Raw genomic sequence first — 72,089 nt, 5'->3', positions numbered from 1 at the left:
ACATGCCGCCGGTGGTGTCCACGATGGGTCCCTGGGTGCCCGGGCAGGTGCCGCATGACATGCAGTACTACCCTCAGTCCCAGTTTGTGCCTATGTATCGTCCGAACTCGGCGGGGTCCGCCGGGACTCTGACGAGGTATCATAAGAAGGAGGGCGACGGTGAGGGGAAAGGTAACGTGTGCCAAAGCATAAATCTAGTCAGACAGAAGCAGGTCGGGCAGATTGTGTCCCTGCCGGGACAAGAACTGACGATCTGCAACAACATGAGCGACAGTCCCAGTCCAGCCTCCGTAAGCACAGACAGCGGAGTGTCCCCAGGCAATAGTGTGCCCAGTTCGAAAAACTCCGTATTTAGCACTCCGACCAGCGGAACTGACACCTTTAGCAATGCTCTAGATACAAAAAATAAGAAAAACAAAACGGTACCCTTCAACACTAGATCTTTAAAGAATTCTAAAAGTCTAGATTCTTAGTGAAGTTTGTAATTATGTAGATTTTCTAAATGTATGTAGCGTCTAGACTAGACAGAACTAAAATAGTGAAATTAGATTCCAAAGTGCTTATCTTTGTATTAATGTGATTTCATCGGACGTTTTTTAAGACTCGGTGTAAAGTTCGATGTAGTTAACTATAAATAATAATAAACTTGTCATCATTGGTAAATGTGATCCGATGATGTAATACGTTAATTTATTTTCTATGAACGTGTCATTTACTTTGAGAAACGGGTAATTTAGTTACGTATGAGTATTTTGTAATGTACGTCTAATTTGAAACTTAAATCGATCTAAATGTATGTTTAGATAAAGACGTATTTATATAAATTAAATGGTACCTCTAAGTACTGAAGATGCATTTTAAATTATTCAATAATAATGATTATGAACACAGCATTTGTTTTATTTTTCTGACCTTATTAGTAATTCAAAAAACATTATAGTTTACCTAATCGACAATGCGGTATTTTATTCTGAGTAATAGAACTTTTATAAAAATCTATTGACTACATTACCAAATGGTATATAAATCAATAGTAGAAGTAGTTACTTTACAATTTACACAACTTTTTCCTTTTCAGAAAGGTAATAAAAATAAACCTACTTCAATCAAAATAAACTTTAAAAATTTTAACTCCAGCCATCAAAACTGAAATATTCGAATGAATTCAGGATATGGAAAACTCGAGAACTTTCAGTTAACTATTGATTGGCTGATCGAGAACGCAGCGCGAGGTCGGTGACAAAGTTGGAGTAAATTATTGATTCTGGTTCAAATCATACAACAACTAGAGCAGAAGGCTCGCGTACAGTGGATCATAAAAACAAATGTTCATAACCCAACGGTTAGTTCATAGCGGATACGTAGCATGATCGTTGCCAGCGGTAGCTTCGTAGCGGATAGGTAGCAAATTAATTTGTAACTCAACGCTTAGTTCGTAGCGGACACGTAGCATTATCGTAGCTGATCTGTAAGTTCGTAGCGGACAGGTAGCATATTCGTAGCCCAACGCTTAGTTTGTAACGGACACGTAGCATTCTCGTAGTCGGCCTGTAAGTTCGTAGCGGACACGTAGCATGATCGTAGCCGATCGGTAAATTCATTGCGGACACGTAGCATTCTCGAAGCTGACCTGTAAGTTCGTAGCGGACACGTAGCATGCTCGTAGCCGATCAGTAAGTTCGTAGCGGACAGGTAGCATATTCATAGCCTAACGCTTATTTCGTAGCGGACATAGCCTGTTTAACCGAACATAATAATTTATGTTCGGTTAAACAGGCAATGTCCGCTACGAAATAATAATACGAAATACGGACTTAATAGTCCGTAGCTGATAGGTAGCGTAAGTAGTGGTCCTTCAAGTTCATAGAACAGTAGTATATTGGTAGCCCATTTATTCGCTGGGTGCGAAGTACTAGGTGGGGGGGACATAATCTATCGCAGCGCTCATGGTGGTCAAAAGTAGAAATAATGTTAGCTCTGTCATCAGATGTATCTGTCAATGGCAAAGCGATTCTACATAATACATTTTAATATCATTAATTAATCGCATGAAAAGGGTCCTACTGGGAACTTAAATAAAAGAGTGGACTGTATTTCGATAGGGCTGTTTTAATAGCCGTTTACAATTTGGAAATAACTAAACTATACAACGTGGTAGTACAAAAATGAGTCACAGTAGTTGTTGTGCACAGCATGGACCTATAAAAAAAGGCGGACGGAACTCGCGCTACAACAAAACTGTGACGCAAAATTTTGGCGTTTGTCTATTGTGTGAGTGAATTTAGGGATGCCAAGTTAGCCAAAACATTTTACCCGTTTATTTTAAGAAAAACATAGATCGGCAGATGTTACTTGGAAATGTAGACAGAATTTGAAAAGGATGAAAGGTGAATGCGTTGAGGTAGGCGCGAAATTTTCAATGTTCAAATTTTCTTACATTGTTTGCAAGTCAGTGTCAGGGTATGTACATAATGTTGATCAAAAATGATTCACGCAGTTACAAATTAGGAATCTTGTTGTCATTATAATCATAATCTTATGCAACATCAATATAATTATTATTATCATCTCGGATAGATTTTAACATACAACCTGACACTGACTTGCAATCAATGTAAGAAAATTTGAATTTCGCAGTTCTACATTTTTGGGAAGGATCAAATCTGCCTATGAAACCATTAAATCTCCCATTAAAACACAATTATTATGATAAATTATTTTATTTCTATAGTATGCGTAATAAACAACCAAAAAGTCTTAAAATTATTATTAATTTCCCATATTTCGGGTAATTTTCCCACGGAAATAACTGAGAACACTGGTCTTTGACGTATTATTTTTTCGAGTGAATGACGTTTGATTTCAATTAATTTCAATATTTTAATGTCGGGAAATAAGTGATTGGATTATTATTTTACCTGTGAAATGTGATTCCTTAATTTTTGTTTGTTCGAACAGAACGGTTTTTACACAATTTCATTACACAAGAAATGTCGTATTCGAGTTGTTTTTTCGCCGCCTAAATGTGTCAACTGTGTGAAGTTTGCACTCGAAGTGGTGCGACAGGGTTTGAATGTGTGCGTGCCGGCCTGTACGTACAGGCAAGCTGGTGTATCCTAATGTCACAGTATTTTGTTGATGAGAATCCGTCCGACTTTTTTTATAGGTCCATGCCCTGACACAATCAAAATTAAACACACTTTTTGGACTTACCTCATTTGATTTGAATGACCAAAATGATTTCAAAACCTTTTTTCCACCCAAATCGTGGTATCACAACAATTTATTAGTTGAAAATATTTGTTATTTTTTCATTTCGTTAATTTTTCACAAATATACGACCTAAATGTCAATGTGACAGAGCCCACAAAGTTGTGGACGCTAGTTGGCGCTGTAATCGTGCACGGAGCCAATAGGTACATTTGTACCTGAACAGTATATTCTAGCGGACCCACTGCATTCTTATTGATTAGGTGTTCGTTTCCAGTTATATCCATCCACAATTTTCGTATCAATAATTCAAGCCACTCAGCATGCCAACGCGTGGATTTGTCTTTATTCTAACAGTAACAAAGGTTAATTTCATAGCGATAGTATCAAAGTAAACGCCTACACATTAAATGGTTTTTAATTTTAGACCTATTTCGAATAATTATTGGTACGTACCAGGTATTCATCAACAAACGGTTAAAAATTAAAACATTGAATTTCACCGTAAATAGTATTTTACGTATTTAGCTTAAACACGTATTTGGCTCAGTTATGTAAATCTCTCTTTCATTTAATTTTTGGACACGCAATCCCCATACTAATCCTAGCTGTCTCTATTTATAACAAAAATTAAATACCTAGGTTAATCTAGGCCGCTGGGTAAACGTTGCGGGAGGTGCCTGGACGCGGGCGGCGCAGGACCGGTCTTTGTGGAAAACCTTTGTCCAGCAGTGGACGTCTTTCGGCTGAAACTAGGTAGGTAAGTACATAGGCAATTTCGAATACGTAAGTGCTTTATCCGACAGCAAAAACATAAAATGACGTAGGCATCCGCTAAGAAAGGATTTTACGAAACTCCACCCCAAAGGGGATACGCGTACGTAGTCGCGGGCGGCCGCTAGACTTTTATATTGATTAAGCCTGGTAGGGTCGCGTTGTACTCTTGAAATTAATGGGCCTTAAGGTTCAGTCAAACCAACGCGATCGCACGCGATCAGCCGGCGTGCAGCGATGGCGAACAGACTTAAATGCATTGATCGCCATCGCTGCACGCCGGCTGATCGCGTTTGATCGCGTTGGTTTGACTGAACCTTTACTTATGTACCTGTACTAGATCGCAGCTGACATCTTGTGCTGTCATCATCATCATCAACAGCCCTTTACAGTCCACTGCTGGACTATGAGCCTCCTCCACTATGGTGGAGGGATTTGCCATAATCTCCACGCTTGGCAGGCGGGTTGGAGATCGCAGTTTAAAAGATTGATGTTTTTCAGAGAGCGCTGCTGCCCATTCTCTGTTTGTTGTGTAGTCCCTAAGTCGCCTCTTACGACACCCGCGGGAAGAGTAGGGGTTGGTGTAAAAATGTAAAAACAAAATGATTATCTATGTATTAGCTATCTCTCATTATCAGTTAGGTAGACCTTCTAACTGAATGTAACTTGTGATCTTTTGTGGTGACTATAGCACTAGCTTATCTGTCTTTATCAGAACATCTTTATTTTAGATGTAATAGGAATGGAATAAACTCTAGATTGCAGGTAAATCCTCTGGGTATGTACTTAGTATTTTTTTTTAAGTTGAGATCGTTTTATAAATGTGCTCGTCCTTTATCAATGTTCATTTATAAATTAATTTTTAGTGTAAAAATACACGCATAGCAAAGTAAAAGGACAGTCAACCAATAACCATTGTGTTTATACGAAGGCTCGGAACGTAACAGTCCATCAAAACACAGGACAGATTGGAAAAATGCAACAGAAAATAAAATGCCTACATCACGAATAACTCTATTGTGATACGTTTCAATGTGTCAACACTCACCGTAGAGTTTTTTTTTAAAAAGATCGGTCTACAAACACATAACTCACTTTTTTATTTAGTTTATTAATCGTTATTTTTAGTTTTAAAAGGTTGATGCTGTTCATGTGATCTCATTTAACGTTTTTGGTAATAATAATGCAGTAAATAGTAGATAATATCATCTTAAAAATCTAATGTTACTTCAAAAATATGCTACTTACTTACCCAACCTTACTTACTTAATAAATAATTATATTAATACAATAAAATTAGCAATAATTTATTTCTTACTCAATCGCCATCTTTGTACTCGTATACGTGTTCATCTTCATAGAGTCGAATTACAGATAATATTTCGCATGTTGGTAATTTTCAAAATGAAATAACTAAATTGAAATACGAGTAGTTAACGTTACAGCCTGCAGTAATGAGATCACACGGCAACACTACAAAGCTCGCTCAAACAAAGCTTTTTAAAAGTTCGCAACTCTGTTCGAAAAATACCTCTTCCTGAAAGCCGTCTGTAACGCCACAGATTAATAATGCGCAGACCGTTTCTGCCTATTTTTATGACATGCCTGTTCTGTCCACTTATGCCCAGTTTTTGATTCATAGTTAAAATAACTAATTGGTTTTTGCTACTAATGGTTAAATATTAACAAAATGTTAACTAATTAGTTAAAAAATGTACTAAAAGTAACATTGTTCGAAAAACATTTTTTCTGATATTTTTTAACCACTTGTAATTTTTTTGACATGTGTCAAATTTGACTATTGGTTATTTTATCTACAAAAAAAACTGGGCCTTGCGTAGATTTTATATTGAGTTCATTGGACATTAATAAATGTCACTTAAACGACAATTTCAGTTGGTTTTGTTATAATAAGTAAAATAAATAAAATAACTCTTTACTTTATAAGGCGATGAAAACCTTTGACGTCATTTGTCGCCAATTCGTCACTTAGCTTATTGAACTAAAAGGCTAATTTTGGAACTTAATTGAATCATCATCATCATCATCATTTCAGCCACAGGACGTCCACTGCTGAACATAGGCCTCCCCCAATGCTTTCCATGTTGATCGATTGGTAGCGGCCTGCGTCCAGCGCTTCCCTGCTACCTTTACAATGTCCTCGGTCCACCTTGTAGGTGGACGTCCCACGCTGCGTTTTCCGGTACGCGGCCTCCATTCCAGAACCTTTCTGCCCCATCGGCCGTCAGTTCTGCGTACTATGTGCCCTGCCCATTGCCACTTCAGCTTGCTAATACGTCGGGCTATGTCAGCGACTTTGGTTCGTTTACGGACTTAATTGAATGTATGACGTGAATGGCAAATAGTTCCAAACTGCTGCCCCTTTTCGTTAGCGCAGAAAATTGAAAACACGAAGTTAATTAACTTCTTATTCAAATTAGCAAAGAGTTCAAATTGGCAAAGAGTTGCGTCCTTAAAAGGTCACCCAATTTCATAATTTCATTTCATCTTATTTTCAATTAGAACGTTTTGCGTATTTTTACGAGTAATTACGTGGAGAGAAATTTGTTTTATTCACCTTTGGCATTTCAATTTCATGGCAACCGTACACACCAGTGCAAGGAAATGAGGATTTTTACTGAATAATTAATTAATATCGAAGACAAAAAAATAGAAGTCAAAAACGTTTGCTTTTCCGTTAAAATACTTACTAAAAAAACGCTAACTGGTATCACTGTCCATGAAACATATTTAATCTTAACTTGCTTTAAATGGATTAAGCCTTTATTTAAAGCCAAAACAAATACAATTTTAGTTGTACTATTTTTTTACGCCAGAACAAAACAGTTATTTTTTAAATTCAAATGGGTCAATTTCCCAAACACATTTTTTGAGCGGCGTAGCTGAAAATCATATGTTTTTTATGACATAGAACTTTGATTTTTTTTACACGAAAATATACAGAGGTTCCATTTTGAGGACAACATTATTAATGAGTATTTTTTTTTACAAATTCGACAAAAAATTATTGAACTAAGCGTTTCTAATTTTGGTGCAGTGTCCACATCCTTAATTTCTTACAATATGTATTTTTTTAGCTGAAGATCAAAACAGAACTTAGGGAAAAAGTATATTTTTGGATTATACAATCTATCTATTATCTAAGATTACCAAATTAAGCAAGTTTCCCAAATAACTGTGATTAAGTCACGTCCTTAAGTTTAGTCCGCGAAAAATTTATGATTTTGGTGTCAATAATGAAATAGCTCGTCAGTTTCTTTAAAGATCAAACAGGATTTAAACACTCCCATCATTCGTTAGGTTTAGTACCGCCCCCGCGAGCAGTGACGGCAGACGGGTGCAAGACCTCTGCGTCTTCCCGCCAAAAACGTAAATGTGTTGTTTTTTTTTAAACGGACAACAATTCTGCAATTTTGGTGTCTTTTTGTATAAGATTTCTAAGCTATTCTTTTTAGTTGAATTCCTCGTATAATGTAAAGGAACTGTTTTCATACCATGTGTTAAAATGTTATTGTTATATTTAAAACAGATTTCATATAATTTAGCTTTTTCAACGAGAATCTAATTTTGGTGAGTCAATTTTGGTGTTTTTGGTGGTGCACCAAAGCATTTTTAACCGACTTAACTCCGTCAATTGTGAACCGATTTTCAAAATTCTTTTTTTGTTCTATAGGGTACACTTAGTGGTGGTCCCATTGTCACCAAGTCAGGATCTGATGATGGGATCCTAGGGAAATCGAGAGTAAACCTCAAATTTTCTAGGAATGCAATACGTTTTCTAAAGTTATTCAAGTAGTCATCATCTAATGTTGATGAGGTGATGATGGAAGGTAAAACTCCTTAACGCTTAGGAGTTGGAGGATAATTCTTTAAATATTTTAGGTAGGTATGTACATACAGTTGTATTATTTCAGGTATTTAAGATGAGCTGATGATGAAAGGTCAAACAACATAAGTTAGGAGTTAGATGATACTCAATACTCATTTGTTGATACATACATTGACACATGATACATTGATACTTTTTAGTTGCCGATATTTAAAGTAGGGAGCCTGTATTTTGCTAGGAAGATTATTTACACTTGGATTGTGATTAAGACTATAATTTTCCATTACAAAATGGAAAATTATAGTCTTAATCACATTAAACATAGGTACTGTCCCTCTTCAGTGACAATAACAAGGACTAAACAACTAAAAAGCATGAAAAAAATAATTTTAACAAAAAAATTAAAACCGACGCCAACAATCACTTAAAAGTAGAAAATAAGTAGGTACGTCGTTATTTATTTATTAGGACAATATACCATGATTAATATTTTTGGAGTCGGTGCTGGTAAATTTAAAACCATTTCTTGAGCTTGGCACTAAGAAATGACCGACTGACAGCATATTTTCTAATTTTGGTGCTTTAATATAAATTTTGGTGTTCTCTTAATTTTGGTGTAAGGAAAATCTAAAAAACTACTGGACAAAATTTAATGTCTTAATCATTTTAGAAACAGTATAAGTTTCCAATAAATTTCATCTATAATTAAAGAATAAAAATACACAAATAACAATTTCCACCAAAATTAGGCAAAAATATGCACTTGTTGAAATTCACCCAAATTCGTTATTGCATTTATTTATTTTGCCTGTATAAAGCCAAAGTATGCTTTACTTTATAAAAGTGCAACAACTGTTCAAAATACAAACTGAAAACTACCCGTAATCTTGTCCGCAACTGTACAGGAGGTCGTTGCACTCTCCCCTCTGTAATTCAGTATGTTCCACGGTTTCAATTCAAAGCGGCAGGATCGATTGCCACTGTCCTGCCCTTCGTCATATTGCAGGCTTACGCTCGCGCTCTCAAATTGAATTGAAAATTAAACTGAGGGTTTAGTGTTAGTTTATATCAAACGTCCTCATTAGTGAGCGCGTAAAAAAATTACATTAATAAAATAAAATAAAATAAAAAGTATTTATTTCAGATAACAGCAGGTATCCATAATGTTAGTATAAAACTTAGGCTATGTTAGTATCTTATTTCTAAAACAGACTTCGTCCTGCTGAGCATGTGGCCGATCAGTGGACAATCCCCACTATCGACTATCTCCTTCAGTAGGTACGCTGTGGCAGATGATGGCAGAGAATGATGCGCACTTTTTGCGCATTATAGCTTCAAAGCTATCAACGCCCGCCAACGCAAACATCGCAGACGAACAACAAAACCGCGGCAGCCGCAACAGCGCCCTGAAGGCGTTATTGTATTGGACACGCAGAGCACTGTAGGCATTTTTAAATGTATGACGGATAATACAACGCCCCTAGCGGAAACTTTCAAGAACTAAAATTTTCATATTATACTTTTTTAAAGCTCTCACTACTGAGAACGTTTGATGTTAAACTCACACTCAGCCCTCTGTACGAAGTTACAAACAAAAATAGTAACACTACTTTTTCTATTGGTTCTTTTACTTTACAGTGTTGCAAAAGCTCGATTTGTAAAGTTTGTGCTCGCTTTCTCTTGTTACAACCAAAACTTTTAAAGTTTGTTCTTTCGCATTTTTAAAACTATGTAAGCAAGGATTTAGCGATAGATTTATTTGCAGAATGTTTATTGTTGTTTATTAGTAATCTTAATCTCAAAATTTAAGAAAAATATCCGTACAAATCTATTCACAAAATGAAAGAAAACATAAGTTGACTCGTTATCCACACGAAACAAATAAAATCGAATAAACACAAATCAATGCAAAATAAAACCAGCAATTTAGGCGGACTTATCGTTAGGAAGCGATCTGTTCCAGGCAAGCTAAGAAGATCTAATAGAATAAGCCTAAAGCACGACTTAATAGTACCTACCTAAGTAAATCTTATTAAGACAGTAGAAGAGAATAAGTTCTTAATAATAATTCCCACATTGTGAGAAAGTTATGAAGATTTCCCAAATCTAATACCGCACACGTTCCACTTGTGAGTCAGTAAACGCAGAGTAAATACAAATGAGTAGGTCATCTTCATAGAAACGCCCGAGCGCGGTTTGTATGTGAGCGCGCGCCAATACATATGCGGCGCGCACGCACACACTGACAAAATTCAGCGCACCTCACCGCTAATTAATCCACTCAAAATTTTGTCAGTGTGTGCGCGCCGCATACGTATTGGCGCGCTCACATGTCATACAAACCGCGCTCGGGCGTTTCTATGAAGATGACCTACTCATTTGTATTTACTCTGGTAAACAGCTCACGATTACGTTTATAAAACCTACGCTCCCTCCATGGCCCAAATTCCCAAACCGAGCCTGCCTTCCAGAGTAGCGTGGCCAGGCGTCCGAATATAGGCGGACATAGTTAGGCTTTTTGATTGCGTGTCCAGCGAACATAAACAGTGTCCGAATTGTCCGGTTTTGTACATTTCGCAAACGAGCGAGGATCGAGAAAGATCTATGGTAATAATAAAAAAAACTTGATTTTACATACCTACTACAATTTTTTTGTCATATTTATCAATACAGAGACGCAAAATCCTCAATAATGTAGTAGGATGTCTGGCCTTTTTTAGATGATGAATACTTTGTGGGTGTGCTTTTTGAAAACATTTTTTTTCCTCTGTTTTTTTTTTGTGTGCATGTATAATTTTTTCTCTCTTATTTCTTCTTTTTACCCAAATGTCCCGCCAAACTATCCGGCTTTTAGGGTTGGCGATCTAGCCACCCTACCCGAGCCGTATTAATAACCCGGGCCTGCCTCCCGATGCGTGATATTGCACCCCCCGGAGTTATTGGCTTTGCTTTTGCTTTCGTTGATTTCACAAATTAATAAGCGATTAATTGCTAATTTGGATGTAGGTTTATAGATTTGATTGAGGAACACGTATCACCAAATTATTTTGTCATTGGTCGCATCTGCAAATAATAATTGCCTGGATATTTTTTACATATTAGTGAACCCTAAACGAGTAGTTGTGGAAGTCTATGTAATAAATAGAAGCGCAGTATATAATTATAAGTGTGTACAAGCCCCCATCTGCAAATTACCAATTATTCGAATCCACTATGGAGGAAGTCTTAAAAAAGGTATTTAAATCAAATAAGAAAGTGGTTGTATGTGGAGATTTTAATATAGATTTATTAGATAATACTCAATATAAAATAAGATTCTTAAACCTGTTTAACCCTCGCTGTACGAGGTGGGGTGTGACACACCCCAGTCCTTTAAAAATAGCCACAATTTTAAAAATTTGCAAGTGCTGAATTTGAAATTCTCAGTAGCTGGAATTATGACACTGCTGCTTCGATCAGCGTTGCAAAATCAGTCCAGCGGTGACTACCAACTGAGTTACATGCCTTTAAAGTGCGTGTGGGTGTCACACACCCCACCTGGTACGGGACGTTGTTAAAAAGTTTAAAAAAAATTCTAACAGTTTTGGTGTAATTTATATATTTTTAGCTTTGTCAATTAAATAAAATTCAATACAAATATAATTTTAGTGATTTTCAAGGTATCTGAAATTTTCAAGCATTTTTAGTCAAATGAGATGACTTTTAGTGCGAATCTGGAAGTTTAGTGCTGAGATCCGAAGATGTATGTGGACATACACTTATGGGCTACAATTTATACTTGGTGATACAATTTATGGGCTACTGAAATGGAATAACATATCCCATCAAAAACAATACTTGTCAAAAAAACCAAGTCGAGTAAAATTTTTCAATTTCGGTCCAGTTTTCTAGATACCTAACTGCTTTCTACAAAATACAAAAAGAAATGAGATTTGGGGGCATGGTAGTNGCACCTCTTACCATGGGTGTGCCACAGGGATCGATATTGGGACCTTTGCTATTTCTTATTTATATTAATGACCTTCCCTACTTTGTAAAAGATCTATGTGATATTGTGTTATTTGCTGATGACACATCTCTCATTTTCAAAGTTGATAGAGGTAAAGTAAACCTTGATGATATAAATGACACACTCTCACAGGTTTTGCATTGGTTTACTGTTAACAACTTATTGTTAAATGCAAACAAAACTAAGTGCATTAAATTTACCTTACCTAATGTGAGGCAGGTTCCCACACAATTGATGGTGAAGAATGAACCATTAAATAGCATAAGTTCCACAACATTCTTGGGAATCACTTTAGACTCTAAACTTCAGTGGGGTCCTCATATTGAAACCTTGTCAGCAAGGCTCAGTTCAGCTGCTTTTGCAGTGAGAAAGATAAGGCAATTAACTGACATTGAAACGGCAAGGCTAGTTTATTTTAGCTATTTTCATAGTATAATGTCATACGGCATATTGTTGTGGGGCTCAGCTGCGGACATTGAAACTGTGTTCGTTCTGCAGAAGAGAGCAGTGCGGGCCATTTATAACCTTGGACCCCGATTTTCCTTGAGAGAATTCTTTAAGGAGATTAATATACTGACAGTAGCTTCACAGTTCATTTATGAAAACCTTTTATATGTTCGCAAAAATATAGAGCAATTTACTAGAAAGAGTGATTTACACAAGTTCAATACAAGAAACAAAAATAAACTTGCCGTTCCAAATTTCAGACTGCACAAGATTGGTAATTCATTTATGGGGAAATGTATTAAAGTTTTCAATAAATTACCACAAACTGTTGTAGAATTGCCCATTCATAAATTTAAAGCACATATCAAAAGCACCTTAATGAAAAAGGGCTACTATAAAGTTGATGATTATATAAAGGATAAAAATGTTTGGAATGTTTAACTACCTAGCTCGCATTAATACTTATGACTATAATTTGTATATTTTAAAGACTGTAAAACCTTGAAAAGGAGGCTGACAATAGTGACTGAGTTTCTTGCGCTGCTTCTTCTCAGCACTGGCCCATTTATTGTCCCGAAGCAGTGGTAGGGTTAATATTGGGACGTGTAAAAGCGCTTTTTTAAAGCCTATTTGCAAAAATAAATGAATTTTATGAATTTTTATGAATTTTAAATAAGTATGAACGTTTGTATACCTATTCGCTTACTAAGGCTGGGTTGCACCATCGTTGTACTTTAACTTTGACAAACGTCTGTCAAACTCCATACAATAATCACTGGTTAACGTTATAGTTAGGTGGTGCAAATCAGCCTAAGCTATCAGCAGCATTATCAGACACTGCTTTTTTGTTGAAAATAACATCTAATACAACGGAATAACCTGCCACAGTGTTTAGAAGAAGAACGAAAAGACCGTATAAGCTCTGCTTAGTTTAAAGATTACTCGTTAAATTATTGTGAAAATGAGAAAACTGAGTTTTCCGCATTTATGAACACATATCTTGGAAAACTTGACCTATTAGCCATGACCGCATTAGTACCTACCTACACATGTTTAAAAATATTCAGTTCCATTAAGAAAATTGAAAACCTACAAGCATTGACTTGTATTATTCATTGTTGTAATTGTTATTGATAGTTTAATAATAGTTGAATGTCAAGGTTTAATACTTCCCCATGTTTTGTTAGACTTTTTGTTCCTTGATGTCCGAAACTCTACGAAGTTTCAACTTCTGAAAATTTCTAACTATTCCGAAGAAATTCCACAAACTAGGGCCAAATTCCTATCCTATACAAAGGCTTGTATTTCATAGAGATTGTTAGATTTCCTTATTACTCTAAACTTAGTCGATAGACTCTATTACTTATGCATCATTACATCTTTGCCTAGGTATAGGTAATTTCTTACATCTAAGAAACACTAATAAAAAAAATTATCCTTCTGATATCATATCGAATCTAAGGATCACTATGCACTATAGGTAGAGTCAAATGGCAATGCCAGATTTTGTATGGAAGGTGGCGTCTTTTTTTTTTTCGCTCGGCCATCGACCAAACCTTGTTTTTTGATTACAAAATAGTGTAATAAACCAAACTTACTATGGCATGTATACCTCCAAACTCAGTCTGAACTGAGTTACGAGCATTAGAAGTTTGATGATTTTCATACTAGATTTGCTTTTTGCGCGCAAGTTTTGTAAGAAATTGCAACAAAATATTGCGCTATTTTTTTATTGCGCTGATTCTGCTGCATACTGATGTCTGGAGTCTTTTATGGATGGTATTGTTTGTTCACACATACAATGTCACTATTTTGTTGCAATTTCTTACAAAACTTGCGCGCAAAAAGCAAATCTATAGTATGAAAATCATCAAACTTCTAATGCTCGTAACTCAGTTCAGACTCAGTTTAGAGGCATACATGTCATAGTAAGTTTGGTTTATTACACTATTTTGTAATCAAAAAACAAGGTTTGGTCGATGGCCGCGCGAAAAAAAAAATACGCCAATTTCCGGCATTGTCTTTTCAATGTTTCTTGACAAAATATCTAAGGTTGTCGAAGTTTTTACATATTTATTATATTATTATTTATAAGTTTTATAAGGCATTTTTAAAGCATTGAAAATTATGGATATTTGATAGAAAACAGATTGAAATTTGACAGTTGGAGGATGGATTTGGATTGGGATTGGTATAGGAACCCGGCCTTAGGCTGAGTTTGAGTTGCACCACATAACTTTGACCGTAACTTTAACGGTAACCGGTGTTTTTTGTATGGAGTTTGACAGATTTTTGGCGCGTTTGTCAAAGTTAAAGTAAGATGGTGCTACCCAGCCTTAGTTAGCCTATTTGATCAAGCAGCGATTCCTTTTTTCCACATTTCCATACAAGGTCAGGAGGGCTGGCCGGGAGTCGGTGGGAGGGACGTTTATTGCCTCTGTATTGGAGAAGTTATCGTCGGAATACCAAGCGAATATAGAAAATTATTCTGCAGAAGAATGGCTGGCCTACATCAGTGAGTACCACTTATGTGGGTAGTAGATATTAATGAGTCTTATTATTATATTGGATTGTACGTATTTATTTACTTGATCGGTACCTGTTTAGTGCTAACATCATTTACTAACTGCCCTTTCTTTCTTACTTACTAACGTCGTGTTTTAAAAAAAATTGAGCTATAATTTTTGATTAATGTTAGTTTAGTCGATAGCACAACAGGTTGTACATTTTTTTTTTCAAAATTCACCTATTTTTTAGGTTCTCAGTGTTTGAGTCACCGCTGTAGGGGTCAAGGTGTTTTTTTTTTTTTTTTTTTCAATATAAGCGTGTGGTTAGTCGAATCTGAAAAATGCTGAAAAAACACCCCGTTTGTAGTAATAAAATTAAAAAGATGTGACGCGCCCCGCGACGCATCGACAGCCCTAGCACCCAGCGCGGAGATTTTGACAACCCTACGGCTGCGCGGCCGCACGCCGCACGGACCGAGCTAATATATGAGACGCGGCGGCGACCGCGGGCGCCTAGCATTCGCTCGGGAGCCATTGTAACAGCCAGACGTTCGCGCGCGCGTCTATCATTCCCTCGGCTGCATTGCAAAGAGTCCCTAGCGAATAGCTATCCACATTGTTCCCTAATAACCCTAACTGTTCGACTTTGGCTTGATCCGATACCTCGTCATTAATCCGCGGCTTGCCATAAAGCGTCGTGTCGAGACGTTCTATCGTTGATAGCCAACCGGTTCTCGTCCTTACCGAGTAGTGCATGAGATACTCATCCCGAACCTGCGGTAGCAATCCTGCTGCCACTCTTCCTGAACTTCACACCCCCTCACCTCGTAGGTCCAACGCCTTTCCCTAGTGGTCGTACTCACTATCGAGGCTTCGGTCTCTGGCTTGAGCTAACGAACCACATCCTACCCCCCTAGTTATAAGTATCCAGACTAACACTCGATAAACCTCGCACCGGGCGCCGCCCCTCTCGCGGATACGAAAGCTAGCTAACGAGACGCGAACCGGGCGCGTCGTTATTCCTCTTGTTGTAATTAGTAAATTGTGATATAACTTGTAAAGTACTCGTAAACTTGCTCATTATTAACGATAGCGATTTAGAGTCAGTGAAACTAGAATAAGTGAACTATTGTGGAACCTGAATTATAAGTGCCATTGTGTTATTGATTGTGCGTTTCCTTGGTCGAATATCCCTGTAGGCATCCTGGATAGGTACACATCCCTCATCGCAGAAGGCGAACTGGGACTTAGTTCTAAACAGCGGGGTGTCAGACTGAGCTAGCTTAGACGCCCCGTTGCAAAGAATCTCATTAAATGTTTAGCTTTCTAAAAATTGTTCTTTTCTAGGAATTCGAATTTGATTTAGAGATTAAAAATACACAAGCCATCACGTTAGCCTCACAGAAGTTTTCTGTCGGAAAAGTTCCTGAAAGCGTCCATTAATTTCCTCTAACACTACAGTTTTTGTATCTACCCTATGTAGAATTAACACCCGAACTTGACAAGTCCTAACAAGCCAACATTAATAATCTGTGCCTTGATTAAATCGTCTAACTTCTGGGTCAAGGCTACCCGGATAGGGTTGCCAGGTGTCAGGCTTCAGCCGGACATGTTTGGCCTTTTACGGACTTGTCCGGCCAAAAATTCTCTTGTCCGGCCTGTCCGGATTTAGTTAGGCTTTTTATGTGGCTGCCGCGCCCAGTCAAAAGCATACGTGCGCGCATCAGAATGTCGGGCTACCCATTCGAAGATGATAGTTGATTTGAATTCCCGCCTTAGGCAGGCTTTTTTCAAGTAATTTATTGCATGTCCGGCTTTTAGGGTAAAATGTCCGGCCAAATTAAGCATCGAGTCCGGCTTTTGTGTGTTTGGACCTGGCAACCCTACCCGGACGAGTTTACAGTGTATAGAGATGCTGTAATAAACATAATGTAACAACGACCTAAGTTTGCCCTATTTACACACTTGCCCCAGCGGACCGTAGACAATAGGCCTTTGTCTTTGTTACATGTAGAAAAGTAGAGTAGATTTCGTCTCATATTGACGCTTACAGAAAAACAACTGATTGTTTTAGCCTAGGCGCAGACCACCAACTTTTAGTCGGCCGATAGTTGGGCCCGATTTTAATTTGTATGAAAATCAAATCGGCCTAGGTGATCGCTATAGTAATTAGCCAATACATAGTTATTGGCCAACTTGCCTAAAATTAAAAGAAACAAGCCTAATGGAAGTTATTAAGAGAGGAAAAGAGACAAATATTTTTTCTGAGCAATACGCAGTCCAATGTAGTAAATATTTTTGTCTTTTACTTATTAACAATCCAATATATATGCCAATAACTATGTATAGGCCAATTACTATAGCAATCACCCTACCTAATGTGCACACTTCCATTAATAGGTACATGACCATACTGATTAACTGCCCGACTAAACTATCAGCCAACAAAAAAACGTTGGTCTGCGCCTAGGCTTCCATAAAGAATTCCTACGCTTGAAAATATGTAGTTGGTGATTGTCTTGTACTGACTACAATTTTCTTCAAAATCAATTTGTTTGTAGTCATTTTGTATGTGTAATGATATAGAATAAACATTTTTTTCTTTCTTTCTAGCGTACAAGACTCAATCAGACTACATTTTATAAATCAGTGGTGAAAGATACCTAAGAGCCGAAACCTGAACCTAAAAATGAAGAAAGTCCGAAAATAAGAAAGTCCGTTTCGGAGGAAACGGACAAAATTGGGACAAAGGAATTTTTAGTTAATTAGGTTTACTGGAGCATAACAATATCAAGTACCTACGTTGAAAAGTGCTAATTACTTACTAAATTGGTTTCTTTGTAACAGCGGCCGATGAAAACTTAACATAACTGTTAAGTCTAACGCTGGGTTGCACCATTTTACTTTAACTTTGACAAACGTCAAAAGTCTGTCACACACCATACAAAAAGCACCGGTTAACGTTATATTTACCGTCAAAGTTAGGTGGTGCAACTCAGCCTATAAGTAGTGATGGAGTGTTACCCATTATTCAAGCCTACAAGGTTTTTACTACACTACGCTTATCGCTTATTTAAAGCTCTCTCAGATTAAGAAATAAGTCACACCGAAACATTCGACAGAAAACCAACGTACCTACCTACCTAATGGATATCCAAAAGCGCTAAAAAAGCAGTGGATCGTCTAGCTAGATTACAGATAAAAATATACTAACTGAATAAGATATTTGGTTTTAGACCTCTTTGATTACCTACGCTTGTTACAGTTTCCACCTGAAAAAGTATTACTTGCTAAATTTTTCTTGCACTAGCCAATCGGTGCTGGGAAAACCTTTCAGCAGCTAACAGCATAAGATTCTAAAAGAAAATTAGGAAATCTTCATCTAAATTAGAGCACTTAGTGTGGACATAGCCTTACAACAGCCTGAGTTAGGAATTCCTTATTAGTTTACAATTTGCAGCTTACGACAAAGTTTGGGCCCATTTCGTTTGCAAATTAATTTGCTGGCCGGCTCGAAATATTTATGCTGTTGGCTGTTGCCTTCGAAGTATTTATGAAAATGGGAAATAAGGACGATGGAAGGCTAAGGAAAAACTCGGTGTTTTAAAATTTGGCTTAATTAGTATGGTATGGTATTTATTTAAGTATACTTAGTAAAAAAAGTAGCTGGATGCAGGTCGCTACCAACCGGTCAATATGAAAATCATTGGGGGATGCCTATGTTCAGCAGTAGACGTCCTGTGTGTGACTGAAATGATCTTGAAATAAACATGATATTACCTAAATTTCGATTACAACATTCCCCACTTGTTCTGTAAATAAGTAGTAGTAGTTTTTCTGTAGATTTAGCCGATAGCTGATTTATAGAGTTCCTTTTGTCTTAAAAAAGAATTATGAATTCGTGGTCTCAACACATTGAAAAAGAAAAGCACAACAGCTAAGCCACGTGCAAAAAAAATAATTAAATAACTACTTTTGACAGATTTTTCCAAAAGTACTTAGTCTTGACCAATTATGAGTTTTGACTGTAACACATAGATATCGTTTTATCTATGTTACAGTCAAATAAGGAACAAAATCATAACATTCTATCATCAAAATAGGTACATAAGCAAGATCAAACTTCTTAGCAAAGATAGTCCACTCAGTCTTTCAACAGCCGTCTGTCCATCAGGTCAAGTGGGCAGGAGCCCCAATCCGCCTGAAGCCATTAAAATGGAAATTTGCCAGCCAACGACGCCTGACAAAGGATTATGGCTCTATCTAAGGATTTTCAGCCATCTTGAGCGAAACGAAGACATTTTTTCAATTTTAATTTTAATAGTCATGGTGTAACGTACTAGCGACATATTAATTAACACTAAATTTCTATATAGTTTTACCATTGTAAGATTAGTTTCGAATACGTCCGATTCGGTTTCACAAAAATACCGTCTGTATTAGGTAGACTTAGAACTATCTACTTGAATGGTAGTTGATTAGATCCTATCCATCATCCAATTTCTCTTGTCAATTTTCTAGATGCATAGCATTGATGGTGGCTGACTTAGTAATTCAGAGGACAATGTAGATGTTAAGCTCTTGGTCTGCATCACACCTGATGAAAAGTGATGAAATAACAGAGGTCCCAAAAAGCCTTTTTTTTTTGTCAGGAAATGCATGAAATTGCATACCCACTGGCCCGGGGGAGCCAGTGGGTTATGTGAGGCTCTCCCTGCCAGATGGGCAGGGCCTACTCACTAAAACCTGACGGTGTCCTCCCGAAGTCTTTGGGACGGAGCTGCTAGTTATGTCCGAGCTAGACGGCCTAGACATTCTTTCGCGGCTCCGCCCCAGACTGTGGCTCGCTCTGTTTGAGCGAGCGACGACTGGCTTCAGGGAAGTAGTAGGTACCTCCCCTGGTCTTCGCTAACGGTGCGCGTGAACACATGCGCGCGCCGCCTCCACGGGTCCTCCTTTAGCGGCCACCAAACACCCCCGTGACTAGTGGCCGAGGATGTCCCAAAAAAGCCTAGCGTTAGATGGAAAACATCGTTTAGCACAGTCTCAATCGATATTATCAGATCTTAATAACATTAATTGTCAGGACTCTGCCGGAGCTCCCGACTATCAGAATAATTAAACAATTAATTCCTATCTGACGGTTTATTACACTGATACTTCATTTACGACGGAACATTTATGATCGACTAGCGGCCGCCCGCGACTTCGTACGCATGGATCCCATTTTGCCCCGTTACGCGGTTTAGATTTTTTCACACAAATGTTTTTTCCCGCTCACTCCCGTTCCCGTGGGAATTTTGCAATATCCTGTTGTAACTAAGCTTTAAGTTTACTAAGATACCTGCATGCCAAATTTTAAGCGTCTAACTTAAGCGGTTTAGATTTTTCATACAAAAGTATTTTCCCGCTAATTCCCGTTCCGGTGGGAATTTTGCAATATCCTGTTGTAACTAAGCTTTAAGTTTACTAAGATACCTGCATGCCAAATTTAACCTCCTGGGGCCCGGGAATTATTTTTATCGTGAATTCAAATGAAAACTATCCAAATAGTATTAATAATTGATATAATTATATTAAAAAATAAAATAAAAAAAATTATCTGGAAAACGGCAATTTTCTCAATGTCATATATTTACGACATCGGTTCCCAATGTCAACGACTTTTTTATTTTATGTACAGGATGTCCCGTAATAAATTGCACAAAAGTAATTCCAAGTTAAGTTTCTTGACTATCTACAACGAATTTGAATCGATTTTTGAAATATATTGAGATGCCAAAATTTTTTTTGCTATATTTTTAATTTTTTTTCTGCCTGTACTTACTTTTTTCTATGCAGTGGATGCAAATATTGATATCTTTTAAGTACTTATTCGTTAAAATGTAGCTAGATAGATTCTTTATCAAGTTTTATGTCATTTTTGGCCAATAACATTGCATCTCTATTTTTCTTTAAATTGTATTTCAAAATTTTATTGCATTTCATTTGGATGACTCAAATTAAAAAATCCTCGTGATAAAAAAATGCATCACACCAATGAGTAATTAACATTAAGTGATGTAGATAAGGTCAATAGCAATAAAAAAAATTAAAAAACAGTTTGATTAAGTGCCTAATGAAATTATTTTAATTTCATAAAAAAAATCAAAGTGACTTGAGGTGTTGATAATACTTCTGGGCCGACTTTACCAGTAAAATCGAGTTTTGAGTGTTCTATTATGTTATATTCGCATATATCTACCTAAACAAATAAGAAAATAATATCAGATTGTATGCTATTTAATAGAAAATGTATAATGTCATACAGGTATTACACTGGGCTCTGTCAGTTTACACTAGTAATTGGGACCTCATGTAATACCTGTATGACATACAGATTTGACCATGGTTTTCGTAGTTTTCATACGTATTTCCACAATCAGTGATACTCAGATAATAAAACAGTTCAAATCTCAAAACGAATAATAACAAAGGCTTATAGAAATCGTTCATATTTTAGCAAAAATTTCATTATTACTAACCACTTGTTCCCGGTCGCGGCGCCGTCGCTAGTTCAATTAAAGATAAAAAAATATAAATGTCACTTCACTAGCCAATCACAGCTAAGAATGATGGACAGATGCATCATCTAACTAACTAACGTAAAAGTTATGGTAAATTTCAACAGATAGCGTTGATTTATATTTTTTTGTTTTATGTAATAAATATATGACACCAGGCCCCAGGAGGTTAAAGCGTCTAACTTAAGCGATTTCGATTTTTCATACAAAAAGATTTTCCCGCTAATTCCCGTTCCCGTGGGAATTCCTAAGTATACTATATCCTGACCAGGAGTACAAAGAATAATTGTACCAAGTTTCGTTAAAATCCGTCGAGTAGTTTTTGTTTCTATAAGGAACAGACAGACAGACAGACAAAAATTTTACTGATTGCATTTTTGGCATCAGTATCGATAACTAATCACCCCCTGATAGTTATTTTGAAAATATATTTCATGTACAGAATTGACCTCTCTACAGATTTATTATAAGTATAGAAGATGGTAATTTCATCATTCAGGTTATTGTTTCACCATAAAAAGATAGGCATGGTAGGTATTTTAGCAATACCTAAACTACCGAAAACTAAATATTTACCTACTTACTAGATGAATAAACTGAAAAATGCTCTTTTTTATTCTCTAAATGGCATTGCATTAAATTAGTGAAATCATAGGCCACCTTTTTTTTTTTTTTTTAGTTGGTCAAAATGCTTTGAGTTGCATACCCGCCGCTGTGGTAAGGCGACGGGTTATGTGGGGCTCTCCCCTCCAGAAGGGAGGGGCCTACCCACTAAAAATCCACCAATCTCCGTCTTATTGAGCAGAGGCAGGAGCCGGTGTAGCTGAGCCTTATCCCGACCTATCCAACCAATGCTCATGTAGTCCGCTTAAGTGTGCAGACTCCGTCTTTACCACATCCTTCTTTTAACAGTGGCGGCTTGCTGATCCGCCACCGACCACTCGGAGATAAATTTACACGCTTATGTACATTAACTTACTACTAACCTATCCCATCATCGAAATTCTTTGTTTTAACAGCTCATAGCTAGCAAATCGTAAACTGATTGCTTTTTCACCAGAAAATCGAAATCGATTCTCTATTTAGTCTCGCAACACCTAATACATTTTACACTATCGATATCAACTTAACTGCCAATACTCGATACGATAGCCCATCACTACTGCCGTATTGGTTATTAAACAATTACGCCGCGTGCGCCGCCGGAAGCAATCGTCTTCGTGTGACGTCACCTCCGGTGCCACGTTAACGGCACAATAACCGCCTCGTACGAGCCCATCTGAGGCAATTGACTTAGTTGCAGGTAAGCGGGAGATGCGATTTGTCCTACCTGAGTCAGAATCTCAGGTCTATTACAGAACGAAGCTCAAAACTCGATGCAATCTGAAACATAGAGCTTTTGATTTGTTGAACTTGAATAATTAGACCAATCGCAAGACAGACTATCACCGAAAATCAGGTTTTGAAAACTGTTTTGTAATACGAACCTCAGTTTAACAGCCTAATTGCAAGTTTAACATTTTGGTTGATGTAACATTTGTGAAATAAGTAATGGATTAGATCACAAACAGTGGACAATAACATAATTTCTTGTCAATTTGTCAATTACTACGAAATTTTAATGAAATAAAAATTTAATTTTCTATTAAAGTTTTATTTCTCCTTCTACATAATTTGATTGTATAATTTCAATTGAGTATAACTCTAATGAAGGTTGTTTAAAAAAAATTTAACTCTCTTAATTTGACGAGACATTTTCAATATATTTTATGATTTTATTGTTCTTCGAAAATAATGTACCTAAGTACTACGGTATAAATCTATTTTCCCTTCCAGAAGCACACTTCTAAGGCACGCAATGCTCCCCATATAGTCGATTGTAGACCTCTGCACCCTTTTCTATTAGAGGCTTCAGCTTCTTCTGGCCCGTGATGAGCAGCCGTACCGAGTTGTAGTTCGATGCCTCGCTGGCGTAGTTGTTACTTGCGTAAATCTCCGCCAGCTCACCCACCTTGAAAAATATACATTCAGTAAAATACGCAATAGGTGCAGGCCGCTACCAACCCGCCAATTTGAACATAGGCCATTGGGGGCATTGGCATGCGCGTATTTGGAGCCGGATGGGCCCCCTCCAGAATGGTCTTCGAAGATAACTTTAAGTAACAAGTAACCCTGAGGGACCCCTACCCCATCTCTTCGGTCATGGCTCCCCTTTACCCTAAAAAAGATATACCAATGGGCATTGGGGCAGGCATAGAATAAGAGGTTCAGCAGTGGACATCCTGTGGACCCTGTAGTTGAAATTTAGTGATGATACCTCGACTTTGAAAAAATCTCTGCTTGCTCTCCCACCATAAATCACACCACACAAGACACAAAATTATCTCCTAACTTCTCCTTGAGCCACACACATCGCGATAACATTCAGGTGACAGCGGAGCGAAGTCCTTGCGACTATGCAAAAAAGCACCGTTGTACTCGGCTCGAATGAATCCCGTTACATCGCCATAGCGCGAATCTTCGGGTTATCGCAATGTGTATGGCCTAGACAGTGGGACGTCCACCCACAAGAGGGATCGACGACCTCGTAAACGTAGCAGGATGGCGCTGGATGCAGACCACTACTAACCGGGTAATATGGAAACCATTGGGGGAGGCTATGTTCAGCAGTGGACGTCCTGTGGCTGAAATGATGATGATGTATGGATTAGTGGTAAAGGTAACGTCTATAACGATGTTTTACCAAAACCAGCAGGTCCAGTGAATCTTCCAGGTTGTCCGGGTCATTGTAGGCGTACGCTTGAATCACGCGGTTGCAGCGTTCTGGGTCCTTAATTTTGATGCAGTGCCAATCTACTAGCGTTTGAATCTGGAAATTTATATGTTATTAATTTATAATAATTAGTATCTCTATCTACCATGGTACCTTCATTTTGCAGCTATGGTTACTTACATCGTACAAGGGCTTTTTAAAAGCCTTCTTGCAAATAAATACATGAATTTAATTATTTTTTACCAACCAATAAACAACTGACTAGCCTGTTCTTTAATACCAGGTATTCAATTGAATGCAGCCTATTTAGGTTGATCAAAGGTTGGTTGAACAATCTCTTAGTTAAAGGAGTTTGATTTCTGTCTACTTATCTAATTATTTCTTAAGCTTCCATCGCCTGCGCGAGCGACCCATGACAGTCCGCGCGACCTGTATGATCGCGCCGGCGATGGCGATGGGCACGCATTGGTGTGGTTGAAGCTTAGAAGACAAAAGAAACTCACAACTCTGACGGAGTCTTTGATATCCTGGATGAAGCCGTCCAGCTTCTCCACGGCCGCATGGGGGTCCTGCCACACTATCGGGACCAGGACGTCCACGATTGGGATGAACTCGTGGTCGTAGTCTGGTGGCCTGATGACAGAAGGGGTCATACTCTACATTTTATTATGTTCCCTTTAGTAGGACTGTAGGACTACCAACTGGGCAACATGGATAGCATTGGGGGAGGCCTACGTTCAGCAGTGGACGTCCTATGGCTGAGATGATGATGATGATGATTAGGACTGGTACTCATGCTAAAATGGTAGAATCACTGTATCTTAATCTTAACCAAGTAAAAAGGAACTTGACCTTCAATGGTGGAGTTTTTATTAACAATCAAGCTGTACTTAGATCCTGGCTACACAGGAGTTGCAGCGGTGGAAAGGACGGGTGAGAATAGTAGTCCCGTGACCAAGTACCTACTTAAGTAGGTTCGAGTTAATAAAAAATTTTAAACCTGAAATTACGAAGTCTACCTACTGAAGATTACTGCCTGACTGAGACTTTTTTGGCATAAGGTAAGTAGTTTGTATTTGGTCCATTTGAAATTATTTTATGTGCTAAATAAACAATCTTCTTTTTCTATTCTGCTAAGCGCCCGAATATCTCAGAATAAGCGCTTACGTGCAGTCACTGTTGAGATACTCCACCATGCCTGCCAGCACGCCAGCTATGAGCACGTAATGGCGACGATGGTCGGTAATTGGCAGCTTTTCGCGAGGCCTGCAAATTGAAACAAAATCAACAAAAAGGTGAATAACTTGGTGAAATATTTCAACCTCAGTGTTATCCTCATATCCTCCACTGGATTCAGGGTGGTTTCACAGCTCTCCGGGATATCCTTACAGACCACTCACCTTGCACTAGGACATCGTTTAACTTTCCCCGGGACAAACTTGACCTTCACTGGTTGGGTTTTTATTGGTGGTCAAGCTGTCCACAGGACTTGCAGCGGTGGGAACGAGAGGTGGAAATAGTCCCGTTTAGCACATCGTTTCAGAGCACCGCGCAGGTGCTACCACCCGTAGGTTCGGGTCTCCCGTGCTCAGGTGGTCCGTACGAATCTCCCGGAGAGTGAAACGTAACTTGACACAGAAATTTCAAATCAAATCACCCACCCACGGGTTACCTACGTGAGTGCGACAAACGTTACATCGAATTTTGTTTCTTCGAAAACCTTTCTGCGAAGTTACTATACTGCGACGCCTTGTTATATCGATGCCTTGTTACTGCGATGTAACGTTACATCGAAAAACTTTACTGCGAACGATTTTACTGCGAAATTATGTACATAGTCATTTTTAATGAACGAGTGAGTAGTAAGTATTGTTAAGATTTCAAGTTATTTATTTTTAAATCAATTAGTATTTTAATCGATATTATATTTCACTCGATATTTTATCACAGAAGTATTGTTCAATGCACTAAACTAAAATTATTACTTGTAAATCAACTTAATTATTTGTTTATAATAACTTAATTATTTATTTAAATAATCACGAGATATTCTGTCACTCGATACTTTACGATATGGTAAAAAAGGACGCCATCTTTGATGGCGGCCTTGCAATTCGAACCGAGAACGAGTTGTGATACTTGTGCGTATTTATTCCGAAAAATAAATGGATTCCGAGGGTCCTGCGGCTTACATTGTTATAAAAGTTCAGAAGTGGAAGAATCTAAGCATATTTATGGTTAAATAATAAGTATTACTGTGACTAAAAAGGTAAAACGTGCGGAAACCTGGTAAGTATTTGAACGATTTTTTTTCGATCTGATTTTCATAAACATCTGATACACTTGTGAATACTTGATTAACATGAAAATTACCTGCCTGAGTGGTAGTCAAATATGATGATAAACATAGTACAGTGACAATGGTAAATATTCCATTTTCGTGACATCCAATAATGTTTTGGTTTAATGGTGTGCGGTCCTGGGTTGGCATGTTTGGGACAAGTTGCTTTAAAACACATGTTTAAAACACTGTTTAAAGCATTTTGAAATGGAACAGTGTTTTAGTGCTTAAAGACATAGATTTAAAACTACTTTTCATCACGAATGAATGGAAATAAATAGAGATGAATCAATATTTTATGACTTGTTTAGTTGCTTTGACAAAAAATAATTTGGGTTACACTATTGTTGTGAAAGTGCATGTTTTTTTTTCTGTGTTCTGGAGTTAACATTATAACAGACTTCAAAAAAAAAGGAGGTGGTTCTTAATTCGTATGTGTTATTTTATGAGGTATTATCAGTCATAGAACTAATAATGATATGAAATAGTAAAAAGCAAGACATTCAAATTTATTAACTTCAAAATCCCCTCCGGTAAAGTCAACCCTATCGGGATAGGAAAGAACTTCATTGGCCGTTGAAATAAAGTAGTTTATTAGACTATGGGTATTGCCTTTAGTTTTAAATATTTTTATCTATCTATCGGACCTAAGTAAAAAAAAGAAACATGAAAAACAAAAGGAACACATGTTTGAAGCATTTTAGACGGTTTGTTTTATGGAATTTAAAAGAAATGGTTTCTTTTTCCAACCCTGCGGTACCTACTTTTATGGAAATAATAAAGTATAAAATTCAGTGCAACTAAAACACTAAACAGAACTTGGTATTCAATACATATTATATTATAAAGTAAATTATACTGAATTATGCAATGTAAGTAAGTTCATAAACACAATTCACAACCGTCAATCGCATAAAAATGTTGTCTGAGTATTTTCTCCTTTTTGGTAATTGGATGTACTTATTAATATGATTGGTATTACGTCATTTAATGTACACAAAGGAAAATTAGGAGCTACAAAAATGCACCTCTATATGCATAACATTGATTTTTTTTTATTGCGAAATATTTCTTTCTGCAATATAACACAATTTTTACCGCTATTCCTACTATGGCTATCATTACTAAGAGTGAATGGAATGTTTCATTTGATGTTTTTTGTGTGTATGCTTTTCTCATTTTTGGCTCCCATAATAGATCATATTGAAACAATTGTGAATTTTCAGCTGCCTGTTCACTTTCCTTGAATATTCCTTTTCCTTAAAGTATCTAACATGAATCCTGACACCACCCCAACACATGTTGGAAATTCTCCTAGATCTCAGACGCCCAGGGTATCACCATCACCACTGCTTCCATGCAGGGGTGGTGAACCTTCGCGCATAGGTAAATCGTCCCGGGTACGATTTTCAAGACGCAGATCGCATTCTCGAGAGTCTTCCTTCTCGAGACCTTCGAGAAGTAGATCCCCCAAATCTAAGTTCACTAAACGGCACAGACGTAACAAAAGTCGCAGTCAGTCGCTTTCGCGTCAGCGTAATCAAGACTCTAGCCGACGGCGCTCACATTTAAAGTCAAAACGTAACCGAAACAGTTCGCATTCCAAGGGAAGTAGCAGATCCTCTAGCAGCGATTCTAATAAAACGCTGCGTACGCATACCAAACGTAGGAGAACATATTCTTCATCGCGTCACCGTAGACACTCTTATTCTTCGTCTCCTGAATCACGTCACCGATCGACTCACCGTTCTCACTGCTCTCGTGATTCTGAAACATCCACAGAANTACTCGGTGAGTTTTCATTAACTATTTACCTGGAGTGAGGTCGTAGCACATAATTGTGCAAGCGGCGCCCAGACAGTGAACATAAAATTATCTGGAGTGAGGTCGTAGTACATAGTGTGCAAGCGGCGCCCAGAATATCATCAATTACTTATCTGGAGTGAGGTCGTAGCACATTGTGTGCAAGCGGCGCCCAGAATATCATCATTTACATATCTGGAGTGAGGTCGTAGCACATAGTGTGCAAGCGGCGCCCAGAAGATCATCATTTAGCTATCTGGAGTGAGGTCGTAGCACATTGTATGCAAGCGGCGCCCAGAATATTATCATCAGCTACCAGGAGTGAGGTCGTAGCACACAGTGTGCAAGCGGCGACCAGACGCGTAAGGAATCGATATTTGAAGTCAGACCGTAACACACGACGCGTAAGCGGTGCCCAAATGTGTATCGAAGATGCGAAGCAAATAAACGTCGAGTGATGACCGAAAATTTACATTTCGGATTTTTACTTATTTAGTTTTGTTGTAACGATCTGGGAAAATAATTTATTCGTGTTTGTTTCGAATGAGGACATTCATGACTTAGCAGGATGGCCGAGAGGTTTACTGACCAATCAGTTTTTTTTTAATTAAAAAAAAAAAACTTTTTATGTCATACTGAATCTTCATAATAATATTGTATTTATTGTCCATATAATACTAGATATTGGTTACTGCGATTGCTTAGGCGTATCACAGCGACTCTCAACATTTTTTTTATATATTTAAATATAATATATATTATTTATATATACATATATATATGTTTTTGAAGTTACAGATTCTGAATAATAGGCACTGTAGATGCGCCTAAATAATTGCACAACATAACTATAGTTCTAAGGTCATATAAGTAATCGTGTCCGGGACGGACACCAGCTCAGGATGGCCGACTGTTAAGATTTCAAGTTATTTATTTTTAATCAATTATTATTTTAATCGATAATATATTTCACTCGATATTTTATCACAGAAGTATTGTTCAATGCACTAAACTAAAATTATTACTTGTAAATCAATTTAATTATTTGTTTATAATAACTTAATTATTTATTTAAATAAATCATGAGATATTCTGTCACTCGATATTTACGATATCGTAAAAAAGGACGCCATCTTTGATGGCGGCCTTGCAATTCGAACCGAGAACGAGTTGTGACACTTGTTCGTATTTATTTCGAAAAATAAATGGATTCCGAGGGTCCTGCGGCTTACTTTATGTAAATACAAAGGAACAAATAAAAAACCAGTAAATTTTAACATTTCACATGTGATAGATAGATAGTAGTGCTCTAAATATCGATTTTTGAACGTCAATACCTAAATAACCGTTTGAGGTATATTTATGAAATTTGAAGCTGATGTACATCTTGCAAGTCTCAATAGATGAGCCAAATTTGAAGTGTTAATGCACAGTAGTTTTTGAATGATGAGCAGTCAAAAGTGGCTCTAATTGGTTCGTCTAAATATACGCACGGTGCAGTCCCCTCCATGGAACTAGGCTTAACATGCTCCCGCATGTCTATAGTGTTTGCTCAATGTTGATTTAGTCGATTTTCTCCTGAAAGGAACATGTAAGACAACAATAAAATTTCCAATTTTACAGACCTTCTAGAGCAGATGCCGCAAAAACTATACAAGATATAGAAAAAATTGACGGTCTCACCTGTAGCAAATTGAATAAGCTTTTTTTGGTTCATAGTAGTTATGTCACTAGGACGCATAGTTTCCGAGGATTAAGCGAAAAACCGAAAAGTGGTACCTTTAAACCCCCCTCTTCCCGCCGGCTCAAGGGCTAAGGGCGGGGACTTTTGCTATGTTCACCTCCTAACTAGGCTAAATAAAGTCCCGAGGTCAGAAATTGTGTTCCACGGATTTCTCTCTACACCGTCGTTAAGGCATTCATTGACTGGACTAATAGTGCATGTATGTTTTAAATAAATAAATACATAATGCATTATATTAGGTAGGTATTCTTTTGATGTATGTAATTTAATTTTTTTATCTATCTGTTAAGTCAAATAAAGAAGGCTTCGCAGTAAAATCGTTCGCAGTAAAGTTTTTCGATGTAACGTTACATCGCAGTAACAACAAGGCATCGATATAACAAGGCGTCGCAGTATAGTAACTTCGCAGAAAGGTTTTCGAAGAAACAAAATTCGATGTAACGTTTGTCGCACTCACGTATGACGTAGGTAACCCATCATAGACCTAAGGCCATCATTTGAAGTCACTGTTACAGCACCAACCTTCTTCTAAAAGAGCCTTAAATATTTAGAGTTCAACTGGTTCAACTTACAGTAATTCCTTCAACACAGCCCCATGAAACTTTAACAACCGCAGCGACTGGATGTATGGAGGCGGATTGGTCCAGTTTTCAGATTTTGCCAATGCTTCTGCCACCTCGAAGACCCTGGTGCTATTGCTAGAGACGCCTTCGCCAACTGGATAGAAGACTTCGCTAAGTGCACTGGTGTTATAGAGATCGACTTTGTTAACTGCAGTCTTATCGGGGGCACCAACCACGCTGGTGAGAAAAGCACAGCACGCAAACAGCACCGCGACGAACATCATGGTGATTCTGTGTTGAGAGGAATGGCGATCTGATGTAAGGTGTATTGTCGATAAGGTCTTGAATAAGGTGAGTTTACATGCAACACATTTAGGAAGCATTCTTCAATCCACTTCTAGCCTAGACAACGAATTGTTTCAGCCGAATGACGTCCACTGCTGGACAAACGCCTCCTCCAAGGATTTTCACAAAGACTGATCCTGCGCCGCCCGCATCCAGGTACCTCCCGCGACATTCACCAGCTCCTAAGTCCACCTAGGTCCTAGTGGGGGGCCTGCCCACAAGACAACGAATATTTGTAAGATTCTTCGTGATCGCTTTACAGACTAAGTAGCTAATAGACGTTACTGAAGAAAAAAGATTTTGGAATTAAAAACAGCTACAAATGTCACTTTGTCTAGGCTACGGTTATCAAATGAAAAAGAAACAGGAGCGAGGAATTTTTCTTTTCTCACAATCCGGTCTTCTACTAAAGCCTGGTCCGTGAGCACTTAGAATTTTGTCCAATGACCTCAAGCTACCCATCCTTATCGCTCGCGCGTAATTATATTGCTGTCGCGACTGTGCGACGGGCGCCCGCAGTGAGTGTGCGAGCGCGACAGCAACATAATTACGCGCGAGCGATAAGGATGGGTAGCTTGGGGTCATTGGACAAAATTCTACGTGCTCACGGACCAGGCTTTAGTGACTCTACAAAACATCAAACGATGTAAACTAACCTTTACTAGCCAAATGAAATGGTGAATTAGTTCTAGCTATGATAAAATTGTACCAATTGCACGTGCATACTTTCTTAACTATCGTATCAAATTATTCATGCCACTTAATTAAGAGCAGCAGATCATACAAGGGGCATTAGAAAAAGCATAGAATTTAGCATCTGTTTAAAATTAACCCTATACCAATAAATAATGAACATGCTTTTTTTATAAGGCCTAATTCATTTTTCGCAAGTTTATGCCCGTTTTCACCATCAATTCCTAATTTTTAAGTGACCCCTATGAAAACAAAATTCCTGTTACTATAGGGGGTCACTTAAAAATAAGGGATTGATGGTGAAAACGGGCATAAGAAACACATTACATTAATAGGGACAAAATTGTCCCTAGTTATAATTAACGGGACTTAAACAGATTCATGTGACAATTTTATAATCGTAGCTTCTACACGATTTTCGTTTCACTCTCGCATTCTATACATCCTTATAACAATTAACCGATAATTACCGTAAATATTGTAAAAGCAATTTGTAATGCAGCCTAACTGCACGTGAACTGAATACTATTTATTCATGTGTCGTTGTTGAATCACATTGCTAGCATTGATAGTTAGTGCATTCATTAATTATATCATTAACATAATTGTCGGCCGTTTGGTATAGTGGTTCGAAACGGACTACTAAGTATTCCGGAGGTAGCGGGTTCGATTCCCGCACAGTACAAACATTGGTGTGCAATGTGCATGAACATATTTGTTTGTATTGGACTGGATGTTTTCTATGTATAATAAGTAGTTAGGTACCTATGTATTTACAAAAAAAAAGTATTTAAGTATGTTTATATCCGTTGTCTAGTACCCATAGTACAAGCTTTGCTTAGTTTGGGACTAGAAGCGCAGTGTAAAATGTCTAAGGATATTTATTTATTATTATTTATTTATTATAATATTAACCAAAATTTTACTTGTACCGAGTTCTTCTAGCATTATTTTTAGGCCCGATTCGACCAAACTTTTATCCGAGATTAACTCCTGGTATAGCTGACACATTGACAATTTCAGTATGGGAAATATTTATGTGAAAACTGACGATTTATTCTGAGATTAATATTACTCTTGTTTGGTCGATTCGCCCTTAATCTACCTAATAATACAATCCTTTCTGTAAGTAATTACTGTCAATAGACAGTCAGATATTCGTTAGAGATGACCCACGCTGAACTGTCCCACCAAACTCAATGACAGGGGGGCGCTACCAGCATCGTTCAACTATATGGTTTCCAACATGGTAAAAATCGGAACCAGCGATCCGGTATTGACGGTGGCGCCCCATTGTCAATGTCATGCATAGGACAGTTCATTTCGATAAGGTACAGTCAGCGTCAAAAAGTTCGCAACACGTCTTGTTACATTAGAATAAGGTTGGCCACTTTGGGTGTTACGAACTATTTGACGCTCCTGTACATCCTTTTACGAGGATTTTAGGAAAAACAGACAAGATTAAAACGAGAGTATTAATTTCACACAATTTTAATTTCAAAATACTACATTCACATGTTGTTACACACTAAATTATTATCAGTCTATATTTACTAAAGTGCATTGCATAATATAATATATTAGTTTTCTTTATATATAAATAAATCTTCATTTACTTTACAATTTAAGGTCCTATAGCTAAGGATGTTACTTTGTTAGGGTTGGGTTTTATTAGCAGTGATAATATTAAATAATACACATCAAATATAAGCAGACGATATATTAATAACTAGCTTTCCGCCCGCGGCTTCGCCCGCGTGGAATTTTGTCTGTCACAGAAAAACTTTATCGCGCGCGTCCCTGTTTCAAAAACCGGGATAAAAACTATCCTATGTTCTTTCCCGGGACTCAAACTATCTCTATGCCAAATTTCATCAAAATCGGTTGCGAGGTTTAAGCGGGAAAGCGTGACAGACAGACAGACAGACAGACAGACAGACAGACAGACAGACAGACAGATAGACAGACAGACAGACAGACAGAGTTACTTTCGCATTTATAATATTAGTTGGGATTCGCTAACTTTTTACAGTCGATGTGTATTATTTGTTGAAATATAATGCTGAGATTTGCTAAAGCAAAATGTTTATACAGCAGTGAAATATAATATGACATATTTATTTATATTTAAATACTTCTATTACAATTAGTTCACCCTAACGGAATACGGATAAGTATTACAAAATAACGTAATATTTATACTTTTACGGCTTTTCGTCCATACGAAAATATAAGTAGTTTACATGATATATAAAATAAAGTAAATAGGTTTAATTACTTGGCAAGTAAATACTAATTTATATTTTGCGTTGAACGTCATTATAGAAAAATTAAGAATTCAATGATAGCGTAGAAAGAAGATTATTATCATAAATAATAACATTTACCAACACAAAATATTATCCCATGAAATACACTATTTATTAATATATTTCGTATGAACCCCCTTGACTTACAAAAAATATATACAGTCCACCGTAAAATTATTGCACTGTCTCGTATATACAGCCAAACTACTTATGGAATAAAGTGTATATTGTCTACACATTCTACGGTTGACTGTACGGGAATAACTAAATATTATTTATAACAAATATGAGCACAATTATTACCATACTGTATTTATTAACTATTGTAATTAATTATCATAGTCCACCGATGCATAAATCAACTGTCATATATTACGTGTGCTATAAAATGTCATACGATACAAGAAGTCACTAAATGAAGTCTCTAGTGACGTCACATAATCTGACATGAAGGGTCATCCATTTATTGGATGATAAGGCCCCTCCCTTATCATTCAAAAGGAATCCAATAATATTAGTAACCAAAAAAAGATACAAATCAGATTTAAACAAAGTAATGAAATATTTCATGTAAGTCAAAAACATGTTTTTAACATGGCAAAGCCGCTAAGCTATCTTATAGTACGTTAATATTTGGCATCAAATATAATTCCGTTTCGCTTAACATCTAGTACTTTAGGATATTTCATTTGCTTGTCTAACTGGACACGAATTAGGAAAACCAGTAACTAATTCTTCTAAATTATTTTGTTAGCCATCCGGTTAATTATGTTAAAACAAATAAGTTTTAAATACCAATCATTGAACTCTTTCAATAGTACCAAGAAAAAACTCATCTAGAACTGTGAATTACATAGGGATTTTTGCATGAGTCATGATCCATAATCATGATTTAGCCAACAGTACACACACACAAGTACTTGTTAGAAATCTATTTTATTAACAATTCTACTATTTTTCTTGACTTCAAAGGTATTTAAAACTTTCAGATTAGTTACCGATGTCCCAATCAGTCCAAACACAGCAAATTTGATACTATCAAGTAACCTACATTGCACATAAACCAATAATATACATTATAGTACACACACAAATATTGATTCAATACACAGCACACTAAAATATTCCAATAGAGGTTACCTCTAAAAACCACCACAAAAACTAATGACATCGAAAAGGCTAACTACGACTGACTGTACGATAAAGTATAGCAATCACCAAATGTATTAATTAAAATTCAAAACCCACATAATTATAAAAACTAAAACGCTCCACTATTACTGTTTCAACCAAAACATTGTTCTTCATTACATTGAAATCAACGTCTAACAGAAAGAGACACATTCTTGAACAGCTGTGTATTAATGAACAGTGACACTATAATTTCCATAGTAAAGGGGTTTCATATTGAAGTTCAATCTACAGTTATTATTTATAATGACATTTATTTCGACACCAAAGAAAATAAGCCAAAGGCTCTATGTAAAACAACTTCAATACATTCAACTCTATCCATCTCTGTCGCTAACAATAAAAAAGCCATGAGGGAAAGAGTGGGATATATCGAAATCGCTCAACATAGTGGCCCAATAGACAAGAATGGATTTAAATTACTATTTTACCCAATCAAGTGCAAGTAAAGTACCAAAGTTACCTTATTCTAACTTATGTTATACACAAGAAATAAATAGAAAGAAAAATACATACATCCCTGCTACAACTAATCATAATAATGAAGTTTCATGATCGTACTATAATGAGATCATCCGAGGCACCCAATATAATTTAGAACTTAAATTTTAATTGATAAATTAAGAAATTCGGAGATTCCAACCTCTTTGCTTTTAGTCTTTTGTAAATGCAAATTATAAATTACAGTTAATTTTTCAAGTATATTAGTCATTATTAATAAAGCAAGGAAATTGGATTCGTAATCACACAAATTAAATAACTACTATACCATAATTTTGTTACCTATTTTTCGCCACATAGCCGGAACTTTGAAGATTGAAGTGCAATAAAGAACATTTGAGAAAATGAGATGGTTATGTTAGTTATACACGTCCCGTTCTCTCAACTGAAAAGATATACACAAAACACGAATAATTTAACTGAAACAAAAAAAAACAACTAAATTAGTATCTACTTTTAAAAATGTAGGCAAATTTTCACACATCGAAAATAAGTAATGATCAAATCAAATAGTAGTTAATCAGAAATATCTGTATAAAAACATAAATATAACCAAGTCGGTATAAAAATTCATTCACATATAAATTAGTCAAAACGTCAATGTACAAGACTCGTGCTCACAGGCGTACAAATTGACAGTATTGCCACATTACAAAATTATCTTGTCATCAGTGTCGCCAGTGTAGCAAGATTCTTAAATACATAAATATTAACACCATGTTTTTACATAAGTACCAAATATAACAGCTCAAAGTGCATTTATAAATGATTGATACACAAACTTATGTACATTGATAGAAAAATACACTATATGCCGTGTTGAAAGATGTTTTTTCTTCACATAACAATGTTTAGAAAACGTTTGATAACATGTAAATTGTATCAAGAAATACCGGCTTGAACATAATTCTTGAGATTAATTATTTCTTGTTTTAGGTCATTGAACCATTTTGAAAAAGTATTTGTGATCAGAGATCAAAAATGTAAAAAAAAGACCTGTCAATGTCAAATTGACATTTCCATTGTGTTGCCAATGATAAAAACGTAGAAGAAAAAACAACAAACAACACGATATAAGAGCATTCCAAAATGCGAAAGGAAAGAAAGTCAAAAACATTTTACAGACCAGCTTTTCTGATTCACAGAAACATAAATTATCGCAAATATTTCGTAATTATTTGATTGGCACTAATTAATTCTCACTATAAAAATCAAATTGGCATCAGGCAACACTTAATCTCACATTAGGGCAATTTTAATGGAATAAAACGTTAATTAAAGGACGGAGTAAACTGAAATTAATAAAAACTATTGAGTGAACTGCGGGGTTACTCCGAGAAACGTAATCCGAAGTTTTAAATGTTGCCATCTCTCTCACGCAAAGCTGAGCGACGGGGACAGATAGATTCGAAACTACGTAAACAGCGTTTCGGAGTAGCCCTACTGAAAGTAATTCAAAACATATGATTCGATTATTTCTAAAGTTATATGAGAATTGTGCCTGATGCCATCTAAAGGAAAGCAGCCTAAGAAAAAATATAGGAACAAAACAAAGACGATTTTTATAGAACAATTTCTAACAACGCCTGTTATGACAGCTAAATACATTTCACAAATCAGTATCTGAACATAATATACTTTATTTATTGACTGTTAATGTTCCGACACTATTTAGAAATAATTTAGCATTACTGGGCCCGTATTCAGACTCGATTCTCAAGTTTTAATCTACTCAAGACGAGGTCAAATACTGTGCTTGGTACAAATATTAAGTTTAACCAATCACAGGAGTGAATTCGTACATAAAATTGTTTTGAGAATAGTGTCGGAATACGGGCCAAAACTGTCTCGAGTTGTTTTGTCTCTAAGATATTTTATTTACATCAATAGCTCCATTTCAGATGAGTAATATATTTGACAAAACAACCACAACACAGTTTCTGAACACAAGAATCATAATTCTTAAATAATAATAAAAAATGTACAAGTAGTACTAAGTAGTAATAGGCGATATGTACAAACTGCTTCAGCGGTTCTCTAATAAATAACCTAAATAAACAACTAAAAAATATAATAACACTCTAAACACGTTTGGTTAATGTCTTTCGATATATCTCCCTCGAGATTTGTGTAAAGTTTATACAATTGTACACTATTGATATAGGTTTGTATAATTATACAAATTGTATCACGCTTTCGTCTTCCTCCGATTGCCCAGTTTTGGGGTGTATAAAATTAAGTGCGGACGCACTATTTTAGTATAAGTGCCACTTATTTCACTTATGCCACTTATCTTAATGCAGTGTAGAGGTTGAGGACGCTTTTGTTTTCTTTGTGCGATGGCGTTTTGGAGAAAACGTTCCAGAAACGCAGCGTTTCGTCGCCGGCGCCCGTAACTATGGCTTCGCCGTCTGGCGATAGAGCCAGGTATAGCACTCGGTAGGAATGGCCGGTTAGTTTCGCCACCTGTAAAGAATACGGAGCGTTAATTAAGTAAAAGATAATGATAATTTATAAATAATCTATACTAATATTATAAATGCGAAAGTAACTCTGTCTGTCTTGCTTTCACGCCTAAACCACTGAACCGATTTTGATTAAATTTGGCATAGAGATAGTTTGAGTCCCGGGAAAGGACATAGGATAGTTTTTATCCCGGTTTTTGAAACAGGGACGCGCGCGATAAAGTTTTTCTGTGACAGACAAAATTCCACGGGGGCGAAGCCGCGGGCGGATAGCTAGTATCCGAATAATTCCGAGGTTATTGTAAAAAAAAAACTATAGCTACAGTGACCAGCAAATGACCCGATAAAACGGCCTTTAAATATATCTTAATTTTTAAGATTTTATTGCTTTTTAGGGAATATAAGATTTGTTTTTTTTGCTGATAGTCAAATGGCATTTTCATTCTAAAGTGAAATGAAAAGATAATGTGGCATTTCTTTATAAACTTTTTTGACAATTTTTGATAATTTCTGAGTCATATTTAATAGTACTTTACCTGTGTTAACGAAGGGTACTTCCATACTAGGATCTGGTTTTGTGAGTACCCGTGCGTTGACACTAGCTCGCTCGAGTGTTTTGACCACGCTAAGTTGCACACTTGTGATCCTGCAACAATAATAATTAATAAATAATAAATAAATATTCTTGGACAATTTACACTGCGCTTTTAGTCCCAAACTAAGCAAAGTTTGTACTATGGGTACTAGACAACGGATATAAACATACTTAAATACTTTTTTTTTTGTAAATACATACCGTACATAGAAAACACCCAGTCCAATACAAACAAATATGTTCATGCACACAAATGTTTGTACTGTGCAGGAATCGAACCCGCTACCTCCGGAATAGTAGTCCATTTCGAACCACTACACCAAACGGCCGACGATTAATATTAACACCATTAAATAAAGTTAAAAATTGTGCAACATAATTTACTAAAGTGTTTAAATTAATCTAGGGGACTTTGAAAAGCGGCAATTCTCCCATCGGTAATAAAAACGGGAATACGTCACGCACGATTGGTTTTGTAACTGTGTAGGGCACTGATCTTGCACTTGGTATCTTTTTTATAGTTACGTAAGCACATTTGATGATAGGTCAAGAGCAACGGTTGCATAATTATGTCAACTCGCTCTTATTTCTTATCAGATAAGAGTGGTTTTAGGGTGCACCATATGCTGTATTTCTACCGAACTAAGATTAAACCGTTAGCGGAATAGTTCCGGTAGTATAGAATACGACGTCTTCCCATAAAATAATATACTACTGTGACAAAGGCGACGTGCGTTGCCTTGTTAGAATTCTATGAAAATTAGAGTGGCGCCACTGCAGCGTTTCTGTGATTCAAAAGCATCCTAAGGGACAAATATGTGAAATCAAGCGCTGGTTTGGGGCAGCTTGGGGAGGGTAGGCCAAATCGTTTCCTTTGGTAAGCTAGAGACAGTCCTGTCGTACTCGGTATTTCAGAGCTGTATGCAGCATTATCCATTTGCCTCTAGTAAGTTAGAGGGTCGTGCAGTGGACACTACATAATGAAGAAAATATGTCCAAGTAGCATACAGTAACTTACAGTGGAGACTATAAGACCTGAGATGAATCTAAGACCAAGTAACATACCCGTATCAACACACTGCTGCGGCTGTGACGTCAGTATAGATATACCAGAACCGTATGCAGCATTCTCCATTTGCCTCTCGTAAGTTATAGGATCGTACTCCTACTACTACTACAGTGGACACTGCATAAGAAAGAAGATGGGTCCAAATAACGTACCCGTATCAACACACTGCTGCGGCTGTGACGTCAGCGTATTCCAGAACCGTATGCAGCATTCTCCATTTGCCTCTAGTAAGTTAGAGGGTCGTACTCCTACTACTACGACAGTGGACACTACATAATAAAGAAGACAAGTCCAAGTAATATACCTGTATCGACACACTGCTGCAGCTGTGACGTCAGCGTATACCAGAACCGTATGCAGCGGTCAGCTGTGCCGCCTCCAGATGCCAAAAGTCCGTGTTGGTGCGGCGACCACGCGATCGCTTTGACCGCTGCTACGTGGGATGAATATGACGTCCACACTGGTGACATTGAACGCTGGTAGGAAGTGTAAGTCAAACCCCTACATTTGACTCTAGTAACTTGCTCCTGCAGTGAAGTCTAAATGACCTGATGAAGTTAAGTCCAAATCTCACCTGTATCAACACACTGTTGTGGCTGTGACCTCAGTGTATTCCAGAACCGTATGCAACATCCTCCATTTGCCTCAAGTTAGAGTATCGTCTACAGTGGACACTACATGACCTTGATGATGGGATGGAGATAAGACCAAGTAACATACCCGTATCAACCGTACCCGTATCATAGAGTATCGTGCTATAATGAACACTAAATGACGAAGATAAGTCCAAAGAACATACCTGTATCGACACACTGCTGCGGCTGTGACGTCAGCGTATTCCAAAACCGTATGCAGCGGTCAGCGGTGCCGCCACCAGATGCCAAGAGGCCGTGTTGGTGCGGCGACCACGCGATCGCTTTGACTGCTGCTACGTGGGAGGAGTAGGTCTGGACTGGTGACGTTGAATGCTGAAAGGGGCCGTCCATAAATTACGTCATCGATTTTTTCAGATTTTAGACCCCCCCCCCCCCTACAATCATCCTTGCGTCATTTCTTAATGACCCCCCCCCCCTTCTCCCAAAATTGACGTCATTACCAGTTTGACAAAATTAAAACACTTGTAGAATCACCTTTTCCCCCCCCCCCCTATCTATCATTTACCGTCATCCGCAGACCAACCCCCCCCCCCCTAATTTAGAATGACGTAATATATGGACGGCCCCAAACAAGAATAATGGGTTATTATTATTATTGGTTTTTGGGCCTTCATTTGCGCCAGCTCGACCAGGTTTGATCTATTGTGGCAGCCCTTGTGTTTAGAGTTCACTGCTTAGTCCCGTTGAGTCTATAAATTTCCAGATTCTTTGGAGCGTGATATCTACTATCTCATCCGGGTGCATGATGTGTCGCCCGAGATGGATACTTCTTTTGCTCATAAGCGGGCCGCATGAGCAAAGAACATGCATGGCCGTTTCTTCTTCTGTATGGCAGAATCTGCACAGTTTCCTCGGTCATGTTCATGTTTGATTTAAGAATAATGGGTTAGGATTGATGAGGAATATTGGATTGAACAATATTGGGTCGAGTTAACCACTTGAATGCCTAGTATACCCGTGCTCTGGTTTTATGTTTGTTTTTCTTTTTAGTGGCCTAGGATTCATGAAGATTGTCATTTCAAACAACATTGCATACTTAAAGTAACTTTGGTAAGACCGGGGTTATTTAGAATTAAATATTTTTCGATTCAATCAGGTAGGATTTTATCTTACAGAACAAAGATGGGATAAAATGATGGTATTATGATTTATCTCCCTAGTACTAAATATGTGCCAGAATACAGGTTATAAAGTTGTTAAAAATAATTTCAGTAGGTATAGTATATTTGGGTATATCATCTAATGATAATTTAAAAACTATTCATTCATGTAACTAAAGTTACTATTGTAAGTGAATGTCAGTTTTCGTTACTCAATTTGCAGCTCCATTGTTCTAATATATTTTTTAATTCGTCTATCAAAACTATTGTAATGATAAAGACTGTGACGTCATACAAATAGATCAGGACACTGTTCTATGATTTATCTAGTAGGTGAAGGTCTACATAAGGTTAATAAGCTACATGATGTTACAACATGTAAAACAAGCAAATAAAGATATTATTAGTATTGAATTTGATAGCAATACAATAAAACATATTTTTCTATGATAACGATGATAATTCATAGACGATTTGTTATTTTTGATGGAATAATAAGTTTTGATGAAAAACGTTACTTTTCCGCGCGTGACCGTTTCATATAGGCAAGTAAATATGTAACATTGTGGGTGGGTATCCATTGTATTATTATCGTCATATGCGAAATAATTAGCATGGGAATTTCGCTATCATTTAATACCGATAGTAATTTTGCTATAGGGAAATAAGATAACAGTTAAAACGGATTTTTGCGTAAAACCACAATGTTTATATGCCTTCTGAAAACCGCATTCCCACTAACTTTCAAATAATATTAAACTATATTAATTTTGAAGTAAGAAGAATAATCATAGGAACTATAAAAAATCTAGGAAGGCTTTTTTGCCATTTGGCTACGGAACCCTAAAAACATCAACATGAAAACCGATATTTAATATACTTTAGATTAACCAGATGACTTGTATCATTCGTCTGGTTTCGACCTTATGATAAGTGAATAAGGTTCATTACGGTGACAGACCCAAGGGTTCATTAAAGGAATACAAACTTACCATAGACCACACGAAGAGTTTGTTGTCGTTGCCCCCGGACGCCAAAGACTGGCCGTCTGGCGACCATTTGAGACCGCACACCTCTTGTCTATGGCCTTGCAGCACCCGGGACGATTGGACCGCTGGAAATGAACAAATTCAGATTAGAGTTTTGTAGAAAAGTTTGTCTATGATAAAAATAATCAAATCTTTTCTCTGTAACTAAGGTGGTGGTTCGCGAACTGGACTATTCCAGAAGCCACAAGTTCGATTCCCTTTAATACAATCATAAAACGTGGTTTGCTTGCGGGTAGTGCAGGATTGGTCATTGAAATTGTTTGAAATCCCTTTGTCTAGTTAGTGGACGACCTTTGGTTAAATCGAACGAAAAAATTGCCATGATGCCACGTGACTTAACGTGACTAGTAATTCGAATAAGTATATTTATAAAATAGCAATCCCTAATAAAATTGTTTTCCAAATCTCCACCTTCCGTTCCCACCGCTGCAAGTCCTGTGTAGCCAGAATCTACTTGACCGCCAATGAAAACCCAACCAGTGAAGGTCAAGTTTGTCCCAAGGGAAAGTTAAAATGCCATTGGACCCGCAACGAAATTAAACAGAACAGGAGGAGTTTGAAGTTATGTCACCCTAGTTACGTAAACCCTTGAAAAGAAGGCTGACAATAGTGACTGAGTTTCTTGCGCTGCTTCTTCTCAGCACTGGCCCATTTATTGTCCCGAAGCAGTGGTAGGGTTAATACTGGGACATGTGAAAGTGCTTTTTAAAAGCCTATTTGCAAAAATAAATTAGTTTTATGAGTTTTAAGATCTAAATAGTTATCTAATGATATAGGTTCTAACCCGGCGTCCTCGTGTCCCTCTGCCTGATATGTCTGTCCCTCGACCCTGAGCTCAGCATGTCTCCGTTCCACGCGAGCGCGCCCACGCGGGCTATGTGACCTTGCAGCTTCGTTACCTGCGAATAGACGAAAATTGGAATTGGCAAAATGTTGTTTAGAACAGGACTGGAGTTTAACAAATTTGCCATGTGGGTAGAATAGAACTGAAGAAGGCAACGCTTAAATTTTGATGATAACTATTCCTCTAATCTAAATAATTTCGATATGTTATGTACAGCTCTCTCATTGGCAAGTAGGATGCATGATGAGTTAAAGAAGGATATAAGATCCTTCAATTTCCACTAAGAGCCTCCTTATCATATTGTATGCCCATGCGGCGGAACACAGCTGATAATTTACAAAACTTTATAACCTGACTTATGTACCTGTGATTTCACAATAAACACAATTTGAATTTATCAATCGATCAAAGACATGTAACGTTAACAGCACATCAGATTATATTTTTGTTGCAAAATCGCGTCTATTACAACTACATGAGATGCTAAAGTGATTAGCTTGATGTGCTGTCATGTGTACGTTGTTACCTCTTTCCCAAAAACATTCCACATTCCTACCTCTTTATTAACACTGACGTCCCACACGCTAATGTGTCCCTTCTGTGTCCCGACGGCCACCAGGTGTCCCCTCTCGCTCCAAGCCACGGATGTGACGGCGTTCCCCTCGGAGGACAAGTCGCACAGCCGCGTCACCTTCAACAAAGCTCTTTCCCAAACCAATGCAATTCCTTACCTCCTTATTAACACTGACGTCCCACACGCTGATGTGTCCCTTCTGTGTCCCGACGGCCACCAGGTGTCCCCTCTCGCTCCAAGCCACGGATGTGACGGCGTTCCCCTCGGAGGACAAGTCGCACAGCCGCGTCACCTTCAACAAAAGTACGGTTATCATGAAAGCATGGAAAAAGCCAATGGAAATAGAAGACTACAAAATGTACTAGAACTTTATTGTTTTCACAAACTGGCTGGGTTAACGCATAGTAAAGTGTTCACCAAAAACCAGCATCCTTTTACTGAGGGGCTCTGCTTTTTTGAAGGCCATAAAATGTAACTTCAAAACCAGTGCGGGGAATGAAGCAAAATCCTTAATTAGCTTTTGGTAAATTAGAGACGGTCGTCATACTGGTTTGGAGACTAAATGGCCTGACGATAAAGAAAGTGTTAGTGGAGGCCTATCCTAGGATTGATGAAGGATGTATGCTGTAGGCTGTTGATTAAGAAGTCACCTACATAGATCTGATGATGTTATTATGAAATAATCATTATCTGGCTGGTGCTCCAAAGGTTTCAACGTGCATCAGTGCAGCCCTAATGCTACTGGAGGATTAATCCTCCTGTTGACGAAATCGAGTAACGCGACCAGTTGCTCTCACCAGTTGTTCAACCTCCATCTGTGGAGCCCTATGCTACTTGGACTGAAGTAGGATGTAGACTGCTGTCGACGTCATCACTTCACCAGTTGCTGTTTCCAAATAAATATCTTACCTGGCTGGTGCTCTAAAGGTTTGATGACGAAGTCTTCTAACGTGATTCTTCCAAATATCTCACCTGGCTAGTGCAAGCGCTCCAGAGGTACACGCAGCTCCCCAGGCCGACGCTGAGCACGTTCTGCGCGGACCAGTCCACCAGGTTCAGGTAGAAGTCGTCCTGCAACTCCGGCGCGTCCAGAACCTTGAACGGGATCCGCGAGATCTTGAGGGCTACTCCGAAACGCAGTATCGGGTCTATCTGTCACCGTCGCTCATGCTGGCATCTCGCTTTGCGTGAGAGGGATGGCAACATTCCACATCTCCTTCAGAAGGGAGCGGAGGAGCTTCTGCGAATTTGCCGAAACTGGAGACACGCTGTATCGTAACATCTGATCCGTATCGGAGGAGAAATAGGCGAGGATCCGGTTCAACCTTCATCTGTGGAGCCCTATGCAACTTGGACTGAATGTAGACTGCTGTCGACGTCACCAGTTGCTGTTTCCAAATAAATATCTTACCTGGCTGGTGCTTTAAAGGTTTTTTGATGGGGTGATCAGGATAATGAAATCTCCAGAATATCTCACCTGGCTAGTGCAAGCGCTCCAGAGGTACACGCAGCTCCCCAGGCCGACGCTGAGCACGTTCTGCGCGGACCAGTCCACCAGGTTCAGGTAGAAGTCGTCCTGCAACTCCGGCGCGTCCAGAACCTTGAACGGGATCCGCGAGATCTTGCGCGTCGCCTTCCGGGGGGAGCGGAGTAGCTTCTGGGATTTCGCTGAGATTGGTGACAGGCTGTACGGTGATGGATCTATGTTTTCCTGTAACAAAGATATGCTATGGTAAAGAAAACTGCTTTTACATTTCCAGTTGTGCTGATGCATCTATAATAACATTATAAAGGTAGCAGGAAGGCGCTGGACGCAGGCCGCTACCAACCGGGCAACATGGAAAGCATTGGGGGTGGCCTATCTTCAGCAGTGGACGTCCTATGGCTGAGATGATGATGATGATCTTTATATGTATAATAACAGAAAAGTACTGACAAACAAAAGCTAAAGGTACTGCTACTGGTTAATGGGTCTATTCTAGAGATGAAACGGATAGTTGTTTGGCCGGATACCGGATACCGGATATCCGGCGAGCTGCTAGGCCGGATAGCCGGATATCCGGCGGCCGGATAGTTGTCCCATTGTCATTTTGCATGTCGTAACGAGTTTAGCGCTGCACAGGTGCTTCGAACGCGATCAGTAGGTCTAGTAGACTAGACAAGTCACACTTTTCGAAAATCGAATTCGTTCGAATAGAATGTCAGATTTTGCCACTCGTCTAAGGGGCAGATCAATTCGGGCGATTTCTGTTGCCATCGTAAGTATTTGATTGAATAGCGAAAATTCAATTAGTTTACTTGCTGCGTAATCTGAATGAACTGCATTATACAGGGTGACTTTGAAATCGTTGGCATTCTTTTTAAAATAAGTAGTGTCCGACCGAAACCGAAAACGAATTTCGGCAACGGTGTCTATTTCGGCCGAAACCGAAACCGAAACTTCCTTACAAGGCTCATATTTTGAGGGAAAAATAAAGAAAACGTTATTATAATCAATAATCAGTCAGTCTTTATTGTTTTCTCTTTAAATTGCATTAAAATTGAACTTATAAAGCGCCATTTTACTCTAAAAGGTATCAAATTATGTATTAAAAAAGAAAAAGAAGGATTTATACTTAGTCTACATTTTTTTTAATTACTCGCAATATTCAGGACATCTACATAACCCGTCCCATGGTCGGGTCTTTTACCTTAATAATTTCTCAAAACAAAACTGGTAGTACGTAAGTTAGTATCTACTGTACTTGCCACATGGATACCTTGGTGATAAATACTAAAATGAACTTTGAAACTCTGAATCTGAATCCATAATGTTATCACCATGAAATGCACTATAGTCATTACTAACTACCTAACTGATGTTTGTTTACGTATAGCATTTGTGAACCAAAAAAAAATTTATAGGTTAGATTAAACTTTATTATACTTTTATGCACATTCGGTTTCGGTCGTAGTTTCGGCAAGTTTGCCGCCGAAAACGAAACTAAACCGAAACTCGTGTTTTTACCGAAAACGAAACCGAAACCGAACATTCGGTCGGACACTAAAAATAAGACTACTCATGATTCCCCAAATATGAGTCATATCAAATGAATTAAAATTTCAATATTTGAAATCTTTTACAGACGACAGCACATCAATCTTCATATTGTGGCATCTTATTTCAATGTATTAAGTGTTATTTTGCAACAAAATGTATAGGATGATGTGCTGTTGACTGTACAATAGTTTTCAACTCTTTTTAAGAGCACACTAATACAAAAACATAGTTAAAATAATGACTAAAAATCTCATTAGAGTTGTCTCATATTTGGGGAATGCACCATGTATCATGAGTAGTCTTATATTAAAAGGATGCCAACGATTTCAAAGTCTCCCTGTATGTCATCAGACAATCAGTGAAAAAAAAAGATCGCTTATTTTATTTGGCAATATTTCGACATTTTTACTATTTATGTTCGTCATTAGAGTGAATAGCCCAGAAAAGAAATTCGTTTTTTGAAAGGCCCTAATATGGCTTTTTTGTAACTTTTTGGACTTTAGATAAAAACCGTCATTATTTTAAGCCATTTGATTGATATTTGACTCAAAGATTAATGTGTTTCATTTTATTATAGGAAATTTTCGTAGTTTTTTTAATATCCGGTATCCGGCCGGATAGTGAGGTACTATCCGGTATCCGGCCGGATAGTAAATTTAGGCCGGATATCCGGCCTACCGGATAGTTGCCGGATATCCGTTTCATCTCTAGTCTATTCCCTCTTCTCGTTCCCACCACTGCAACTCCCGTTTAGTCGAGATCTATAGCTTGACCGCCAATCAAAATGAAACCAAATTTTCAGTAGCTACTGGTCAAGAGTTTTTAAGTTGTATAACTGATTCGTCTAGGTATAACAGATTTTGCAGAAGTAATAGTACTTATCGAGTTCTCGAGCCAGTTTGATATAAGCCTAGGTACAGTTAAATTAAATTTTTCTATCTATAAAATGTTCAGCAGTCGCCTTCTTTTTTCAGGGTCTACTGACAATCACTATCTTTATATCTGTAGTAACCTGTCTTTTATCACGATTTAAATTTCTTATTAACGCAATTCAATCTTTAATTTCTTTTGACTCACGAAACAAAAACTGTGGAATTCTTAATGCAAAGATGTAAGGTAAATGTAGTCGCAAAAACTATAGTGTAAGAGATTTCAATACTGATACAGAAAAACTAAATGCAACCAACAATGGTTCAAACAAAAAATATTAATTAGGAACAAAAAACTACATATTAAAATTATAAAATCTGTTGTAAGCTAATAGATGCATTGTCAATCACGTGGCGCATCACAAGACAGGTTAATTCATTAAATCTAGACACTATACAAATCGTTATTGACAACAGCTATACCTACAGAACCAACTTATTAAACAGTGGTCAACCAACTGTCGAAAAAAAACTTGACAACTCATTACAAATATTAAATGAAACTAATTATAATCCAACGACGAACACAATAGACACTACAAGATGTCAGACAAAGCATAAATGCAATAAAAAAAGAGACAGAATTTATAGACAAGAAAATAAAATTTTGACACTGTACAAATTATGGCAGGGTCATTACGCTTCTTATAATAAAATAGACGACTGCGTTATAATACACAAAATGGAAAAGATACAAAAACTATTGATAAATTAAACCATTAAAGAAGATTATGCCAGTGGCACACAACAACACGTTCAGTTTTTTACTGAATGCAAAAAAGATCTTGGGAATTCGTGAAACAATCGACGCATGAGACAAAATTTCACACAGATTAAAAAAACTGGCTAACCAAACATACGTGTTGAATACATTAATTTGAATAAAGAGCCATCTAGTCGAAAGAAAATCGTGAAATCTTCTGAAGCGTAACGAACAAGACCTTGAGAGGTTGACTACCCAATTCTTTTGTCGTAAACGCTACGAAAAAGCGGCAAAAACTCCGCCATTTGATACAGAGACGATTTGTCAGCAATTTTTTTGCAATCACTCAATTTATCATCACAACATAAAGAGTATGCTCTGATTAGTATTATTGACAGGCAAAATTAAAACACCTGATGAAATATTTGAAACGGCTACCACTAAATTGAACCATTGTCTAAAGAACAATAGGGTTTTTTGAGAAACCGGTACCAAAATATACTCTAAGCAGTCATATTTGCCAAAAGACCATTAAGTCAAAGCCATTATTTATGAAGCAGTAAAATCTGCATTCATTAGGGATCCGTAACCAAAGACTTTACGCATGGTAACATATAAAGGTTAGCAAATGATAGAGAAGTTTATTCGTTGAAGAAGGGAAGAACTGGGGAAGAAGGCACTGATAATAAGTAAATTAGTTCACGGAGAACTGAATGTGAAGATTTAAATACAAATATTAGCGATGTTATATTCCATGTTTGTGTACGGAACCATTAAGTGCATCATTATGACTCGCATTACCCACTGTTTAATTTTGTTTTATAGCCTTGTAAAATGACATGAAGTTGACAATTTTAATGTGAATTTTCGCACCGACAAACGTCTCGTAAAAATTCTAAGTAAACTTATTGCAAAAAAACTGCACAATTCTTGTAAAACCGAGGTAATATTAAGTCCGTGAACCTGCTTTTATTACATCTCCTAAGTAATCTAGATGAATGACACCTCCATAAAGACACGCGAACTTTTTGGACAGCCGTGGGCAGTCATTACCATATACGCCTTTTGGCCTGGTAATCCTTTTATTGTCAAAACATAGAATTTGTCGGCGTGGGAAGAAAATATTGGTAGTTAAGTTGCAAAATACAAAAATGTTTAAAATTTTGGGGAAACAGCAACAAAGGGACAAGCCCTGTCGCATTCGGATACACGTTTTACTGCAATGCATTTGGGAACGGAATTGTGTTGTGTGACGCCTACGTCAAGCAAAAACAAGGGATAAAGGACATAAACACGAATGTTTAAAGTTAAGCGCACTCACAATAAATATCGCTGATAAAAGGAGATTTACATGTAATACTGAAAGATATCTTGACAGACACCGTTACGATGCCCCAATTGTTAGTCAATGGAAGACAGACAAAAGCACAAAATAACTCATTTGACTCAAAAGAATAAATTGATAAGGTACCCAGAAACATGTTTATGGAGGACCAAACAACAGTTTTTGACTCGCTAGTAAATGACTAAATTCATCCATTTGAATACATTGCCTCAGTTGAAACTGGTTCTTTAAAAGAACATCTGAAAAAGATTCATTTGTTTATTCATGGTCTACCGGAATCCATTGATGAAAGAAATCGGTCTCGATGAATGAACGTATCGTACTACTGTACTACTGAAACAAGATTGAAAGTGCATTCGAGTGTGCACAATGATTAATTCCGAGATGCCACTTAAGGATATATTGACATTGCCCCGCCCCCGTGGTCATCGACTCGGCCTCGGCAGCCTAAAGCCTTGCATATTATTATATCACGTGAGCCGAAAATCGCCTGCAGCATCTTGCAACTGGTTCTGAAAATGCGCGGACAGGTCTGACTGATCAGCTGAGATTTGACATTTGCAACAATGATGACGTATTTCGATAACATTATTATCACTTCTTAGGGGTCATCCATAAAGTACGTCACACGTAAAGAGGGGGGGAGGGGGTTGACAAAGTGTGACATGGTGTGACAAGGGGTGGGAGGGGTCCTAAGTTTCGTGACATCACATTTCAATTGTTTCAAATATTTGATATAATGTTGATTTCATTAAAAAAAAGTACTTAATTTAAATTAAAATAAAACTAATTTCGGAACTGCTGTTAATTTAATAATTTTTCGATGTGAAATTGCAAAACATGTGACGTCACACTAGGGAGGGGGGTCTCAGAAATGTGACCACCTGTGACAAGGACGGAGGGGGGGTCAAATAATCATGAAATTCGTGTGACGTACTTTATGGATGGCCCCTTACAAAAAATTTAGAGTTCGAAGTATTTTAAGCACAATAGAGTCAACTGTTTGGTCTTAAAAATAAACAAGGAAAAAAGTTTTCCAATTATGGAAATGACTATAACACTCTAGCCAGTCATTCTGAAAAATCACCGTATTAGATCATGTAAGCCACAATAATTGTGTAGGTACTATACCAGCACACGTAAGCAATGCATGTCCATCCAAATAAATTGTACATTAAAAAAGTTGTAAAGAAGAGGAGCAAACGTTCACTAACAATCCCAGATAGCTAATGCCGTTTTGATTACCAGAATTATATTTTTTTACGCAACCACTTTGGCCATTTAGGAGTCACGTCATCCCAACTAATATTATAAATGCGAAAGTAACTCTGTCTGTCTGTCTGTCTGTCTGTCTGTTACGCTTTCCCGCTTAAACCTCGCAACCGATTTTGATGAAATTTGGCATAGAGATAGTTTGAGTCCCGGGAAAGAACATAGGATAGTTTTTATCCCGGTTTTTGAAACAGGGACGCGCGCGATAATGTTTTTCTGTGACAGACAAAATTCCACGCGGGCGAAGCCGCGGGCGGAAAGCTAGTATCGTAATAAATACATATTTACCTAACTACCTCACCGGTATTTTTTGGCTGTAGAGTACATGCTCATAGTAAAAAACATCGCTTTGCACTTATGGTCATGCAAAAGAAAATAGTGAAGCTATTATACAATTTTATCTAGTATGGTATAGCGTGCGAGTTCATCGTGTTCAGAGCTGTGATTGCATCCTACATCGAGATCAAATCAAATTGTCTGCTTCCTCGAACACAATTGCCTTATTCAATGGAAATAGACAAAAAGCTATACACAATAGCCCGCAATTGTCCGCAGCTTCAGTCTAGCTCCAGACTACAAAGGGGAACCTAATAAGACTAATCTGATATCAAAAAATAACAACAGCATAACTCTGCACAGCATTGAAAAAACTCAAATTAAGAGAGCAAGAAATGCATTAGCTATAGATATGTGGTAGCGTAGCGAAAAAGTAAAAGAAAATTTTCAATCTAGCCAAAACCACAATGATGTAAGATGAATGAGCAATCAGAATTTAAGTTTGTTAACCTCAGACGGCAGACGCATAAAAAGCTAGAAATCCACCAAGTAGTGGCTAGATCGAGATAGTAGATTGATTGGTACTATAAATGAATGACAGGTCCTGTGACCTGCCGGATCCGCAAGCAGGTCACGTTGGGGGAATGCAATAAAATTAGCGAGTTACTGCAGAGCACGGACTGTAACTTTTTTCAGACAATGCAACGTGATTTGAATGTTAATTGGGAGAGGAAAAAACAATTTATTTACAAAGGAAAAGATTACACGCACTCGTTTGATGTCAAGATAACCAGATAAGATTTCATAATTGAGATAAATGCCTCGCGTCATCTGGTTTCAGATTTTTAAGATAAGTTACAAATGAGTTGAGATTTTTACCTTGGCACATCACGTTTCTTTTAGAACAAACTTAAATACTGATGGGAGGCCCCACCAATCCATACTGATAGACCACTTGATCTTCGTTAAATCAATTTACTTAGCATTGTCAATATACGTAACCCTATCGGGCCTCGTCCGCAAAAAGCGTTTACAAACAAAGAATTGTGTAAATATAGTTGAAAAAATTAAGTAGAAGCCTCTTGCGAAATTCCCTCGCGTACCAGTAGATGTTGTTTGAGTAAACACAGTATGCTGAGAACACGGATACCCACTTCTGATGGCCGGTCAACGGCTGGTGATGGCACGGGAGCTGCGTATGCGCAGCAGACAGAAATTTAACTCGTGCCATTAAGATTTTAATGCTTCCATTACAAACCGGTACGAGACACTAAAAGTGCAGTCTAGAAACACATAAAAAAATTCATGTACCAGTTTTTTTCATTTACCAAGTAATCTAGACAATAACGAGTCAAAAAAAGCTCAACGAATGCAAAGTTTTTTTATTAATTTGCATATTCCACCCACGGGATACACTTTTTTCTGTTGCAAACAACAATAGCAGCAAACGAGTGTAACCGAAATACCAAAGGCCAAATCTAGGCATAGACCGCGCATAACAATACCTAACCTGCCAATAAAGGATAGAATCGCATTCTAGTGACGCGACAGTTATGGCTGGGCGTGCGGTGCGTCAGTCAACACCGCATGTCATATTTGGATATGAAACCCGTCCAGTATCAGATAACAATTTGGACATTTGCAATACGAATCGTAAATTGTATATGTCAATCAGTAAACTTTCAAGGCATTGTCATCACAAAAAAGTTATTACAGCCACTTAGGTGCCAGAAGCACCAAGGTTACTGAACGCGGTAAAAAATATTTCGATAGATAATTAACGAGAAACTCCGATCGAGATGTCTCAGAAATTAAAAGAGCACCCACACAATAATCCCGGAACGTGACTGTGCAGCAATGGATGACAATCTGAGACATGATCTAGATTGTAACAACAGTACGGCAGCCGACGTGTGTCCAAAAACAACCACAAAGAAATCGATTTCATGCAGCCGAAAGAAAAAAGACGATGAAAAAAGTGCACTCGGACAAACTGGCGTAGAGAAACTTACAAATCATCCCCTGGCAATGACCGAAGTCTAGACTCAAGACTAAACGACCAAACTTTATCTACTTCGTCTGATGCTTGATTCTGCGAAAAAAAACTGAATAATAACGATATGATGAGCAAATACGATTTATCATTACACCGTCTTTTTACCATTGGCCATTTTAAGTGTTACTTTGCAAATGCTTACGGAGATCTAATGTGTTTGAACATTTTTAATAATTACAGCAATCTCAATTCGGTAGGGGCTAATTAATACTGCGTTAACTTTTTGTCCATTTGATGATTCGTGATTTATGTAATATCATCAACATATTTTAACCTCGTAAGCCCGGATGTGCCTCAGAAGGAACTGAAACTTTGTAGTCAGTAACGCCGAGACATTTTCGGAGGTGACTTCGAAGTATCGCCGGATGTGCCATCAGAGGAACTAAAACTTTAGCGATAAATTTAAGTTCAAAAATTCGCGCCTATCGAAAGAAAAGAGTGATAGTCTATGGCTTAAAGTATTCAAAATCAGGTATCCGAACTTATTAATATACAAAAAACAAAATGTCACTGTCAAATTATCATTTTTCTTTGACAAGGTGGTTCGTCCAAGAAGACATGATGTGCGATTAATTTTTTTTCTTCACGTAAACGTAGTTTAATTGCAAAACTGACCAGTATAATTTAAGTTAAAATACTGCTAAACAAGCAAAAAAAATATTTTTCCCAATTTGAAGTAGTTTTGTAAGATTTTTTTTAGTTTAAAAATAAAAGTTCTTTGCAAGGAACATTCGGTCTTGATGGTGAAAGTTTTATTTTTGTATATTTTTTCTATTGAGATTGGATTGAGTATTGGACTTTTAAAATTATGATATGATTGAGAATATTTTCCATGAGAACGTTCTGATTTTTAGTTTAGTAAATATTATAATTAACATGAATATTAACTTTACTTCTTGTACATTTTAACCTATCATTAGTGTATGTTATAAAACCGATAGTACTTTTAAAAGTACTAATTATGAAACATTAAATAAAATTAAAACCGTTGTTCCTTTTCAGTTACATTTATTAATATCGTTATTGTATCTTTATGTAGTATTATTTTATTAAGAAGGTTACATTTATGTTTTACTTTAAAGTATTAAACACAATTTATTTACTTTTCCTTTTTAAAGTCTGTAATACCGAATGTTCTTTTAAGAGAAAACATTTTTTTATTATTTTTCACCTAAAATAAGCTCTATGCACTATTATATAGGGCCCCTGAAAATATGAATGCAAAAGAAAATCTCTAACATAGAAATTTTTTTACTCGAAGTGCTCGGCGTTTACTACTTCAAATTATTCGTTCTTCTGAAAGCACATTCGGCGATACTTAGAAGTCGACTCAATTTACTCTTCGGTCTTACGAGGTTAAAGTTTCATGCAAAAAATAACATATCATTTTAAGTTTTTTTTATATTTTATTAATTTACTACATCAGGCCACCTGCACCATGGCGCTAAAAGCTATAGCTACCATAAATATCTTATTTTTCATATAGATTTCTAAATGCCTCATAAAAATCATCTAGAAATATAATCCCACAGGATTAATCGTAAACTTACGTGATCACTGCACATTTTAATCCAAAATATCTCCGCTCAACTGAGGAGAGACCAATCAATTGCGTTTTAGCGTGAATCAATTGGATCTGCAGGCATTTCTATTTACTGCGATTAGGATCATAAGCCAATTTGGGCCGCAACTACTTTTTGCATCTGTGCAAAAATACGTCACGGTAGAAGGAGTTTCGTGCGTTGAAAATTTCAATCACGGACACTCTTACCAGAGCTGGTGTTGGAAAAAAATCAGCAGTGATACCATCGGACCGTTGAACCCTAGACTCGCACGCATTGTGATGCCCAGGCGCAAAATTTGTAAATTGCAAAGTGTCTAGACTTTTATCCGTTCAAGGACTCGCGGCAAAAAGCATTGGATGACGCTTCGATTCGTCGCGCCTGCGCATTTTCAATGCGGCGATCGTTTCAATATAATTGCAGGCGATATCAAAGCAGGCGCAATCGCACAAATTATATTATTGGCAATAATCATATCGTTGATAGATTCAAATCAATGACCACCCGGACGTATGATTTAGAAATTATGATGATTGCATACAATAAACTTTGGCGCAGGTTTAATGAGTTCATTTGTTGATGTGTAATTGATTTTAATTTTAATCTGATCTACAATACTTCGATGGAACGGGATGGAGGATAAGTCTATCTGTGAAGTTAATCACCGAATAATTTTTCTAAGTAAAAAAGAGGCTGAGGCATCAACTTTGAGCCTATCATCCGATGTAATTGGCACAGTAAAATAACCAACCGCGACGACATAACGATAAGGCAATTTTAAGGCCGATCAGAATACGATCTTTTCCCAAATAAAAAACGCGGTTCACACACGGATTTATGTGGTGATGTACCGGGAATGGAGGCACGTTTATGTGCATTTGGAAATAATTTGTATTCAATGCATAATGCAAGCGTAATCCAGTGGGTGGGCACACTCGAAACATTTATAGAATTACATGAATAGATTTAATAGTATTTTTTTGCAGACTTTGAATTAATTTACGAGTACGATAGACGTCGAAAACGTTTTAGAAATTCGGATTCGTAGTTGAGGATTCACAATTTATGATAGCACCAGGATGTGTTTGTGTGATTATAAAAACAATAGTAATAATATCCAACCTTTCTAATTGGACTTTAATTCGTCGATATATTTAATTTCAGTGACTAGAATCAGGTTTTCTGTCTGTATTTAATTGTGTTAATTTATTTACGATCACAATCAATCGAAATATCTATAAGAAATTCGAAAAAACTGCAATCAAAATCAAAATCAAAAATCAAAAATATTTATTCAGTTTAGACCACAAGTGGCACTTATGTAATAATATTTGATAATAAAACAGTTATTATATTTGATATTTTGGGTATCATGTTTCTCGCGTGCAAATTTCATCACCTACAATATTGATTTCATAAAAACTGAATCTCATTTGAATATTTTTAATATTAACGCGATCAGTGTAAATAATCTCCAATTTTATGTTTGGGTAAGCTTCAGCTGGGTCCATTAGGTAACCTATGACCGCAGTGTAATTTCTTGGGTAAACCTTTTTTTGTCCGTGTTTTGGAACATTTTAACCCGTTGACAGCGCAGCGCACGCATTCGGTCGTGCACAGCCATCATCGCCGCGCGCGATCTGACAACCGACTAATGCACGTACTGGCCAGTTTTTTGAATAAAAAACAAATAATCTTGCGATACAAATAGGTTTTTTTTCTTCACCGATAGGGATTAATGTGCGGAGATAATTAGAAAAAATTGGCCAGCTATTTGTTGATAGGTTTTTTGAACGGGCCATTCGTTAGGACGGCCGAGTGAAGATGAAAGGCGAAATGATAAAGCTTTCTTGTACATATTGATTGAAAAGCTTCAGTCATGTTGAAACTTGATGATCTATATATATAAAAGAAAGTCGTGTTAGTTACTTCGCTTATAACTCAAGAACGGCTGAACCGATTTAGCTGAAAATTGTCAGGGAGGTAGTTTAGAGCCAGGAGAAGGACATAGGATACTTTTTATCCCGTTCGAAATTAAAAAAAAGTCTGCTTATTTATTGCCATTAAGGCGGAACAAAGTTCGCCGGGTCAGCTAGTTGAATAATAAAAAAAACTAAAATAGCATTACGTGATGTTTCTAAAATTGAATTGGTAATGTAATGTATGTATGAAGATGGAAAAATAAAGAAAATATAAATAAATTTTCATATAACGGTGACCAATACAGTTCGAATATAAATTTCAAATTGAGCCAAATCCGAATCAGATTTAATAAAATCCGACGCAAACAGCAAAATGTAACCGAATACACAAAAAGATAAGCGAATCCAACACAACGTGCATATCGAATAATGCAAACGATTTGTGTGCGTGTAGTTTTTTTTAAATAATTTATTATATTAGGTCGTTGTCACCGGGTGAGTGATGTCAGACGGACAGACAAATGACTGGACACAAATTTGCGTTAATAAAAAACAAAGGTATTGTACCTCTACGTAATGGCCGACGAAAAAAGCTGCAAGAGGATAAAACGCGAATGTCTCTAAACAAGATTTGCATTCAAGAGTGTTTTTACAAAAAACCGGACAAGAGTGTATCGAACTCGCACATAGGGTTCGAATTAAGTCTAGAAAAAAATAAGAGTTAAAAAAATCTGGAGACTGCTAAAACATTAACTAGAAAAAATAAGAAAGAAAAAAAAAACTGGTGACTTGCTAACTTGGTAGATCATTTTAACACCTTTTTATTGATTTATTAATTAATAAATCAGAAATGTCTTAAAGACACTAGCTAAGTGGAAGCATCATAAATAATAAATTATTATTAACGTCCTTGAAAATTGAAATTAGAAGAATAATATTCTATACAAACAGTAGCAGACACAATAATTACTCTAAAAGCACCCTTATTTTAGACAAAAATAAGACTAACTTGACTATGACAACTGTTACACTGCATGTCCTTTTGCGTTTAAAAATGTGGGATTCCAAAAAAATACTATTAGTTTTTTCCTGCGTTTATGAACTTTAATGTGTTAACATAAAGTCCTAACCCAAGCAGTTTTTATGGCACATTATCGTCCACTGTAATAGCACAAAATATAACAGAAGACAAACTCCATACTAAACGCGCTCGAGCCACGCACACATAGACACCGTTCCTAGCAAGACTGTCTTGGACGAATGCGAGCGCGACAGACGTTCGCCACACGTTCGCTGTGGTTCGCTTGAGTCACGCGCCGGTCAACCGCCTGTGATATTATTTTGTTTTGCGAAATTGACGAAAATGAGTAAACAGAATAAGTCGTATTATAATTGTTCTGTATTTGGTTGCTTAAACTCATCATTAAATACCGAATTTTCATTTTTTAAATTACCAGTTGATTCGGGGAGGTAAGTAAGTTATTTATTTGAATTTTAATTGAAATTGAAAGCCAACTCAATTATTAGGAATATCGAATTGTTTTAGAGAGGTTTTATGAATTATTGGATAACTAGCTTTTGCCCGCGGCTTCACCCGCGTGAAATTCAGTTTGTCACAGATCGTCATAAATTATAGCCTATATGTTATTCTGGGTTATACACAATAATACTGTAAAGTTACATCAAAATCCGTTCAGTAGTTTTTGCGTGAAAGAGCAACAAACATCCAGACATCCAAACTTTCGCATTTATAATATTACTTAATTGGATAATAGTGTCAACCACTCAACTAAATACTACTTCCTTCTCGTGTATTTGTTTGCAAACTATTACTATAATAACGTACTAAATAATAATTATTGTCTTTCTTGCATAGTATTAAGAGTAACATTTTTCTATCATCCCATCCCAACTAATATTATAAATGCGAAAGTAACTCTGTCTGTCTGTCTGTCTGTCTGTCTGTCTGTTACGCTTTCCCGCTTAAACCTCGCAACCGATTTTGATGAAATTTGGCATAGAGATAGTTTGAGTCCCGGGAAAGAACATAGGATAGTTTTTATCCCGGTTTTTGAAACAGGGACGCGCGCGATAAAGTTTTTCTGTGACAGACAAAATTCCACGCGGGCGAAGCCGCGGGCGGAAAGCTAGTAACGAAATAAACGCAACACATGACAAGACAACCCTAGCGTCCCTAGCGCGACGGCCGAGCGTGCGAGCGAGAGAGGTATGCAAAGCGAGGTACGTACATGAGTTTACCTTCTGTTATATTTTGTGGTAATAGTCACAAATTAGGTAGGTCATACGGATGTGTGAACCTTAGAAGTAATTTTGTCAAAGCGGATGTCCCCGATCGGGACTCCTAAAATTTGCATTTTGAATGCCCCTTTATTTCCTATGATTATACTGTTCTGTGATGAACGTATTATGAAGCTTAATGACTTCTACTTAGTGTAGCTTTTCGTAAATTAAGTTTTTGTTTTCGGAATACTGGTTTTTCAGTTTGTTGTTATAATTAGCGCATCCTCATTGGCACTTGTACGCTAAATTCGGCAACAGTGATAATTGCCATAAAAAGAGCTAGAAAGCGTAGACTTCGCCTTTTATGCGAAAATAATGGTTGTCGCAAAACTATTGTTGTAAGAAATAGTATAATAAAGTTAGTAAACATTATACGGGATAAGGTGAAGCAAAAAATCGATTATATTTTTGGATAAAATCATCCTAATGGAAACAACAAAAATAAAACCTGTAGGTAGGTACTATATTCTAATAAGATAAAGCTATCAATCAGTTTGTGATTTGGTTTTCAGGAAGTAACCTCTGGATCTGGACTAATCTTTTTCTTTTTTTAATAATTACACAGCGCCAGCTAGCCCCAATCTGTAGTTCTATCTAATTTGGAGCTAAGGAATCAATTTTGAAAATTCTTTTACCATTATTATTCCCTGAGTAACACATAATTAAATGAACGCGGTCTAACCCAATGGAAAAGTGTAGTGTAAAACAAAACGCAAGCCACACAAAAACGATCAAAACAATTGTGGCGAAATCACTCCTGATCGATCGTGCTGACAATGCTGACATAGCTATAAGTGTCACACACCGGTCTCTGGTTACAAACATCGCCGACATGCGCATGCGACGTTACAAAGAACACCGATTTGGCAACCGCGGAAGCCAATGGTGTCGTATGTATGACGAATTAGATCACCTAAGCGAGTTTATATTGATGACACGTGCTTCAATTAGTTGAATAATACCTAATTGTTGCAAATACGATGTTATTAGAACGACATTAGAAGCTATGAAAACTATGAACGCAAATTAGTAGTAACTATTGAAACGTAGAATCATCATCGGATTTTTTTTCTTTCTGATGGAGACACCATTGAATTAGACATCAATGATGAGCTCAGTCATCATCACCCAAACTAATAATAGCCACACGGTTTCCTAGCTGACCAAAAACTACGTTACGCTAACTTCTGACCTATTGACAATGCTTTTGTGTTTTAATGAATGCACAAAGGCAAACCTAGTTAAGACCACGAGGAGTGCGATTGCGGTCACATAGTTTTTGTCCTTTTCTATGTAAAGAGATTGACATGAAATAGCTGGTGAGTAGTGGTGACCTGACAATAAATTACTTGGTTTCAGTATCGGAAGATACCTCTGAATCCTCTGATAGAAGAGTGGAGTAACACACCCGAGTTCTCTAAACTTTACATGGCCTAACGTTGATATTTGCAAATGTCCCTTATTCTGCTTTAAGATAACAATGTGTAAAACATTAATCTATTCTGAAGATAACATTCCTGCACAGCTTGAATGGCTATCAGCCAAACCAAAAGTCAAAACAATGAGTTCGTGCCAAGATAGTGAACAGCATTTTACTACATCACATTAACACTTAAAACTAAGTAAAGGCTGTATTGTATAGTTCAGTTTTAGCACTGCCCTAAAACTAACCTATAAGACACAATGCAATACTCATAAAAAATTTACACCTAAAGAGGTCTGACACTTGTATCGGTGGTCTGCGACATTACAAATACCATATGACCGGTAAATATCTTCAACGCCATTTGAGCGCACAATAAAACCCAAATCCCGTTGGCTGCAATAAGTTTCGTTTTTAAGGTCCGCACTTACCACCGAAGATACTGTCAAACCCGCAATGTGGGCACATTAGGTTTAGTCTTTACGCCGCATTATGTCGCAGATTGGCAAATTGAATTTCAAATCGTCAGGGTTAAATGCGCAGGTCAAGAGCCAATTACTAACGATATTGAGCATTAAGTTTCCGTGTCGCACACGTATTTTAGACCACTTTAATTTTACTGGAATTATAAATGCAAATATTCCCAATAAACTAATTCCGATCGGCAATGAAGGAGATCCGGGCAGGTACACCGAATGTATTGGCACCGTCAATAAAACCCTTAATAGCGACGGAGAAGAAATAAAAGCAGCAGAAAACCAAAACGCATTTCGTGATGTCAATGGTCTTCTAAATAACTCATCAAAGAAGATGTATTTTATCTCCAAATACATCAAAATGTAAAGCCATAAATATTATGGAGTCATCAACAAAAGGCACACTGAATTTGAGGTATTTAAACGAGAAGATATTTATCGAGTCACTTCTCAATCTGCATAAAGCTCAAATCAAAACTGCACAAAAAACATAACGTTGTCGATGCGAGAATCGTGCGATTTACTAATAACGCGTTATTCAATTTCGTTTATTGCCGTCCAATAAAGATTTGGGTGCAATTAGACACAGCAAATATGCAGATATCGCATATCGCCGATTCATTTTACAGTCTCGGCTAAAATACGCTAATTAGACATGCAGTTTTTTCAAAAGCAAAGGAGTTTGAGTCGCCATTTACAGCGCAAAGCTTTTATTCCTTTGCTAATGTGGTGGCTTTTATTCGAGCAATGCCCGCAGTGATTAGTTGTTTGGATCGAATTTAAATTGATATTAGCTCTTCAATCACTTCGAAGACAGAAGTGGACCATTTCAGTCGATTAATGACGCTATAGGATTTGACGATAAAACTTAGCTCCTCTAAAATGCAGCAATGAAAATAAAGTACGGACGGCAACATCGGACCATAAAATTTAGTTCCAAAAGAGTGCCTATATGCATTAGTTGATATTTTAGATTTTCCAGAATATGAATCGTTATTGGAAAAATCAATTACATTGACTGAGACAGTTGTAGTTAAACATGATGCATATAAGAAAGACTGAATAAACTTTGCTTACCTCTGAATTATGTCCTGGCGCTCTGAATCTGAACACTGGTGGTGAGTATGCTAACGCTGCCTTAGCTGCCGAAGCCAGCTGGACCGCTCCAAGCGCTGCTCTGCTGCCCTCAGCACATCCTGGGGGTCCCCTCAGCTCATCTATCTCGGCTCCAAGCAGCTCATTGCGGAGTAGGCATCCGTAGGCCAAGTGATCTCTTCCACCACCAGTACCATCTGTACCGGTGCCATCACCGCGAGCCTTTTTAGCTGGCTGGTTTTCTGTGCCGCTGCGGATTGCTGGAAAGAAAAATATCAAGTTTTTAAAGGGCTTACATTTTGAATGGTATTCGATTGAAAGAAATAAATGTTGGAATCACTCTTTAGATTAATGAAGTGAAAACCAAACAATAAATTAATAACGAAACAATTATGGAGAAGTGGCAAAATATATTATAAGAAATTGGATAGTGTTTTAATTTAATCGACTTCACGCGATTCATCATCAGTTCAGCAGCTAATGAACTAAGTGAAACTATGAGTATATGACACACACCTAGCAACAAAGCACAATAAAAATATTTAGACGTGTATGATGACGTCAGATTTAACTTTGAACCCAAACTGAAATACCTACACATTTCAAATACAGAATATTTATAAAAAAAAGCATCGACAGACCGCAATCAATCCATAAATAACTATTTCGGATACGCACGAACTGAGGCGTGATCTGTCAAAACCATATGCGCCGGCGCGTGCCGTGTGACTCACAATATTACGAAAAAAATACACCGTCGCTTATATTTGACATAATGACAATATTTAGACGGCCAATATTTAATGCGATAGGAATTAATGTGATGTGAGGATTAGCGAGGATAACAGGTCAACGCTTTGTCAAATTATTCATATCTGTGTCTAGATTTTCTAAAGATCTGTTTGCTTTTTTAGTCAGACAAAAAATATGGGTAGGTGGGAAATATAAAATATTTAAATTCTTTCAAAAGTTCATCAAACATGAATTTTAATGAACACCTCAAAGTATGCATAAGAGAATATTTTAAATAAGTAATACATCTCACGCGAAATCACCAATCATTGTGTTGGATGAAAAGGATACAGGATTACAGAGCCATCAATTGCCTTTACAAATTCGCGTAACATAACAAAGGATTTTTAGGATAAGTAATCGAGCCCAATAAGAGAAAGGATTGGTGAGTGACAACATGTTAATGGGGAAACCACCTTGGCTAATGATCCTCAGTCATCACTGTCACGCGAACATATGGACTGACGATTCTGCAACGACCTGGGAGAGATTGCCAAAAATACATCCCTTTTCAGTACCGACGCTAGAGCTATAAAGTGATTCATTGGACAAGTATAATGCTTCAAGTGAATCACTGAAGGTAAAAGGTATTCTTAGATATGCATATTTGTTCAGAGAATCCATTATTGGTAGTGCCTGCAAAATTAACCACAACTGTGTAGATAGGTATTAAATTGAAATGAAATTTGAATTTCAAACTGAATATTAGCGACACTAGCTGCATTTGTCCGTGTTTGGAGTAGTGGTCTTAATTGCACCGATCCCAAGATTTTACTCGTAGGGCTACCCATCACGCACACATATACACACACACACACACACACACACACACACACACACACACACACACACACACACACACACACACACACACACACACACACACACAGTGTCACATAGCCTTACCTTACTTTTGAAAAATACCTTATTATGAAATAAGTAGCTGTTTGTTTATAAAACTAGTGAATGTAACCAAAACTATTGAGTGTAACCAAAACTATAAAGATATCAAGCGTTGTTCTAGTTCTAGTAATACGTACTTGTGGGTTTCTGTGGCTTGTTTAACATAATTATGTATCTTTGTAACTTTAAGAAAGAGCGGGGCCTCCTAACACAGGTATTATACTTAAAAGGAGACCCCAGCCACTTGCAACAATTATGTTAACTTAAAGATACTGAATAAATGTTTTTTCATTTTTCATTTTCATTTTTTCATTTCACTAGCGACTTGCTAGTTGCAAGTTGCAACAAATGTTGACAGAAATAACTTGAGATGTTCCAAATACTCTTAAGCTTCAATAGAAACAATACAAATGTAGATTGATGACTTAGATAAAAGGAAGCAGGTGCAAGTCACGTCACGAAAAGACCACGATAGAAAAACCAACGATTGATATTTCACCGCATGACGTAAAGTGACCCGTCAAATGGGTCGATGCACTAAACATCGGGCGGACATCGGAAGTGTCCGAATTGCATTACAAAACGTCGAATCGATTGTCACAACGTCCGTGGTGTTTCCGAGTTCAATCACTCGCCTTCCTTCCCGAAGGACACCCATACAAGGCGGGGCATTAGCGCTATATTTGGCGAGCTACGTGACAAACCATCGGACGAAACGCCGTAATTAATTCAGACCATCGCCAAATTCGTAAGCACACCGGCGCGGATAGGAATACATGCTGAATTTCAAAGTAGTAAAGTTGATTTTGCACTCAAAACTAACTTTGAACATAACCGACTCCTGCAAGGCCTCCACCTACATGGACTCAGCCCACATCCAATTTCTGTATGTAACTAACCGCAATTGGTCTGAATTGATACTGGTCTAGCAAATAGTATAAAACTAGTAGACCGTTTACTGATATAGTTTGAAAAGGAGTTACTGTCGAGGCAAATATTTGAAGTGTTTTTAGAAAGGTAAGATAGGCAGGTCCTAAATCAAAGGTAGAGATAATGATTATCGGGAAGTATTCAGGGTAAAGTGTGTCACCACTCCATGTTATCGCGTTTTAGTCAATGTTTCGGGAATCGTTTTCGATTGCGCAACACAAAAACATGGTTTGACTTTGTCGAAGGTATGTGAGCTTATGTTGAAATTCCTTTCATTATTACAGTAGCAAAAGTTACTCGAGAAGCTATTTACATAATGAATAGTTAAAATTCGATCCATAGAAAGGCTTCCAGTGCCAATTGAGTACACACAGTACTGAATGTAATCACTATGCGGGCTTTTTAGAGGCATAGTGCATTTCAAATGAGTTCTAAGTTTATTATACTTATAAATCATAATTCAAGCCGGATCTTACAACATCTTGTTTTAGTACTTGATGTTAGTAATCAAGGGATATATGCGAGCATACCCATCTATTTTTACCCTAGACGTTTTCAGTAGGTACCTAGCTAGAACGCTTGAGGTAATGAACTAATGACGTGTCAATTAAGTAAAAAAATATTATTTTAAGACCGACCATGGGAGACTTGAACGTTTTTTTTGTCGCGGTTCTTGGTATCATACTACATCTTTATCTCTCAAATAATAGTTTTTCTCAGAAAATTGCAGATAAGCAGATTGAGTGATTTCATAGGATATACGTATTTTTTAAAATTTAAAATCTACCACAATATCATCGGAAAAGCAAGCGTCAATATCAAACATTATTATAACGCATGTGCAGCAAAATAACAAGCGTGCCTATAAACTCATTGGTTGCCTGACCTACATTCGCAGCTAGATTGCTGTAACTACTATTAGCACTATAGTACACTCTACCGACCAGCTTTACTGTTATTCGTACTAGATTAGTTAGTGCACAAGGCTATAAAAGCCCTTTGTGCCTTTATAGCTTAGCGAAGATCTTATATGCCCGTATCATGTAATAGCAAGCAAATAAGCAAAAGGATCAAGAAAAATCATGGTAAAGATTCTATAACAGTTTCAAAATATCAACATTCTTCGAATAAAACACTAAAACATCTTGTTTTAGGTAAAATAGGAGCTATTTTGCTACAAAAACGTACAGCCTGATGACCTATACATGACATAGTAACTTCAATCCTACTCATAATATTTTATTAAATTCTACCCATTTTATTTAACTTGACATGTCTTTACAAGTAGACAGACACTTGAAAGGAATGCGTCATTGCTTGTTATGATGTCAAGTTACTGCTAAACTGAGGATATGTCCAAGAGAATAATATTTTTTACCTAGTTGATAATAATACCAGATTTGAAGTCACGACTACATCGGAAAGGAAAATGATTATACGCTTGATTTGTAATGACTTGTAGTCTTCACAGATTCACACCATTATTCGACCAATGATAAAATAATTATCTATGTTATTTGTAAGGAATGGTGCAAAACAGTAAATAAATCACATTTTATTAATTTACTACTAAAACAAATATAACCACTTATGACTAAGATGAGCCCCATCAAAATATACGTCTAAACAGACTTTGAAATCGTAAAAATCTAAACGATTGGAACTTGTTACGACGTACTACAATGTTTTATGACTATGCTATGCACTCATCGTTGCTGCACAAAAGATGATAGTTTAAACAGCTGGGCTGATTGCAGCAACTAATTACTTTTGCAATCCGTGCGCTGTTTCTGTGCAGCTTCGTGTCGATGCCATTTCCCCGAGAAAACACCTAGACTTTCCAATTGGCTATGTAGATAGTCTAGCTAGGTCAATAACGGTACCCGCAACAGCGAATGCATCGCAAGCAGGCTTATGCATCTTGCACTGGGAACGAAAGTTCTTTAACCTTGCCTTATCGGGAATAATTAGGACCTCAAACAAAATACCATTGTTCGATTATCGCGCTAGTAAACTTTCATTATGCAGTTATCGAGCCCTAAGTTATCGGGTGACCCGGCCGATTGTTTAAGAGAACGCATTCAGACAGTAGCAGTGAGTCATCCAAATATTCAATTACAAATGTCCCTTTATTGAAGACTTCAAAATTATTTATAGACAACTCTTTATCTTTGAGACAGTGCATAATGTAGGAAAGAATGCACAAAAACATCATAATTTTACCAACACTATCCTGAAATTCTCTTGAGAATTTTTCTCCGGAATCGGCGCACTTGAAAAGACAAACTTCACTATCTAGTGCACGTATTGCATCCAAAAAGGTTTGTTTGCTGCATTTATCGCGAGTTATCGCATGCAGTTTGCAGAGCAAACAACCGAGCACACGTTTTGCAAGTTCACATTGAGTCAGTAACTCAGAAACTAATCTTGGATTCCGAACGCGGCTAAGATTTACCGAGACAGAAAGTGAGCTCATAGTATATTTAAATTGAGCGATTCTAAGTTTTTCTATTTACGTTACAAATAAAGATAATATCAGAAACTGCATAGGGAAATTTCATTGCCATTAAAAATACTAGCAAACAATGGGGACATTGTTTTCGTTGCCATGACGCGTGTAGTACTATCTTTTTTTAGTGGCAATGGCAAAATGGATGTTAGAATTTCACAAATGGCCTTGCGTGGATAACTAAAGCAAAATAATTTCAAATTTTTACACAACCTTTGCAGATAGGTTTTAAAAAGACAGTAGCAGTTCATACAAAAAAATCCGACCTGTAATACCAGAGAAGTGTTTCTTCATTAAAAGCCGTAAACATGTGAACGAATAGAAACAGTAATGACGCAACGTGAAAAACGGAAAATAAAGGTACGAACCCAAATGCAGTGCGTTGAACCAACGCCACCGAGTTTAGCTAATGAAGATATGACTCACAGATCCGACGACTATGTTACTGCCCACGACCGAAATACTCATTTCAAAACTACAGGTAATTTTATTTTAATTTGAACTAGTGACTGGAAAGAAGAAGCTCCGTGTGTCACTCGCTTAGCCCATGACGTTAATAAAAGACTGGAATGACCAAACAGGATAATAGGGATCTACAGAAATAACTAAACTGTGTACATTCAAATGACAATCGAACAAAAGGCAAACGTTTGCGGTGTAACAAACAATGCTTGTAGGTACCAAAGAATGAATTCATCGTCACGGTGTTAGGCATTAAGTAAAATGAAGATTCGTGAGTGCATTGAACCAAAAACGTGGATCATTACTTAACACATAGCCTGCGTCGTGAGCGAATCGCTGCTTTTTGTATGCAAAAGCTTTTTTTACGCAATACAAATAGTATATGTTGACGTTTTTGCCTGCGTTACCAACTGCGATAGTAATGAGCTAAGAAAATCAATTTTATTAATGCAAGACAAAAAACGTGTATAATCAATTTAAACACATGCATATAGGTATAATCTAGAAAGGATCACGAACGGGCCTGTCAAAGTTCATCAGACATAAGACGCGGATGATGATGTCAGACTGCGAGTCCTGTTGACATCTATTGATCACCAAACATTGTCTGCCATCGGCCTAAATTCAGCACTTTGACAACTGATTTATGTCCCGTCTCAGGTGTCAAGTAAAGAGACAATACAAAAAACTGTAGCGATCGCAAACGCAGAACAAATAATGTCTGGAACATTTATCATCCGGTTCTAAGCCGTGTTGCATTGTCTGTGACAGTACCTAAAAAGTATGCGAAATAATAAACATATCGTGATTGTATTTGCATGTTATGGCTAGGTAAGAAGAACAGTGCGATCCATCTAGGTGACAAAAAACTGGAGATGTCAATTTTTGGAAGGAGAACAATCTATTATTGGCAAACAGAAGGGCGTGTGTCTGAGAAGTGTAAACCAGGCGACAGAACAGAAGTGCGTGTACCATAATGAGGCCACTGCTGTGGATACAAAGCTAATATTTGAGAAACATGGCTATTGTTTGCCGTAACTGTTCGCGGCTAGGTGCTAACCGGTAACATTCAGGCTTGCGCAAATCCTGCAGGAGACCCTGTAGAAACGCTAAATTGCTTCAAAGCTGCGCACAAATACAACATAAATAGTATTCATTGCACTTCAGTGCTTTTCCTAAGTCGTTTCTTGAACCTACTTTCGTCGTTCGTTTAAGCGCCTTTAGAAATCTCAGAGAACAGTTACTCGGCGTGGGATATTCAAAACATTGTTCTGTAAAATGTACTCGCAATATGCATATTAGCATGTTAAATTATAAACAATAAGTAACAGCACTGACAGTTGTGTAATAAGTCCTCCAAACTTTTACGTTTTTAACTTAGCGATGAGCACTTTCAAATTGAATTTAGATTTACAAAAAAAAGAAGATGTTACGATTAACAACAAAAAAAACTTAAAGTTTTTATTGAGTCATAGATCAAAAAACTAGCATCAGATCCAAAGATAGGTTAGGCACAGACAAGTCAATAAATAAAGCTACATAAGAAATGGCATTAAGATCTGCGCCCAAATACCGACGACATGAATAATGAATGTTCGACAATATGTAGTTGTCCTATTAGATGTATCGGAGCTGCAGGTGATTTGTGGGACCATGAAATAAGACTTCGAAAATGAGCATGTCCAGACATGTCTGTAAAATGTAAATCTAATGACGAAAGACCAAAAACGCATATAAAGATGATATCATGCTCTAATCAACTTTTGTGTCTGCCCACAAACATTATGGGAATGTGCAGAAATAAGCGTCAATAAAGTGATCGAAGTCGGAGATAAAATAAAAAGTAACGCCGTGGGTGTAGTTTTACATTATTCCTTTACGTGATGCTAACCCAAAATATTGGGATCGTTTGCAACACTGTTGGGGAATTATTGTCGTTATTGGTCACAAAAGTAAAACTTATGGTATTGACTCAGTTGATAGGTCCGTTGAACTTCCAAGAATTGTTTGCGAAATTTCCTCGAGTGTCACAGGGCGTTGCAATGTAAGAATAAGATCAGCTGATTCAACTACTGAATCATGTAGGCCTCAACTCACGTTCTGATCGAGTTCGTGCAAATTCCAAGTCGCGTATACATTCGCATACAAATTCCAAAAATAACATTAGGTAATAAATCCTTCTTATGACATCACTACAGCTGATCTTGGGTTGAAGGCTGGTCATTGCCAAACGTAGGTGTACCAAGCACACTGTACAGTCCGTGTCTATAGCAACTGGAAATTTTTGAAACCAATAACGCGGAATAACATAAAAACCGAACTGTTTATGTCTCTGGTGTTTAGAGGATACCCATATTTGATTACAAAGTGAAAAAATGATTGGGATATTGATGCATTTTAGTCTCTTATTGGGTATTTTTATCTCTTTTTGAGTTGATTTTTGTCAAAAGTTCATTTAATACATTGCCAAAGTCTCTTGGCGCAGTGTACACAGGCAAGTGGAAACCTGGATCGGCCTCAATAAACATTTTTTCTTATTCCAAGCCAAACAATAGACACAATGTCAATATAAACACTTATGATGTGTGATTACCATTTGAAATTCTAATTAGTTGACAAGATATACTTGGCACATACAGCAACCACTAATTTAGGAGCATGAACTCATATTTTGAATGGTAGTAAAAAAGAAAATAGACTACAATGTTGGGAATCTAATCTAGTAAATCAGATAGCACAATTTGCAGTGAAACGATTGGTCACACTGTCAACAAAACCTCGGAATGCAGGGGATGTGTGCTTTTCGATAAATATGGAAAAACATCACTTGCACTGGTTTCGTCTTCGAGTGCTAATTTGCCAATTGCAAATATGCATCCACCTACACGTGGTATACGTGTGTACGTGTTTATACAGCTGCACGATGGAACGATTGCGGCAAGTGCAATATTTGGTTAAAACAAAGATGGATTAATCGCACCTGATAAAATTTTCCTTGTCGATAATGAGCAAGTGTGGGATAACCCCTTTTTTGGATAATTTGTCTTTTTGTAAGCAAAAACTAAGCGACCGTTTTTTGACTCGCGTAATTTACGCTACTTTTGATAGTAACTGTGCGAGTGCGACGCAAATTACCTACGCCCGTTTGGCCTCAAACAAAAATTGAAAAAATTGTTTGAGCAAACTGTTCCCATTTTGGTTAAAAATAGCGAGTTTTAATTAGCTCATAATTGAAAAAATGGCAATTTTGATTTTTGGAGGACAATGTATGCAACAATCGGTTTGAGTCTTATCAGGCACATGGGCTATGGTTCCTTTTTTGCCATTAGGATTATCACCATATAACTGATAACTTTTCGTTGCCTACCGAGTTACTTTGACCCGGCTGTTATCAATACAATCCAGTCCGCAAAAATTGGAACACATTACAGGTGCGGACGCTAGATTAGTATGATAATGACAAATAATCGAAATGTCTACTTTTGGAAATAAAACGCACTTCAGACGGGCGCAGTAATTCCCTGATAACGATACTTATCGGGAGGTGAGCAAATTGTTCTGGGTGTTATTAGGACGATTATTTGGAGTAGGGTTGGCCAATTTTTTTGCTGGAGACTAGAAACACATTATTCTCCAAACACTGGTATGACTTGTGGTGTTTTAATAGGTGCGATTTTGCAACAGAATGTATATTCTGATGCTGGTCATTGTAGGAATTTAATATTTACTGCTATAGTGCTTTTTTTTAGATCTTAGTGCCTTTTTCGGCACGCGTGCGGATCTAAAATCACGCTGCTGGTTGAACGCACGCATGCGGATTAAATCCTTACGCGTCATCACAGGAAAAAGGTAACTTATGTTGTCAAATAATTTTTTTCTTAGGGTACCATTAAAATTTTGGTCAAAAATAATGTTTAGGAAAATGTGCATTTTTTAATACCTTAGTTCTGAAACTAAAAAGAAAACATCAAATGGCAAGACAAAAATGCTATTGCAATGGCAACCCTGTGTGTGACATTACATTATCTGTCGAAGCACACAGGTTGCCGTGTTATCGTACATTGCATTTTTGCACATTAAAATGAGATAACGTGTAAAAATATTTTTCCGATACTCAT

General features: G+C 37.2%; 3 protein-coding genes across 3 annotated transcripts in view; 1 reads left to right on the top strand and 2 right to left on the bottom strand.

The window, feature by feature from the left end:
- Positions 1-890, top strand: part of tow (target of wingless) — a gene marked incomplete at its 5' end in the record, with an annotated part of 4,112 nt that extends 3,222 nt beyond the window's left edge. Inside the window, one exon of the mRNA XM_028315550.1 lies at positions 1-890. This exon is cut by the window's left edge and continues 1,090 nt beyond it. Coding sequence (XP_028171351.1) covers positions 1-473 — 473 coding nt within the window.
- A 22,305-nt stretch (positions 891-23,195) lies between these two features.
- On the bottom strand, positions 23,196-25,369 carry LOC114360759 (uncharacterized). The gene is made up of 4 exons (XM_028315548.1): positions 25,301-25,369; positions 24,637-24,766; positions 24,104-24,229; positions 23,196-23,371 (listed from the first exon to the last, which is right to left on the bottom strand). The coding sequence occupies exons 1-4, from the start codon at positions 25,327-25,329 to the stop codon at positions 23,207-23,209; spliced, it is 450 nt and encodes a 149-aa protein (XP_028171349.1). The 5' UTR covers positions 25,330-25,369; the 3' UTR covers positions 23,196-23,206.
- Positions 25,370-33,661: 8,292 nt separating this feature from the next.
- fzr (fizzy and cell division cycle 20 related) lies at positions 33,662-62,666 on the bottom strand (the record flags this gene model as incomplete). Its single annotated transcript, XM_028315549.1, has 8 exons — positions 33,662-38,089; positions 38,625-38,734; positions 40,552-40,720; positions 42,501-42,622; positions 43,342-43,456; positions 44,133-44,267; positions 45,453-45,686; positions 62,358-62,666. Coding segments are annotated over 8 exons (1,371 nt in total), but the record flags the coding sequence as incomplete, so codon positions are not given.
- Positions 62,667-72,089: the final 9,423 nt, after the last annotated feature.

Source organism: Ostrinia furnacalis, unplaced genomic scaffold, assembly GCF_004193835.3.
Source record: "Ostrinia furnacalis isolate ACB-3 unplaced genomic scaffold, ASM419383v2 OfSCF5166, whole genome shotgun sequence".
NCBI classification, from domain to species: domain Eukaryota; kingdom Metazoa; phylum Arthropoda; class Insecta; order Lepidoptera; family Crambidae; genus Ostrinia; species Ostrinia furnacalis.
The sequence above is the reverse complement of the archived record's forward strand: the minus strand, read 5'-3'. Positions and strand labels throughout refer to the sequence as shown.

Bases quoted from the DNA above. Each gene is read 5' to 3' on its own strand.
- LOC114360759 (XM_028315548.1), bottom strand. From the start codon at position 25,329: ATGGTGGAGTATCTCAACAGTGACTGCAC. The intron at 24,767-25,300 runs GTAAGCGCTTAT...TTCTGTCATCAG, and splicing joins TATCTCAACAGTGACTGCAC to GCCACCAGACTACGACCACG. The intron at 24,230-24,636 runs GTGAGTTTCTTT...ATAAATTTCCAG, and splicing joins TCAAAGACTCCGTCAGAGTT to ATTCAAACGCTAGTAGATTG.